The sequence below is a fragment of the Elgaria multicarinata genome, chromosome 8, assembly GCF_023053635.1.
Source record: "Elgaria multicarinata webbii isolate HBS135686 ecotype San Diego chromosome 8, rElgMul1.1.pri, whole genome shotgun sequence".
Classification (NCBI taxonomy): domain Eukaryota; kingdom Metazoa; phylum Chordata; class Lepidosauria; order Squamata; family Anguidae; genus Elgaria; species Elgaria multicarinata.
The window spans coordinates 72,111,011-72,183,099 of record NC_086178.1 but is presented as its reverse complement, the minus strand read 5'-3'; the positions used below and the strand labels follow the sequence as shown (position 1 = coordinate 72,183,099).

At 41.0% G+C, this 72,089-nt stretch overlaps 1 protein-coding gene across 1 annotated transcript; it reads right to left on the bottom strand.

The window, feature by feature from the left end:
* Positions 1 to 23,755: 23,755 nt before the first annotated feature.
* LOC134403152 (deleted in malignant brain tumors 1 protein-like) lies at positions 23,756 to 69,161 on the bottom strand. The gene is made up of 13 exons (XM_063133261.1): positions 69,095 to 69,161; positions 48,954 to 49,104; positions 47,999 to 48,183; positions 44,897 to 45,047; positions 44,209 to 44,402; positions 40,519 to 40,827; positions 38,203 to 38,229; positions 35,341 to 35,506; positions 33,923 to 34,143; positions 30,794 to 30,966; positions 28,538 to 28,938; positions 24,580 to 24,857; positions 23,756 to 23,910 (listed from the first exon to the last, which is right to left on the bottom strand). Exons 1-13 carry the CDS (start codon positions 69,159 to 69,161, stop codon positions 23,756 to 23,758), a joined length of 2,478 nt encoding a protein of 825 aa, XP_062989331.1.
* Positions 69,162 to 72,089: the final 2,928 nt, after the last annotated feature.

Below are 72,089 nucleotides of genomic sequence, written 5' to 3'. Positions count from 1 at the left end.
CTCAGATCTCGGTTTACCAGTGCCAGCTCTCTCATGTGGCAGGGTGAATCTCCTGCCTCAGGCAACAATGCAGGAAGAGTGGCCAATTGCGCACTCCCACCACCACACCAAGACGACATACCACGCTCCCTCCCTTTGCCGCCACCGCCATCACTGCTGTAACTGCCAACTCCCCCTATTTCCTTACCCACCCTGTTGCCAATGCCCACTCTGTGGATCCCTTCAGTATCAAAATAAACCTTCTGCCAAATTTGCCATTGGTTTACTTATTTCAGTGTAAGTGTGCAGGGGCCCAATCCAGACTGGGAATGTAGTGGTTTGGGAGGGGGTTTTAAGCTTTCCCGACTCTAATTTTCAGCCTCAAATTCCACAACCTATGGTGGAGTTAAAGGGGGGAAAAGAGATGCCTCCATTTTTATTTTTACCTTTTTAATCCCCAGAGATGATAACGAGTTAAATTTCAGGCTGAAAACAGAGGGGGAAAGATTAAATTTCCCCTCCTGAATCACCACAGTTCCAATCCAAATCAGGCCCATGCAAACTCACACTAAAGTATGTTTGCACCCCACCCCACCCCACCCCACCTCGAGCAAGCAGGCTGTGCTCTCTGAAGAGCCACATCAACCAGAAAAGTGGTCAGCGGATTCTTCTGAGAGGTGACCATGCTGAAATGTCAGGCTCTGAGGGTGTCTTTCCTTAGAATCAGGCATTGTGGGAGGAGGGTAGGGTGACCATATGAAAAGGAGTACCAGGCTCCTGTATCTTTAACAGTTGTAATGAAAAGGGAATTTTAGCAGGTTCATTTGTATGCATGCAGCACCTGGTGAAATTCCTTCTTTGTCACTCAGATTCAACATGAATTGGACACCATGCTTAATGCAGCTCCACCAGTAAAGGCATTCAGAGCACCATATGGTCCAGTTTTATTGGATGAGTTTCAGTTATTGAGACCTGAGGATGTGGACAAGGTGCTTGGCCAAGTCTGGTCGACCACCTGTGCGCTTGCGCCTTGCCCCTCATGGCTCATTACATCAAATAAGGAGGGGATCGCCGGCTGGGTCCAGGAGGTTGTAAATGCCTCCTTGAGAGAGGGAGTGGTGCCAGCCTCTTTAAAAGAGGCGGTAATTAGACCACTCCTGAAGAAGCCTAACATGGACCCAGAGGGGATCTACACCAATCAAGTTAGAACGTGTCTTACCGTTTTTAAGTGTGCGTTTGGTAGTATTTCGCCACATGACGTTCAGTTTGTGACGTTTTATTGTTGTCTGTTCTCCGGTTTTTATTTTGAACTTCTCTGAAATAAGTCGTTCTATTTGTTATGATGTGGCTGATTTCATTGTATTAAATGGGTTTCCTGTAGTTCTTAATTAGCCAATCGCATTCCTGGGGGCATGTTTATGTAATTTCCGCACCCAAAGTTGGAGCCATATTTTTTTTCTTTCAAGCCTGTTTTTGAAGCCACTTTTAGTTTCAGTTTTGAGAGGCTGCAGGGTCATTACTTCCCTTGCTCGGCTTCGTCCATTTTCGTCTGCTGCCCCTTACGCCTGGAACGCTCTTCCAGAACATTTGAGAACTACAAGTTCAACCACAGCTTTTAAAGCACAACTAAAAACTTTTCTTTTTCCTAAAGCTTTTAAAACTTGATGTTGTGCAGACTTCTACTGTTACTTTCTACTGTTAGTTTTTCCCTACCCAGTGCCTGCTTACCCTACCCTGTACCTGTTTGCATTCTCTTCCCCTCCTTATTGTTTTACTATGATTTTATTAGATTGTAAGCCTATGTGGCAGGGTCTTGCTATTTACTGTTTTACTCTGTACAGCACCATGTACATTGATGGTGCTATATAAATAAATAATAATAATAATAATAATAATTTGTAAGTGGGGGATTCTTGGAGAGAAGAGGAAGTGGGAGGGGAAATTGGCAGATGGGGAAAAAGAACAAACGGATTTCTTTTCTTAGTGTGGCCAAAAGGAATGCATTCCCACGGAAGGAGAAAAGTAAGTAAACGTTTTAAAAACTGCTACATTTTAAATCGTTCAAAAACAAAACATTCAATGACTGTAAAAACAACGTTTCATATACTAATGTAGATCCCCTCCCAGAGGATGTTAACAATTACAGGCCGGTGGCTAATATCCCCTTCCTGGGCAAGGTGCTTGAGCGGGTGGTTGCAGGACAACTCCAGGCACTCTTGAATGAAATGGATTATCTACATCCATTTCAATCAGGCTTCAGGCCTGGTTTTGGAACAGAAACTGCCTTGATCACCCTGTGGGATGACCTTTGTTGGGAGAGGGACAGGGGGAGTGCAACCCTGCTGGTTCTCCTGGACCTCTCATCGGCTTTCGATACCATCGACCATGGTATCCTTCTGGATAGGTTGTCTGAGCTGGGAGTTGGAGGTACTGCGTTGCAGTGGTTCCGCTCCTACTTGGATGGCCGATTCCAGAAGGTGGTGCTGGGGGATTATTGCTCTGTGCCATGGCACCTAAGTCAAAGGGTTACACAGGGCTCTATTTTATCCCCTATGCTGTTTAACATATACATGAAGCCGCTGGAGGAGGTTATCTGGAAATGTGGACTGAGGTGTCATCAATACGTGGATGATACCCAGCTCTACCTTTCCTTTTCATCAAACCCAGGTGAGGCAGTGACTGTTCTGAACCAGTGCCTGGGCACAGTAATGGACTGGATGAGGGCTAACACACTGAGACTCAATCCAGACAAGACGGAGGTACTGTAAGCGGGTGGTTCATCTGTCTGGCGAGGTGATGTTTGCCCTGTTCTGGACGGGTTGCACTCTCCCTGAAGGATTGGGTCCATAGTTTGGGGGTACTCTTGGATACAGAACTGTTACTTGAAGTACAGGTGAACTCAGTGGCAAAGAGCACCTTTTACCAGTTTAGGCTGATATACCAACTGCACCCTTATCTAGACGGAGATGGCCTACCTCCAGTTATCCATGCTCTGATAACCTCTCATTTGGATTACTGCAATGCATTATACATGGGTCTGCCTTTGAAAACAGTCCAGAAACTTCAACTGGTACAAAACAGGGCAGCACGGTTACTAACAGGGACTGGCTGACGAGATCACATCACGCCGGTCCTTTTCCAGCTTCATTGGCTGCCAGTCCAGGTCTGGGCCCGATGCAAAGTGCTGGTATTAATATTTAAAGCCCTAAACAGCTTGGGGCCAGGCTATCTGAAGGAATGCCTCCTCCCATATGTACCTGCCCAGACCCAAAGGTCATCCTCAGGGGTCCTTCTCCGTGAGCCCCTGCCAAAGGAAGTGAGGCAGGTGGCTACCAGGAAAAGGGCCTTCTCTGCTGTGGCACCCCAGCTGTGGAATGAGCTCCCTAAGGAGGTTCACTTGGCACCTACATTATATTCTTTTAGATGCCAGGTGAAGACCTTTTTATTTTCTCAGTATTTTAACAGTCTATAAATTAATTTTAATTTGGTGTTTTAAATTTGTATTTTAAAATTGTATTTTTGCATTGCTCCTGTTTTTATCTGGTTGAGCTTTTATATTGTATTTTATATTATGGTTTTATACTGTTGTTTTATACTTGAATTGTCTTAATTTTGTAAACTGCCCAGAGAGCTTCGGCTATTGGGCAGAACAGAAATGCAATAAATAAATAAATAAATTTGTCACAACAGTTAAAGTTTCATATGGTCACCCTAAAGGAGGGTATCCCTGTACCTGCAGTACAGGTGATCTCCAGGGACAGCCCTCCTCCCACAATGCCTGACTCTAAGGAAGAACCATGCAATTGGGCATGGCTGCCTCTCTGAAGAGAGCTCAGACCAAGTGGTGGCAGAAATGGAGTAAGTAGGTAGTTGATAGGGAGGGAGTGGGGAGACATATAGGGCCGGTAGGAGGGTAAGGCAGACAGAGATCAGGTGTGGGGGGGAGGATACATACAGGTGCAGCTGACAGGAGGGGAGACAGGCACAGGGAGAGGAGAGAGACAAACATGGTAGCAGGGAAGCGTGGCAGCGGCAATGGTGCATGTCGTTTCCCAGCTCAGGCAGCAGGAGAGGTTGTGCCAGCCCAGCAGTCTACTTTCTGCCAACCCCTGTGACACAGTCTGAGAGCAGAACTTTGCCTGTATACAAAGAGTTCATGCAGAAGCTTGTCCACTCCCCACTGCTTCACACATTCAGGGTTCCAACACTGTCTGAATAGGGCTTTAATAGAGTCCATTGTGGTGTTAACTCACTGCTTCTCTTCCAAAATGGCTGAAAGGAACTTATACAATACAATGAACTAAACTATTTACCAATTTATGGCTAAATAGCTCCACACATTTCCTCAGCCTATCTGATGTGACTGGGGGTAATTCTCCCTTCCATAACTTCTGTTCATGTGATTTAGTCCTGACTAACTCCCTATACATTAATCCCAATTAATCCAAAAATGATCACAATCACCCTAAATGCTGGAATTCTAACTGAGGCCTTAGCTAGACCTAAGGTTTATCCCAGGATCGTCCCAGGGTCATCCCTGTTCATGTAAATGACACACAGGATATCCTGGGAGCAGGCAGGGATGATCCCAGGATAAACCTTAGGTCTAGCTAAGGCCTCAGTCTACAAAAAAGAAAAGAAAAAAGGAATTATACATTTTGCAACTGTACATGCAAAACTATTACATTGTAGAGAAAATAAATGCAAATATCATGTGGTTACCTTCTATATCATAATAGGCAAAAAACCCTTGGCTTGCTTTAGAAGAATCTCTGTGTAACAAAACCTTCATAGTGCCTGAAAGTGAAATAAATGTCCAACTGGAACCACTGCATACTCTCCCAAGTAGTTCTGATCGATCTACGTCTCCATTATAGACATCAATATATTCATGAGCACAGTCCAAACTGTGGAGATAAAAGTGCATATTATCATACAACCTAGGGCAAAAATATAGTATTTAAATCTTGACTACCCTCCCATTCCAAAATTTGGAAGTATCAGATGATGATCTCACTTTCTTCTCACATCCATAACAGTGCAGCCCTATGTATGTCTACTCAGTAGTAAGTCCCAATGAACTCAGTGACATTTAATCCTGGGTAAGTGGACATAGGATTACTGCCCTAAATATTTTTTTAACCATATGGTTCCTCTCCCACCTCCATCCTTTCAATGGAGTACTCATTGAGCTATTAGTTACTATCTATATTGCATACTATTATTTAGTTATGTGAAGGACTTCCATAGAACTTAGAATAGAACCTCTTATAAAGTTTTGGCTGTTGATCCCCGTATAAAGAAATGTGAAACTAAGTATGTGCCATGGGAGGGGTGATTAGAGTAATTCACATAATTTGGCAGCTATTTATAAGCATTATTCTGAGTATTAAGTCTCAGTTCTTTTGTTTGGGAGATATTCACTGCCTTTTTCAAAACTGTACCGCAGTATGTTTTCTTGATCGATTGTGAAAATGCAAGTTAAAAGATTCATAGCAATGTTTGGGAATCACACTTATAAATATTTGTTTTGGCTGACAAGAACTCATTGGTGAACTGGTAGGAAAAATGGAACTTTGTAGTATGAGTATGGACCCACTAGTTAGAGAAGAAACCCCCTTTTATGTAAGGCCAAATGGAAAGACGGTGCAATCAGGTATTATTTAGATGTGATGCTTTTTTCTTCTTCTAATATTACCAATGAAGAGCTTAGAAATTATACTGACCATCTTATGATTAGAATGAAACAAAGGGTGTTAGAATGATAGTGACTAAAATTGTCTTAGTCTGGTAGGGTCACAGATGTGAGTTCTGCCTACATTTCTCTTTCCTTTCCTAAATAGGACAACAACTATGATCGCAGAAAAGGTTAAATATGATCCGATTCGTTACAAATGAGTGTACAGGATCAAAGATAAGGTATTACAGCAAAAGGAGGGATAACATTGTCAAGCATCATGAATCATTATAAAGCAGACAATTTTACAGAAGTGATTAATTGGCTCTTTGAAAAAATGGTTGTTGATGAATAGGGAAGAAGAGTCAAAGGGATCTTCTGTTTTAAGATAACTGTCTCAGAATTCCAACTGGATGCCAATAGCAGGAAACATTGAATGATATTCAGTAAGAGTACTTACGTCAAATAATCAATCGTTAGCTTTATAGGCAAATACTCTTTGGATTGGATTGTCCAGAGACACTGTACAATGCTTCTATCTCCATTGTAATATGGACCAGTAAATGACCATGATGGCTCTGTGAAAGTCTCACCACACCTATAGGGCTCTAAGAAAAGGTAAAACAAAACACTGGTTATTTTATCAATTCATTATCTGAATGCCAAGCCAGGTACATTGGGGCAGAGGGAACCTGATATACTTATCATTTAGGCTATACTGATGCTAATTGATTGAGCAGGGGGTTCCTGCATTGAGCAGGGGGTTGGACTCAATGGCCTTGTAGGCTATTCTATGATTCTAATTACAGCCCAAGGAGCTCAGTTTTATAACCTTGAGAACAAGAATGTGCAGATTTCCCTCATTCCATTCTGAAAGTAATTAAACAATGTTCATGTACACGTATTTCTGTCAGCCTCCCTAGATCTACTTCGAATTTCTTTTTCATTCCTCTAGAACTAAATACCTAATTGATTATCATCCATTTCCACCAAGAGTGCATTACTTTTCTGATGGCCAACCATCCATCATACCTTCATTAAGCATCATCCTGTTTCAAAGCCCCAAATGGTTGGTTGGTTTGAGTTCATGGTTAGGAGCTTTCTGCTTTATAAAATACCTATTGTAAATACGTGGTTTCAATATATCCAGCAGAGCAAACAGTCATGTGTCCTCCCAGAGTTATTGAAGAAGATAGGAAGGGGATAAGTAAGGATATGGGAGGGGCTGGAGTACTGGCTTAGTGGCAGAAGGGATTAAAATTGGGGATCATAATAATCCTCATCTTGTATTTGAGATTAACTTTAAGAGCTTTGGAAACTTATAGGTTTTGAGCCCAGAGATACAAATTTTTCTAGCTCCTCAAAGTGTTCCAGAACCTGTTTTCTTTTTAGCTGTTACACTTCTGATTGCTCACTATTGTTAATATACAGCACAATCCATAGAAGTAAAAATTGAAGCCAGCATTTCCCTGGCCATTTCCTGATCATATGACCATTTCCTGATCATTTCCTATTCTGTGCTGGCGTTCTCTCTCTCTCTCTCTCTCTCTCTCTCTCTCTCTCTCTCTCTCTCTCTCTCTCGGCCAACAATTCTGTTGGACTGGGGGTGCTGGGAATCATAGTCTAACACATCTGGATGGCCTCAGGTTGGTGAAGAGTGACCAAGAGAAACAGCCAGCACAGTATTCAAGAATCAGATCAGGCAACAACAGAGTATTGTATCCAGTTCCGGGCTCCACAATTCAAGAAGGACGCAGACAAGCTGGAGCATGTTCAGAGGAGGGCAACCAGGATGATCAGGGGTCTGGAAACAAAGCCCTATGAAGAGAGACTGAAAGAACTGGGCATGTTTAGCCAGGAGAAGAGAAGATTGAGGGGAGACATGATAGCACTCTTCAAATACTTAAAAGGTTGTCACACAGAGGAGGGCCAGGAACTCTTCTTGATCCTCCCAGAGTGCAGGACACGGAATAACAGGCTCAAGTTAAAGGAAGCCAGATTCCAGCTGGACATCAGGAAAAACTTCCTGACTGTTAAAGCAGTGCGACAATGGAATCAGTTTCCTAGGGAGGTTGTGGGCTCTCCCACACTAGAGGCCTTCAAGAGGCAGCTGGACAGGCATCTGTCGGGGATGCTTTGGGATGGATTCCTGCGTTGAGCGGGGGGTTGGACTCGGTGGCCTTGTAGGCCCCTTCCAACTCTGCTATTCTATGATTCTATGAAGAACAATACTGCCTACATTTGCAGTATGCCTTTTACTATGGTGGCCTTAACACAGAACTCATGATATCAGCCAGACAGTCATAGAGAGGTGAACTGGACAACATCTGGAGGCAAGGAAATCTTAGAGGAGAAAATGTCAGGGCTTCCTGCAATTGGTGACTCCACTGAAGGCATTGATTGATTGATTGATTGATTGATTGCATTTCTATACTGCCCAATAGCCAAAGCTCTCTGGGCGGTTTACAAAATTAAGACAATTCAAGTATAAAACAACAGTATAAAACCATAATATAAAATACAATATAAAAGCAATGAAAAGCTGGCATTGGCAAACAAGCTATTACTACTGGACATTTTCATTCACAGGCCACTTACTGGCAAATTCCTGCATTAGAAAACCATTCTACAATGTTACCATTCCAGGAAGTAAGATTAAATATTAAACCATGGAGAAGAAGAGGTGCAATTTACCAGTTGAAGAAGAAACTGCTGTGGCAAGACCTGTTTTTTAAAGAAGACATTGGAGTGCAAAGAGAGAGAAAGTAGAAAATACAGTTTCACTGAGATCAAAATTGGGCATTGAGCCGATGTGGTTTAATTTGTAGAAGAAAATTATTCTAATCGAGAAAAGTGGTCCCCATGATCGCTGTGCTTGCAAAAAGAAGAAACAGAAAAACACACTGCTGTAGATCCAATTCCTGCAGCAGTTAAGAGTGGAATATGATTTTTATTCTTAGGGCTTTAAGGATCTTTTGTCTCAAATACACTTTTACTTCAAGTGCAATCAAGTTGCATTCTTGCAAACAAAATGAAACCACAAATGGATTCATAAGAGCAAAATGTACTATGAGTTACTTTTCTGCTCACATCAAAACAGCAGTTGTATAAGTTCCTCCACCAATTGCATTGAATAGCTCATCTCAGTCTTACAGGGCATCCAGGGCCCCTTCGGAGTGGCTGCACTCCTGCCACCCTCCTGCCACTAAATTTGGCAGACTAGCCAGGTGTCGCTCCTGAGCTCAGGACGTGCATGCAGCCCCCGGGCCTGCCATGAAAGGTTTTGAACTTAAAATGTAAAAATGAGCGCAACTAAGATTCCAGGTCAATATACTTAATCTGAAGATTGGTATTCTTATGCCCTCCTCACATTTTGTTGCTGCTGCTTTGTACTGACAATATTACCAGAAAAATAGGTGTAGTACTCTATGGCTATAGGCAAAAGTCACCTTCAGGATTCTCTGTGTTTAAGTATTTAAAGAAGGGCATTTTAGGGAGATATTTACACTTAAGGACATAAGAAAAGCTATGCTGGACCAGACCAAGGGTCCATCTAGTCCAGCATTCTGTTCACACTGTAGCCAACCAGTTGCCTGCGGTAAACCCACCAATAGGACATTAGCGCAACAGCACCCTCCCACTCATATTCCCCATCAACTGGTGTACATAGGAATACTGCCTCTTTATTCTGAAGGTAGCATAGCATCACTGTGTCTAGCAGCCATAGATAGCCTTATCCTGCATCAATTTTTCTAATCCCCTTTTAAACCTATCCAAATTGATGTGCATCACTCCATCTTACGGGACCTATCAACACTCTTTTATCCCAGGCCCAAGTTATCTGGAAAAGCCAAACAATGTGAATGTTATTCAGAAGCATTACAAAATCTTGCCTTATCCTCTTAATTTATAAACAAAGTATATAAAACTATATTCCAAACTATTGGAAATGCCTAAAAAAGAGAAAAAAGCATTTGCTATCATTTGTGGTCTATCATGTCGATTGGCCAAAAAAACCTGAAAAATATAACACAGATTCTAAAATACAATTAGATCATTTATTATTTCTCCTGACTACTACATACTCTAGAATGGAGGATTAAATCTGCTGTGATGGTCCCTTCCACCCCAACTGTTATAATGCACATGCTTTATCACTCTCTCTCTCTCTCCCATGCCCAATACAGGGAACATGCCTTTTAAAAAATAAAATAAAAACATATTGAAATATTTGTTTCAGATACATTAATAAAGAAATCATAATTACCGGGTGTTGTTGGTGTTGTTGTCACATAAGCTGCAAGCAAAATAAATAAATAAATAAATAAATACAAATCAAAGAAGACATTTAAAACTTTACTTGAACAATTTCATAACTTTTATTTACAAGTATCAAGAAAAATCAAAGAACTATCCTAAGAGCAGTATTTCGCAATATTTAGCTAGTATTAAGGAAATGGATGTTAGTACTTGATATATTTCATAGACATTGTCCTTTTCTTCTATTTTCTTAACCTTACTGGCTTCTGGGAATCTCGTAGCAGTACACTTACCGTTGCTGCCACTTAACCATAGTCCTGGCATAATCTCAAAATGCCTCAATAGAACCTCAGTGAAGCTTCTCTGAAGTACATGATTTGCATAAGGCAACCAAAATATTGAAATGTGTACACTCAACAAACCCTTTGCACTAATCTCTTGAATATACAGAGAGCATTCTGGGATGAACCATGGAATGCATTGCCTATATGCATGTGTGGAATGTGGCCTGGAACCTTAAGCACTCCAGTATGTTTGGGCCTTTCTAAGCAACCAGGGTCAATGTCTGTTATTTTCTAATGTTCTCAGTGCACAGAGTCAAAACATAAAGTTTTCTGAAAAGTCAAAATTAAGAGAACAGTGATTCAAGAGGTGTAAACCAAGTGGAGAAATGAGGGAAAAAGCACTACAAAACAAATGTGGAAAGAGAGACACGCTCTGGTGATAGTGAAAATTGTTATCTTAATAAACTCTTCTTCAGTACACTCAGCATCCTGAAGAAGAATTTATTAAAGATAAGATTTTTCACTAGCACCAGAGTGTGTGTCTCTTTCTGCATGTGTAAACCAAGACAAAACCAAGTTTTGTGTTTCACACATTCCAAGGTGTAATTTACACATAACTAAACTGTGGGTTGAAGGGACCTTAATGAAGCACATGGTGAAATAGTAGGCTGTATCCAACGTTAGTCCCACTGAATGAATGGGACTTAAGTTAGACAGCATTGGATATAACCCTGTCATTTGTGATTATTTTAGATTTGATATGCACTTTTCAGTCTACTTTCAGTACTTTTGTGGTAGCCTAGGCAGACTCTTGTCTGCCTCAGTATCCCATCTTAAATACTTGGATAATAATAATGACCTACCCTAAAAAGTTATTGTGACATATGTGTATGTGTGTGAGGGTGTGAGTGATTTGGCCATTTGACACATGTTTATTATGCTGCTTCAGTGTAAACTCCAGGCCATAAGTAATTCCTGGAGAAGGGGCAAAACAGTACACAAACTCTCTGTCAAGACTGGCCCAGGTAGAATCACTTCCCAATTTTCCCACCATCTGCAATATGTAGGTAATAATGATAACCTGCCCTACAGGGTTGTTGTAATGTGTGTGCAGTACTTTGGACACTAGCCACATATGATATGGAGTTATTACTGTTGTTATTTCTTCTTCATCATCATTGTTATAGGGGTTATAAATCCATGGAGTTAGCAAAGATGAATTCATGAGGCCCTCCAGCTTAGAAAAAAACAGAGTGTTCAGGTAGGACATTGTATAACAATGCCAAAATTGTTAAGACAGTAATCAGAGGTGGGGCAGCATGGGGGAAATGTAGCTGAGATTAAAGACTACAGGTGCAAGAAATCATGACTGTGACAATGTATATGAAGCACTTTGAAAACTCTAAAGCATTATATCAATGCTAGGGATATTCTTCTTCTTGCATAAGCCACTCAAAGATGTCATTGGCAGCCTGTTGCACTGAAGTGTTATGCATAGTGTTTTCTTTTCAGATCTGGTTTGTGGTGTAGTGTTTAGCATGTTGGACTGGGACTCCAGAGATCTGGGTTCTAGTTCCCCACTCAGTCGTAAAGTTCATTGGATGACTTTGGGCGATTCACTGACTCTCAGCCTAACCTACCTCACAGAGTTGTTGTAAGTATAAAATGGACAGGAGGTGAAACATGTAAGCTGTCTTGGATTCCTTGCAAAAAGAAAAAAGATGGGATACAAAGGTAATTCATTATGTAGCAAACAGGTTAAGACATATTGTTGAAGCAATTTTAGGGGTAGGTGATTTAGATTGGATGGAGGAAAAAACAACAAGTAATATAGAATTAAAATTGCAGAATGTATTCTTTAAGGAAAGAGGGAAAGGAAAACGGGTTAATGATTTAGATAATCAGTTTTTGAAGTTCCATTGGGAACTTTGGAATAAATATAAAAAGGAACTGCTTTCAAGCATCTCCTCCTTAACACCGGTGATAATGTTAAACAATTTTCCTGAAGATTTAAAGAATAGATTAAGTAAAGTTTTAATAGACAAAAATAAAATGAAATTAAGAGAATGGCTAAGAGGGATGAATACAAGAGAGAGGTTGGAGGAGGTTTTAAAAGATATAAAATTAACGTGGTTAAATTATGGGCAATTGGAACAATGGACTAAAAACTGGGTAAGAGAAAATGGAGAGTGTGGAGAGATGACGAAGTTTGAGAAACTAATTGAAAAAAAAGAAATCGGTAAGGGAAAAAATATAGGGACAAAAGGGTTAATGAGTCAATTATATATTAGTTGAGAAAGGATTGTTGGATAGTGTAGGGAAAGTGGTTTGGGAGACTGATTTGAAGATACAGATAGGACAGCAGAGTTGGGAAGGACTATGGAGACAGAGAGTGTTCAGAAATATGTCAGTAAGAATAAAGGAGAATTATTATAAACTTGTATGGAGGTGGTATTTAACTCCGGTTAGATTAAATAAGATTAATAATCAGCATTCAGCAGATTGTTGGAGGGGTTGTGGTGAAAAAGGAACGTATTTACATATGTGGTGGGATTGTAAATATGTGCAAAAGTTGTGGAAGATGGTGCTCTTTGAGATTGAGCAGATTGTGGGATTTAAAATAGAGGACACACCAAGGATTGCATTACTCTCACTGCAAGAAGATCTTAAATGCAGTAAAGAAACTAAGGAACTGATAACGAATCTGCTGACGGCTGCGAGGTTAATTGTAGCTAGGAACTGGAAGATTCAAGGAGATTATTGTATTGAAGAATGGTATAAAGAAGTGTGGGATATTGCTATAAATGATAAATTGACATGTAATATTAAAATGAAAAGAGGTATAGTAAAAACGAATGATTTTGAGGGAATATGGAAAAAGTTCCTAGAGTTTGTGTTTTCTAAGGGAAGCGGGAAACCACCAACAGAAGAAACTATGAGTTTTTGGAAACAGGAATGAGATCCCGAGGTGGGGGGAGCACTGTTATGTTGAGTATGAATATGTTTAATAGCTTAAGTTTGAATATATGATATTAAGGCAATTTTATGTTTATGTATTATGTTCTTTTTTGTTGTTGTTAAAAAATAAAAAATATTATTTAAAAAAAAACAAAAAAAAACATGTAATTCAAATAAAAATAAATAATTTTGAAAAACCTGTTTGTCCAGTGGGGATTAGAAGAAAGTACTACTGAGACATTTAGGCTCTTATCATGACAATGTTGAATAAACACTTTAATTAGTTTTTTTTATGTTTCCTGGCAGTAGATACTTTACTAATTCATTTCCTCCTCATTGCAGCCAGAAGAATCAGTCATTCATTTATTATTGATTCAAGTGTTAGACTGGGACTTGGGAGATCCGGGTTCAAGTCCCCCTCAGCCATGAAGCTCACTGGGTGACTTTGGGTGAGTCACTGACACTTTCCCTAATCTACTTCACAGGGTTGTTGTGAGGATACAATGGATCATATACACTGCCTTGGACTCCTGATAGGAAAAATGTAGGAGTATAAATATAGTAAATTAATTAACTAAAATCAATGAATTCCTGTTTAACCACAATTTCAAGGCAGTAATTCCCATTACAGTGCTGGGGAACTGTATAGAGCATTATTACAGTGCTGTATTTTTCTAGAAAAACGTAATACCATGTAGAATCTTCATTCCTAGTATGAAAGGAACTTTATTGTAAATCTACCCAAAATTGGCCCTGCTTTGCACAATTGAAATTATGCAGCAGTGGATGTATCCAAGTACTTCAAGAAAAGCCTCCACATACATCATTACCACACAGTGGCAAAGTTGCCAGGAACATTTTTAAATGCATAAAAAAGAAAATAACTTAGAGATCAGCAATGCAGGATTATGTAGTGAATGAATTTACTGAAGCTTCGGTTGGTATGCTTTTCAGGAAAAAAAATCAAGGTTAAGAGAGGAGTGGGTTGTTAGGTATAAACACTTAAAGGCAGTTACTGTAAGTATAATGGAGCATAACGGCTAGCAAAGAATGGCTACTCTGAAACAGATGGGAGATATAAATAATGTCCAAGTGGTAGTACAATAAGAATACTGAACCTTGATATGAAACTAATTTTCAGTGTATTTTCTACTTGGGAACATATAATCATCCCCCCCCCTAATTTTAGTAGGCCTCAAATCTGCTTGCATTCACCTTGCTCTTCACTGCCTGCTACCCCTCCCCTCTCCCCCAACTAAAAAAACCCGCTCACCTTAGTGAATAGGGTAAGGTAGGAAAGGGCAGAGAGCTCTAGCAAAGGCTGAGAAGGTCCAGCTGCCCACTTCTATGTCAGGAAATGATGCTCTGAGTGTCTTTTCCCACTCAGGTAGGAGATAAAGGTAGGCTGAACTGCAAGTCTCAGCCATCACACCTTTTAAGTAGCTGAAGCCTTGGAGGGAGAAATCCTTATGGGGGCTTCTAAATATTCAGCAGTGCAATATGTTTGGAGGGCAAGCACCTTGGCACTTGTCTTACCTTAAGTAGCTGTATGAAGGGTCATGGATCTGTCACAAAAGGTTGGTGATACAGCCCTCATAGTGCTCAAAATGATTACTGAAGAAAGTGACTATTTCCCACACACACACATACGCAAACAAAAGCTGTCTCATCTTGGAGCTGCAAGCCCCAGGCAATTAAGCATGTTGCATGAAAGGTATTTATTTGTTTATTTATTAATTATATTTCTATACAACCCAATAGCCAAAGTTCCTCTGGGTGGTTCACAGAAATTAATTCAGAATCCAGAGAATTGAATAATGAGGTAACTGGTATTAATAAGGAAAATAGTAGTTGACAAATAGGTTCCTAATGAATTCTGGGTAGGTGGCATAAAACATAATGGTCAAGTTGAGCTGGATGATATTCAAAGAGAAAATATTGAGTTAAATTCCTATCACTTGGGCCGAAAAGTTCTTTGAGTAATGAAGAGCTGTGAGAGTGGTATTACTAATCAAAAGTGTAGTTAAAGTTTTTGCTTGTCACAAACAGATTTCTTGAGGCAGCAAGATTCACATAAAGTATACATTTAAACTGAAATAAAAATAGTACGAAACATCGTGCCTTAGTTGGCCTGTATAGAAAAGCCGGATATTCGTTTAATGAAATAAACAAATGAATGAATTGTAGAGGCTTGAACCTAGGGTATTTATTTATTTATTTATTTATTTATTCTAAAGGTGTTAAAAATTGCATCACAGGTCTTCTTTCCCCGTGCAGGAGGCAAAGGCACGGAGCCTACAGAGAGGACAGGAAGCCCACAGGGCATGGGTGGGGAGGGGGTGAAGGAGGAAGTCTGGCAAGGAAGGGGATTTGCAGCACCATAAATTCCTCCTCTTTGCTGCATCTGTTTGACTCATCTATGCATGCCAAAATCATGGGATTTTTGTGCGTGAATGTGAGATTTTTCATTCACAAACTGCCAGTACATGGGAGGGAGGGGTGATAGGGATCCAGACCTTGGGGTGGGCAGTAAGGGGCTTTAACCCATTGTCCATGCTTGCTATTTGCTATTTGCAACAGGAGAAGGGAATGCTCCCATGCAGGCACACAATAACCTCTGCTACCTCAGGCAGGAAGCAGGAGGAATTTTTTGGCATTTCCCAACCCTTTCTAGCATTCTTGCCATTCCCAGCCACATCTTTGTTCCTAGTTTCTTTCCCCTTAGACAGGGTGACCATATGAAAAGGAGGACAGGGCTCCTGTATCTTTAACAGTAATGTAGGAAAGGGAATTTCAGCAGGTGTCATTTGTATATATGGAGAACCTGGTGAAATTCCCTCTTCATCACAACAGTTAAAGCTACGCTAGCTATAGTAGAGTGGCCAGATACAAAAGAGAGCAGGGCTTCTGCAGCTTTAACTGTTGTGATGAAGAGGGAATTTCACCCTCTTCGATTGACACCTGCAGACAACTTAACGAACTGTATAACAGCCCTGAGGAAGAGCGCAGTTTGCGTTCGAAACGCGTAGGCGGCACCTTGGCACTGTAAATAAACTTTTGTAAATATTCCGTTTTGAAGATTGCCTGGTTCTACTTTTGCCTTTGGCTTCTTTTTAAATTCCCTTTTCTACATTACTGTTAAAGATACAGGAGCCGTGTCCTCCTTTTCATATGGTCACCCTACCTTAGAGCACAATCCTAACTGTGTCTACTCAGAAGTAGATGGGGGAGAATCGTAATCAGTGAGGTCAGAATGAAATTAAATGCAGATATGTAAATTGAATTTAAATTAAATGCATTTTATTTTCTTCTGTCCTCATTGTTTTCAACCCACTCACTCCCCTGTACTTGGAACTCTTGATAACCCTTCACGGATCTGATGGTGGACGCTCTTTAAGCTCATTGAGGGACAAGTAAGAAATTCACTTCAGTTTTGATAAGAATTTGGTAGAATTTGTAAAATTGTCCACATTTGGGATAAAACAAATTTAAGATTTAAAAATATCAAATACGGGAGAAATTAAAACTGACAGGTTCATGCACCCAGGCCAAGGGCTTTGAGTATTTCACTCTGAAAACTCTGGGTTTAAACCACTGTGTAGCCATCCATGTTGTGATCTCTTTTTTTCTGTTAGGGTCCTTATCTTTAACAGACATATGGCAGGGAGGGACATGATGATCCACTCAATGCTAGGAAATAGGGTGACCATGTGAAAAGGAGGTATGCTAGAGTGACCAGATTTAAAAGAGGACAGGGCACCTGTAGCTTTAACTGTTGTGATGAAGAGGAAATTTCACCAGGTTCTCCATATATACAAATGACAAATTTGAAATTCCTGTTGAAATTCCCTTTTCAATACAACTGTTAAAGATACAGGAGTCCTGTCCTCCTTTTCATAGGGTCAGCCTATAGGAATAGTTGAACCTTTTGAATTTTGCTGGTGCAGATGGGAGAGAATTTCATTCAATTTGTGGCTTTTTATAAGAATTTACCAAATTTCGCAAAGTTCATATTCTGGGGGGGGGGGGGAAATAACTTTAAATTTAAAAACATTAAAAGTAAAAGAAAGTGAATCGGATAGATTCACCCATACCTAGCCATTAGACTAATGTGGCTACCCCTGTAGAAATAGTTACTCAACAGTAAGCATCATTGAGTTCAATGCCACTTATTCCCTGGTAAGTATGTACAGGGTTTAAAGAAAAACGCTTCTGAAACAATAACAGCAAGTCAGATCATATATCTCAAAACATTTGGGGCTGAGAAATGGATAGTTCAAAGCCACTGGGCTTGAGCAACAAATGAGTTTTCTTGATTTTCAAGAGAGACTTACTTCCCACAATCCACCTATTTCCAACTAAGTGTGTATAGGATTGCAGCTTTAATCATGACTAACTCTAGCTAGATATGTAGGCAATCTATAATCTGAAGATGAAAATATATGGACCAACAGGCCAATTTTCAAGGTAAATTACAATTAATTCCCTATCAGAAAGCTGTAAGACACCTGTTGGATTTGCACAAAAAATCTAGTAGTTCAAATATGTTAATATTCAAATTCAGCTCTTCAGTTCTCCATTCTCATCTGAACTCTTGTTCAGTCTTTCATATGTAAGAAAAGATTAGAACAAATAACTTCCTCCCAACCACCCCTTCCCGGCATGTTACCTGTAGTGGAAAGCAGCACCCAAAAGAAGATCACCATGTGATCCATCTTGGGTTAAAGATTCCAGGAGAATTCAAAGAAGTGAACTTCAGGCTGGACACACCTGAAAATATATAGAGTAGCAAGGTCTGAAATTTGATATTCCCTTCTTTATCACCTTATTGGAAAAGGACATTCTTCAGAAAGACCTTTCAGGATGCCAAAAAAAATGCTCACTAAACCAACAATACAGGTGCATATTAATTCCGCTTTCCTTATCTTTTAACATTTTTGTACTTGTTGTATAAACAGTCTTCGACATGAAACTCAAGTTTGTCACTCTCCTTCCTCCCCTTTTCACTGAAGAATATTTTCCAGAAGGAAATGGGCCAAAATGTTCTGTAGAGTAGATGTGACATCAAATAGACTTCAACAAATACACCCACATATCTCTTCCTCTTTCATTGCCTTACCTGGAGCATTATTCTGGTTTAAGGAAGGATGTGACACAGAATGCAAAACAATGTTTTGCTTGGCAAGTGGCAGGGAGACTGTTCCATAAAACATGTTTGTTCCTGTTATGGCCAGGATCCAGAGAGCCAGGTACTACTCAAGTGCGTTCAATGGGACCTTTCTGTTCATGTGTCTTGAAGTCACCTATACCGCAATATGGCAAGGTAGTTTTGAAATTTAAGGATGATTCAAAAATAATTTGTGATGTTGCAAGACAGGCTGCAGTTCAAAGGGCAAGGAGAATGACTCAGGCTCACCTAGAGTAGCTCATTGGGCTGTGGGCATATCTCTTCATCATTCATCCATTTATGCATTAAAAATGCTGGACTTCACAGCATTTTCAATGGCATGGAAAATCTCCCACGGGTACAGGGGTCTCTCCTCTTCATGAACATGACAGAACAGGCAGAGCTAGAATGCTCCCACTCTTCATGTATTTATTAGGGGTGTGCACAGACCCCCCGCTCCGCTTCACTTGCAGATCCGCCATTTTCCGGATCGGGCCGCTCCGCTCCGCTCCCGCTCCGCCCACTTCCGCTCCGCTCCGCCCGGAGCTCCGGATCCGGATCCGGAGCTCCGTTTCCCCCCCCCCATAGGCTTGCATTGAAAGCTAAAAAATTATACAACTTTTTTTCTGTTCAAGTTAGAAACCTCATGTTTGGCACCATGACACCTCATGGGGATATACACACGCATGCCAAGTTTCAAAGCAATCCCATCATCCCCTGATTTTTGGCGAATTTTTGAAAATCGGGCACCCCACACACAACATCCCTGCGAGGTGGGCAGGGGAGGAGGGAGGGAAGGCAGGCAGGCATGCAGCTGGCATTTCTGGGGGCATAAGGAAGTGAGCCAAGGATAAGCCAGTAATGCATATAAAATGGAATAAATCAATCAATAAACAAAGGAGGGGTGGAATTAAAAGCAGCAGTGTTGCTCAATAAACAACAAGAAGAACTTTTTTTAAAAGGCTATATCTGTCTTTTACCAGCAATAGGGGGACGTGCCCGGGGGAGGGGGAAGTAGCTGCCAGTTCAAGACACTGACAGCCACAGCTCCGAGAAGAAGTAAAACGCTCACTTCGACTCAGAACAGGCATTGCTCCACCACTGAAAAGTGACCATTCACTTCAACTCATGAGAGGCATTGCTCCACCGTTTTACTCTCTTTGGAAGGCTCTATGGCCTTCCAGTGCAAGAGAGAGTGGGGGCACGTCCACGATGAGATGCCCTAGGGGAGCTCATCCCCTTGCACCACATCGATTCAGTTGTTCCCCAAGGTTAGGGTGGGGAGCAGTGCTGTGTTTTTCTATCTCTTATTCTTGGCTTAGTATATGATTTCAGGTTGTGTTTGTGCATTTGGTGGGGCTACTGTGTTAAAAAACACGGGGAAAAGCCCGTTCAGATGAAGAAAGAGAAGTTTCCCAGAATCCCAAGTTACCTGTTTTGCCTATGCCCTCCTCCAACTTTGGGATCATCATGACCGGGAGCTGACTCTGCCCCTCAGCCCTTTGAAAAAGGTATTTTTCCCGCCGATTTTTTAAAAACGTCTAGCCCGCGACCCGTACGATGCAGAAAGTTGAGAGTGGTCTCAAAATGACCCCCATCCACGACTCTCTGTGCACAAGAATTTTCAGAACGATAGCTTAAACCCCCCCCCAGTTATCCCCGATTCTTTCCCTCAATGCAATCCTATGGGCGAAAAGCCGAAACGCAGTTTGAGCCCCGCGGTTGACCCGATTTTTAAAAAAATATTGCACGTGAACCACAGCACGCAGAGAGGTGAGAGTGGTCTCAAAATGACCCCCATCCACGACTCTCTGTGCACAAGAATTTCCAGAATGATAGCTTAGTTATGCGCGATTATTTGCCGCAATGCAATCCTATGGCGAAATGTTTTCAAGATGGCGACCGGAGCGCTCCGCCTGAACTCGGAGCTCCGAAAAATGGTCGCTTCTCTTCGCCTTGCTTCTAGGGGGTCCGCGGTCCGCTCCTACTCCGCCTCTGGGTAAGGCGGAGCAGGCCAATCCGCTACTGCTTCTACGCTCCTAATCGGAGCGGAGCACATCCCTAGTATTTATGTTAACCCTTACAAAATGCCTGAATAAGGCTAATGTCTCATGACAGGCATAGTTTGAACTATTTGTTTTCTAACTGTTTTCATATTTTCCCCATATTAGAGCTTGTGACTATGTCTTTGAAATACAATGCAGTACAAGCTGCTTATATCTCCTCTTCCTTACAGCAACCCATAGAAGTGACTACCAGGGTAATTTAAAATGAACATTTCATTCTCATTATTGCCGTATTTCCATGGCAAAATATTTTATGAATGGGTTTGGAAACTTAGTTTGTGCTATACTAATTATCATTCAAGTATTGCCTAGGGTTTTTGTGGTTATTCACTGAGTACGTATTACAATAGGTAGAATGAAAAGACTGCTGAATGTTGAAGAAATAATCAAAATCAGGAACAGGTATCTCTGGAGCCAAGTTCTAGGAACTACGAAGGCGACATTGCATACTGAAATCAGCAATGTGGAAGATAAGGTAGTAGAGGCAGCCAAGAATGGAAAATTGTATTATGAATGAATAAATAAAGCAGAGGTTGCATCCAGTTCAAGGAGTTTTCAAGGCCTTGGCAACTCAAGTGGCAAAGGATACATAGGAAACCACTCAAGCAAACCTTAGAACGTCAAACAATCCAATATTTATCAGCAACAATTTCTTCAAAAGAAGCGGAAATAATAAAATAGAATATTTACAAGGAAATTGAAAAAGTAGGAATACATCACAGCCATGGTAAGGGTCAGGCATCATGCAGTTTCACAGATAATATATTACTGATTAATGAAAATGAATGGCAGTCGCATGGTAGTTTGAAAAGTGACCTTCTAGAAAGAACACCAAGTGGGAGGGTGCAGATCCTTTGATGTTAACCACACCACCATCATATTAATGTGGTGGCAGTGCAGTGATGAAAAGCATGGGACTACTATAGAAAGGGATTGCATATAAAGTGAGGTGCACTGTCCTTAAATCTGGTAAAACAAATTCATGATTCAGTGTGAATGCCTGAGGTTCAACACCCATGGCCTAATGGATGGATTAGCCCAGTTGCACTCCCAACTTTTAGTTCTGCCCTTAAAGGCAGTTAAGTCCATGAATACTTGTTTAGTCTTTCCTGCCCATGCTCCTGTTCAATGACTAAGCGAAAGTCGGTAAGTAATACACTGCAAAGGTTTACGCTCCCCCGCTCCACTGTTTCCCATGTCATTTCTTTAATGGTGATTCTTTGAGAAAGCAACGGTAGCAGGTCTTCAGATCACAGCAAGTCCTGCACCTGGAGCAGAGACTTTGTCTGTGTACCACCACCAAGCTTTGGTCAAAGGATGGAACTACTGGAAAGCCAGCCAGACCACCTAGGAAGCCTTTAGTGGCAATAGGACCACCTCAGTCATGTGGGACCGCCTCAGACTTTGGCCTTGCCCTAGCCCTTAAAAGGAGCATGCATCTCTTCTATATTATAAATGGAACAAATAAATATGTAATAATCACCACAAAATACGTAATAATCACCACACAATGTATTTTTGACCAGATTTATTTATAAGATACATGATCTTCAAAATTCAAAGTACAATTGTCTGCAGTTTAAAAGTATACTGCTATAGGTTTCCTTAACAGATGTCAGTGAATATGAATATTCCAAGGCTTGCTCTGAAATATTCTTACACTTGACCCAACAAAAGTGTTAATAGCCCAGCAATGTTTTTCCATGGGAGCTAATTAGTGGGATATTTTCCTGAAGTTTTCTGAAAGGCTGGAAAATTCTTGAAAGGGGGCTAAAGCAGATCAAATTCCCTTGCATCACTTATCCTTGCACGAGTGACATCTGGGCTGGACTACTGCAATGCACTCTTTGTGGGGATGCCTTTGAAGACAGTTCAGGAAAATGTGGCTGTCCTAGTCTTTGTTGTGTCTAGAAAGTCAAATCATATTATACCAATTCTGCACTGCCATTGCAAGTGTGTTTCCAAGCCTGTTTTAAACTGCTAGTTTTGAACTTTAAATCTCTAAATGCTTTGGGACCAAGTTTCCTCAAGGATAGCCTTCGTCTCTATCAGTCTGCCAGCGCTAGAAGATCATACCCATCCTTGAGAACAACTAGTTGGCAGGCACAACAGAAAGGGCTTTTTCAGCAGTGGCTTCACATCTGTGGATTATCTCTTGTGGTGCATCAGGCCCTTCCTTGCAGACTTTCAGGAAAATATCTTTTCTCAGTGACTTCTCTATTGGGCTGCTGAGTGAAAATTATCTTAGCTGTAACTGTGAAGAGATTGTAAGATTTGTATTTCAGTTGTACCTGGTGGTTCTTATTATTTATTATTTGTGCTTTGAAATTGTGTGTGTTTGATGTCTAACGGATTATTGGAAGCTGCCTTAAGAAGGTTTTACCCTGAAAGGAGGCCTATACAATAAATAAAATAAAAATTTACCAGAAACAGGGTTGTTGTTTTTCAGAATACTGATATGATTTCTTTGTTTACCAACAAATATTTCTCATATTAAACAACTTTAAAAATTATCAGAATACAATCTCAATATTGGATATCATTTTTAAAAAGGTATCTCAACTAAATTGTGAATGCTTGATAAGGCTTGATAGAAATTGGCAGTAATGTGAAAAAAAATGGTTTTGTATCAGACTGGAGGTGTGATAAATTTTTGAGCCAGGGGCATGTGCAGAGGCCACATGCCTCCCACCCCAGACTTCCTTGTGTTGATGGGGAAAGACTATTGATGGGGAAAGATGCATTTGACTAAACACATTTACAGTCCTCCATGAGATTGGGAACCCTGACCTGAGCAGAATTACACCCTCTCTTAGACTTTCTAGTTCAACCTAGAAAAGTCTGGGGGAACTGGGAAGAGCTCACTTACAACTTTATAACACCTGAATAAGGCTTGGATTGGAAACAAGTAGCTTCAGTTCTGAATTTGGACTTCTACTGGGACTTGTTTTTGCTTCGATTTAGTATTATGTTTCAGGTCCACATCCAATCTGAATTCATCCACATACATACATTCATGACAATGTGTATAAACTAGCCTAAAGGTAATAATTATAGTTGCAGTAGAAGAATTAAGCAAATCAGTGGAACTTTTCAAGTGCTTAATATTGCTGGTTTATAGCCAATGTATTTTCTGGCTCCTATATTTTCATGTAAAAACAAAACCAAGGTGAATCATACCAATATTGAGATCTCTTTCATAAGGATGTATTTCGCAATTACTAAACATCCAATACAGAAGTTGGGCTTGCTAAACACCAAGTCCACAGTCCAGCCAACAGTTAGTTGTGCCTCCTAAATCCATTGAAATCGTGTTTAATCACACTCAACTCTGTGTTGGATTGTGGCCCAAGGTTTTAAGTTTTCACATTATTTCATATGGAATTGGTCTCCTCAATTTAGTTTTCAAAATAATTCCTGTAAGGGTCATGACAACAACAGCCAGGAAAACAGCAGCAACAATGTAGGGTGCATGAGAACCATGAGTTTCTGTATTGTCTTGTAGATCTTGGTTTATCTCTGTAAATCAAGAAAAAGAAAAGTTGTGATACATCATCAAAATGCATAATCCCAATCCCCATTGACTTCTGTAGCATCATTTTTTCCATAGTAATTTTCCCATGAAGTGCTACTGTTCCTTCTCAGACCCTGTTTAGAAGAGGTAGGCAACCTAGTGCGCCCCAGATGTTTTAGACTTCAATTCCTATCATCCCCAGCCAGCATGGCAATTGGTCTGACATGATGAGATTTTCCATTCAGAACATCTGGAGGGCACCAGGTTGTCTACTCTTAGTGTACATCATATGAATACTGCTTGGGGACAGTATATCACCATCCCTCCAAAGTGATCCCTTTCACAGCTGGAAGGAACAGTGGGCTAATAGATGGCTGTGATGCATGAATTGGCCTGTAATTCGGTTGTAGAGGGGAGAGGATAAGCTGGAGTGAGCTTCACAGCCAAGCAGGAACTTGAACCCAGATGTTCCCAGTTCTAGTCCAACACTCTAAATGCTACACCTCACTGGCTCTTCTTATATCTTGATTCCCAGCAGTCCTCCCTCTTTCAGAGCCACTGGACACACAAATTGTTCTGCTTCAACTTTGCCAACCACGATCCACTCTAGGATATCACTGACTTGTATTTAAAAGTGATTAAAGAACTTTATGAAAAGTGTTGCTTTGATTTACCAAAATTTCTGTTCTGAATGCCATTCTGTTGAAGTTTAATTGGCCCAACAATGACTTCCAGTTTTTCCTGGTAAGAGCTTGTATCTCTCTTAGATCTAGGCAGGTTCAGACAGCCCCGATAACATCGAGAGTTATAGTCATAGGCTCTGCAAACCACCGCTTTACACTGCAGGTAAACGGATGGATATCTACGAATGAATTCAAAGGCTCGGAAGGAAAACCGAAGAACATGTGTATATGGTGAATAATAGGTCTGAAAGGTATTATCACGAATACACCTGCATGAAAACAAAACAGAATACAATTAGTCTTTATTAACTGTTATACAATTAACGTGCTATATGCGCAAGTAAAAAGTAGTGCTTTTGAACAGTACTGAGACAAAGCATAAATGAGTAGCTTAAATATAATGGGTTGGATCCATTCTGTTTCACTGATTTCAATGGGTCTACTCTAAGAATCCTACTCAATATGAAAACTATCAATACAATTGATTCAAAGAACATACTTATTATGCTTAACTTGAAGTGTGTAATTAAAATTAGATAACACATTTTCACAAGTAGAAAAATCATTATCACTGGGAACCTTTTCCAACAGTTTGAACTTCCTTGATACTAAGCTTTTTCAATAAGTTACCTATTGGAAAAATTTACCAATAGTGCTGACCTCTTTTCCCCATGAAAATGTGTTGCACAGTTTTTCATTTTCACCATGGCTACATATAAATACAATCATGAGTGTTTATGTTTGTACATAATAATAAAATCCAATCACAAGACAATTTATGGGATAGGACACCATGAGTTGACTTTGTCTTGGCGAAAAATGATTGCATAAAGTTGTCCTAAGCTAACCCTAAGAACCAAATACTAGAAAATTCTGATTTGGAAAAAGGCATCTAAATATTCCTGCTTATTAATCTAAGAGATAATACTTTCAAGAAGAAAGACAGAGAATTTGATTGCTGAAGACAGAGGATTTAGTTTGTATGTGAATAATCTTTGCTGTGCACACAGACAAAGGTGTGCAGATAAGGACAATCAATAATTCTCAGAAATGAGGACATGGTTTATAAAAGTGTGATACTGTTTAGAGAGTGAAGAAAGAAAATTTCCCTTAAGGTGCAATTCTATTCATGTGTAGATGGAAAAAGCCCTACAACTCCCAGCATGCCCCAGCCTCCCATGTTGGCTGGGGCATGCTGGGAGTTTTTTCTGTCTTAAGATGCATAGGATTGCTCCTTTACTCCCTCAAAATGCTAGAACTTCATCATGCAATGAAATTGATTTGGATTATATTCAGAATAGGAAAAGTAAAAAAATATTATCACAGAATGCAAAATTAACTTATGGAATGAATTATCACAACTTGTGATAAGGACCACTACCCCAGAAGGCTGTAAAAGGTATTAAAGAATTCCATGGAAAATCATGGTTATTGGTCATGACTATGAAATATCTCTACATTCTGAGGCAGCATACCTTTGATTACCAGATGGTGGGAACAAACAAGAGAAAATAGGAGACCGAGGGTGACCACTTGTGAGCTTCCTCAACATACCTGGTTGGCAATTGTTGGCGAAAGGAAAGAGGCTATTGAACTATTGCTTGAAGCAAGTTGCTAGACTAGGTGGACCATCTCTATTTTTTTATACTAAAGATTTATACACAGATTATTTACACATACTTATCTTTCTTTTTACTTAGTACAATAAACTTGTTTCTCTATTTTTATTTGTAATTAAAACATGTATATATTTTCCTTTATCCAGTTTGGATTTCAAGGCAGTGTACAACATAAGATCGATATCAAAAAGAGGAACAAGAATAGGAAATCCATTTATATGTTCTACATGAAAATTATGACCTGGCACCTCCATTTGTGCCAAAACGTATGAACCAGTTCATACATTACCTAAAGGAGCATTCAAACAAATTATCCATGCCTATAAAGAATGCATAGGGTGGGTGGGAAGCATGGCTATGTTTGCTGGCTCTTTCCCCAGCCACAGCCACACATTCAGCTCAATGTCAGAAGAACCCCCGACATGCACAGCACTGTATGTGTGTAGGCTCTCAGCTCCACCAGAAACCCTTTGCAAGTGTAGGTTCCAACAGCATGGACAGCCTCTGCTTTAGGGATGGCAGAGAAATCCGCAATGGAATCAAATGAATTTGCATTTCTATGAATCCAACACGTAGTTTCTGCAGTGGACCAGCTTTTCCCAGGGCAGAATCTACACTACTGCTTTAAAACGGTTTATAACATAGTAGTGACAACTGTTGGGGCCCAGGACACTCTCCCTATACAGTCTTCAAAACATTTTCAAAGTGTTATATCCTACTTAGTGTAGATCTGGCGCAAGTCACATGGATCCTACAGACTTACAGACCATTTTTTAAAAACTTTATGGAATTTTATGCAAATATAGTTGTAGAAAAATACATCAAGTTAAAAAAACAGCAAAAAAAATCATGCAAAAGCAAAATTGTGCAAATGCAAATTGGCATAAATTTGAGAAACAGGAAAAATCCGATTGCATCAATGGGGGGATGACAGGGCAAAAGGCACCTGACAATCCATGATGTGCAGATGGAACAGATTTTACAAAATCTGCACATTGCTATTGCAGTTACACCTGTTTGAACACAGCCTTTCCACTTTCTAATGCTGTGCTGCAGATGAGGCAGGGGTGCCGGGGTGCCACGGCCCTGCTTCTCCCACCACCAATTTGGTGTATGTGTTTGTGAGCATGTGTGAACAGGGCTTTGAAGTGAAAGAAGTATTGTTGACTTCCCTTTCTTTTTTCCTGCTTATGAACTAACAAGTGAAGTGAAACTTAAGGATTTCAGCTGCCACAATGTATTAGATCAGAAACTGACAAAGGAAAAGGGCCAATTACTAACACTTAAGTAATCACATTTGGATCACACAGCATATGATCCAAATCCAAGTATATGGTGATGCACTATGAGCATCACCATAAACTAAGTGCTCCTGAGTGCCATAAACCAACGCTAGCACAATGCCCTTAGTATTTGCTAGTGCAGAGAAGGAAAGTGGCAATTTGCCACTGAAATTCAGCAGCAGGACCAAATTTAGCTGCAAATCACCACTTTTCCTTTTCGCAGAAGCAAACTCTAGCATTGGTTTATGTCACTGCGCTAGCACTGGTTCATGTCAGTGCAATTTCGCTAGCGATAGTGCTACACCACCGTTGGATACCACTCTATGGCTGAAGAGCACATGATGATACAGTTTTGGGGGATGAAGCTGTTATGTCTCATCCATTAAACTGCCTGAATGGGGAAAAAAAGTTTTTTTCCTGGGAACCACATGTAAACTGAGCACTTTAGAGGAGCAAGATGTAAATGCATAAATAAACACTGTTCAATTGTCACTGAACTATATGTTAATTCCTTTTTCTGTTATTTCCCATCTTCTTTATCTATGCAACTCTGCATGCTTTCCCAAGATAAGCAACGATGACTGTAATTTTAACCTTTACAAAGTAAGTTGCATAAGGGCTCTTCAGAATAGGACACCAACCCTAAGTTTCACTTTCCTGAAACTGACTGTCCAGACCACATGCCAAATTATCTGTCAATTCATACATAAACTGATCCAAATTATCTACCAGGAACAAGGAACATCTTAGTAAATGCAGAGGTATCATTTTAGAATAATGCACAAAAATGTCACATGCAATCTGTGTCTTCTGAGTACCTGATTTTAATCTCCAGGAAATTAGTGTGGTGTTATCATTTAGATGCAGCTATTTTAGAAGGCTGTAGGTATCAACCCTCAAAATGGGAAGCCTAATATTATAATTCTCTTATACTCATACTCATACCGTGCGGATATTTTTTCAAAAATTAAAAACAATCGAGGTGAAAATAGTTCCTATACAAAACCAAATAACCCATCAGACAAACTTAGAAGATAAAGTCCTTACCCGTTCTTGATGATATCATGAGTGAGGGTTTTAAAGTCACCATAGTCGGGTGATGCTGTACATGTATCCAGAAACAGTTGCAGATTTGAGTCAGAGCTAAAAAGATTCAGTTGCAGATATATATTCTGATTCAAGACAACATAGTAAGGCATATCGTACACTGGATTGAAGAAGGACGGTGAGTCATAAAATGTAAGGTTCACATTGTATTGGCCATACTGAGTCTTATTGAGCTCCAGCGTTTCACGAGCAACATACATTGTCTCTATCCAAGTATGTTCCAGCATCTTGCAGTTGACATGCAAGTGAAGATTCGCTTTCCTTTTAATTATGGCACCTGGGGGAGTTGCTGGAGCAGGTACCATGATCATGTTTGAATAAATAATAGTATCAGCATCTGCCTGTTTGAAAAACAAAAACAAAATACATGTCTGATGTAAGAAAGTTTTGTCAAGACCCACAGAATCATTGGGGATTTAAAAAACACAAAGATTTTGCCCACTGCTTTTAGACTAAAGTATGAAAATAGCCATTCCTGGTTTCAAAATGTAAATTTATCTTAATTGTTCTATAGCAAAAGTTTGAGGTATATCTGCCAAGTCTTACCAATGAGTAAAGCGCAGAACATACAGATAAGCTGGTATGCAATTACTAGTATTATTGTTCTTAATCATGATAAATCATATTTATTCCCCCAAAAATTAAAAGGGAGAAATATGCCTAAAAGCAAATCAACAGCACATTTCTCTCAATGCAATCCTATACATTTCTATTCAGAAGTAAATCTCATTGAGCTCTATGTGAATTACTCCCAGGTAAGTCTGTAAGGATTGCAGTCTCAATGTTCTACTATCATCTACAACCATGCACTATTTGCAATGAGAACAAAGTCCAAACAAAATTAAGAACATTTAGGCTGCAATCCTATACACACTCACCAGGGAGAAAATCCCATTAAATTTTAATCACTTTAATTGTAATAATCACGTTAAGGTCAATTGGGAGAGGGGGTACCTCATAAGTCTCTCCTGTTGAACTCTATGACTTTGGAAATTGTTTACTTTTGACTGGAATATAGCCTTGGCTTGTAATTGACCAGTAAAGCACAATGTTTGAAAGGCTGTGCTTGCTCCTGCCCCACTTGGAAATTGATCTAAGTGCGGAGTTTAAGTTTGGCCATAAAATATGAAATTGTATCCTGTAATGATGTATTGACAAGTGTGTCCTGTATATGCACAATAACTTCCATTTATGCTTAGTTTTCATAGCAAATAATGCATTACTTTGTTTGTTTTACATTTTCATGCTCACCTTGAAAAAAGGTGTTGAAGTGGAGCTGGGCTTTTATGCATGGAATACATCATCTTGACTGTGCCCATCAACTTTGGCCATAGCTAGACCTAAGGTTTATCCCTGGATCGTCCAGGGGTCAAACCTGTTCATCTAGGTGACACACTGGGGATCCAGTGCTCAGGCAGGGGCGAACCCGGATGATCCCAGGATAAACCTTAGGTCTAGCTGTGGCCTTAGTGTCTTGGGAGATTAATACATGTGTGTCTTTTCTTTCAATACAGGGGAGGAGGGCCAAGATGGTAGAATCCTGCTCTTAATGTTACTACCAAATTTCATATAGATATCTCAGTTATCACATTACAAAAAACAGAGAGTTGAAATTTAACTAAAATCTCACTTTACTTGGCCAATAATGTAATCTAACTTTGTTTGGGTGGAATAACAGCAGGTATCTTTGATATTATTCTTTCAGCTTTGTTAACATGCATTGAATTGGAAAGCGTTCTAGGTTTTTGATGTGACAGCTATGAAGTAATAAATAAAATATATACTGATTTTTATTATCTATACCAGAGTGGGCAACTTTGGAAGGGGGGGGGCTCTGGGGCCATTTTCACCCCACCCCTTGGGTTACATTGTGTAAAGTGCTGCAGAGTATGTGGGGCACCTCACACAATGCAGCCCAGGGCCTCCTCCTGCATGCTCCAGAGTTTTTCATACTGCCTAAGAAGACAGAACAAGAACAAGAAAGCTATTCCTATATGCTTATTAACTTTACATGGATCTGCATGGATTGGGTCGCCATTATCGCAGATGTATATGCATGTTTAATTTTGGGAGCAAAGTTTCAAATGAACCCTGAATAGTTCAATAGCTGCTCCCCATCCCTTTTGGGGAGGGAGGGAGGGAGGGAGGGAGGGAATAAAAGCCATTTATTCGGAACTGGATTACAAATCTCCATACTTCTCTTCTGGTCTGACAACCATTGTATGGTATGTGGAATATAACAAAATATGGTGTGATCTGCGGTCTGCAGTATGGGTCAATCAAGCTCGCATCCCATGGTGAGTAGCCTTCGGAGTTGAGGTAACTTCTACTAAGTACAGCCTCCATATATTCCGGTAAACAAACAAGAGCTGACAAGTGAGGAAAAGAAGTCCCATTACTACATTGAAATACACAATGCAATACATTATGGTTGATGTTATATTTCATGAATGCAATACCTTCAGTGTTCATTGCACTGTACAGAGTAACACAAAGTTAGTATATTTGTCTGTCTATACACACACACACTACAGATATACACTTACATTTAATCAGATATAGTATATATGCAGTGAAATCCTATACATATATACTGAGGCCTTAGCTAGACCTACTGTAAAGTCCGGGGGAGAGTGGGGAGACCTCGCATTGTGAATAACGCGAGATCTCGCCCCTGTTTACGCGTAAGGCACGACGACCTCAAGAAGAGAGGTGTCGCACCTGCCATTTTTTATTTTTAAAGGGCCGGCCGTGCACGAGCGCTTGAGTGACACAAGTTACTTTTTTTAAAAAAAAATGCTTTCCCTGCTCCCTCCACCCTAGCCCCGATGGGCGCAGCACTCCTGAGGACCGCTACGCCCCATGCGCAGCTCCTGGCTCCGCGTAAGTAATCATTCGGAGCGGGGTCAAGCTGAGGAAATGGACCACACATTCCGTGGTCTCAGGCTCAGCACAAGACTGCAGAAAAAGCAGGGCCAAAGGGTAGGGCTATATGATCTCTCCCTGATCCCGGGATCCCCTGTGTATCATCTGGATGCACAGGGACGATCCTGGGTATCACCCCGGGATATAGCCTGGTCTAGCTACGGCCTGAGAAGTACAATTTCATTAAGTTCAGTCAAATTTATTTCCAGTAATTGTGTACAGAATTGCAGCCTCAGTGTGTGTGTGTGTGTGTGTGTGTGTGTGTGTGTGTGTGTGCTTTCCCCAAATTGATGCCCTTTAGATGTTTTGGACTACAACTCCCATCAGCTCCATTCAGTATGAACAAATGGAGCCTTTCTAACTGAGGCTTTTATTGTGCACTCATGAATCTTCAGTCATGGTAAGTTGCAGTTTCTTTACACAATGTTATCATTCTCCAGGGCCTCTCCCACTCTTTGCAACCCTTGCTTTTCTTTAAGATCATGGAAAATGAAAATCACAGAATGAGCCTATTGTGTGTTTCCTCAATTCTGCTATACCACAGTGCAACACAGTGGTTGTGTAATGAAACATATAGACCCTGTTCAGATGACACGTTAAGCCACGGTGGTTAAGCATTTTGAGTTAAACATTACGGCTTAGCATGTCATGTGAACCATTCCTAAGCATGGCAGCTTCCAGATCCATCAGAAGTTGACAGTGACAAATAAATTGTGTTTCATCGCAACAATGTAGAGCTCCATCAAACCAGCGATTTATCGCACTCTCATCATGCCTGGAATGCATTTTTGCAGCACAGTACTCAAATGACATCATCCTTGTTCTGTGCTCATCTTGCCTCTTCCCCTCCAGTTTTCATCTTATTTTGAAGTGGGGAAAGACTGGTTTTTTCCCCTCTGTGTGCAACAAAGCCGCTCGTCCATCTTGTGTACTGTTGTCCTTGCACTATATTGGACCATCCTGTTTTTGTTGGGAGTGTACTCCTGTTGCCCACCCCAGATGGATCTATCTATGTATATAACACACACACACACACACACAAGCACACACACTTTTTGTGAACCGCCCAGAGTGCTTCGGCTATTGGGCGGTATAAAAATGTAATAAATAAATAATATAAATAAATACCTTCTTTTGTTTCCTAGTTGCCTGTGTCTATACACACACACACACACAAACACATGTGCAACTAGGAAGGAAATGGTGGTACCCACCATCCATGAGAAATACATCAGTGTAGATCTATGCCTAGCTTGTAAGATTGCCTTGCTGGGAGGGAAGGTGAAGGTGGGGGTTGTGGGGAAGAATGCCTGATGGGGACTGCAATCTTTGCAAGCAAACTGGCAATTTTGTATTGCACAAAATAAGCTGTAGCTTCAAGTTAGGATTCTGCTCTTTGGGGGTTCAACTACAGAGAGAGGGAAGGAGGGAGGGAAGGAGAGAACACCTTCCCTTCTCCTCCTGTCTGAAGCGGAGGAGTCTCCTCAACCCACTTCCATCTGTCTCCACGCTTTGCCCACTGTCTGTGTGCACAGCAACCTCCGGCATCTGCCGGGACAGAACCAGGGCACGGAGGGGGCGGGGAGAAAGATGGAAGAAAGAGCCATGAAGAGAGAGGTTCTGTTGAGGCTTCCTTCGCAAAAGGGGCTCAGGCTCAGAAGGACAGAAAGGGCCTTAGGACAGCCAGCGATGCTTGATGCCTTTGGCTGGGAGCATGTGAAGGCAGGTTTTCTCTGCAGCAGGGAAGAGGGGTGCCTGTTACGAGCCCAGGTGCAGCACAGTGCCTGCCTCACAGACAAACCAGGATCCCAAGTTTCAGGGAGGGAAGGAAGCAGTGAGGGGAACAACGATTGCTGCTCTCACCAAGAGTTCGACATCTCCCCGTCCCCCGCCAAAAAGCTCCCAAAACTTTCTTCCCCTTTCGTCCCATCGAACCAACCCATTTCTTTTCACTTATATTGTTTATTATGAAGTTAGGGGAAAGCATAGTGTGTTGTTTTACCATAATTGCACAGTTTCAGGCTGCCATACTATTGTATTTGCAGAGAGAGAGAGAGAGAGAGAGAGAGAGAGAGAATGTAGGGGGTACGGTGGGAGATTTTGCCAGCACAGATGAGTAAGTGACCAGTGCTCAATTCCCTAAGGAAATGGAGGGGGAAAGAGCAGAAGCAAACCAGTATGTGTGATGGAGCCCAGAGAATGCCAAGCAAAATGATGATGATGATGATGATGATGATTAATATAGCACCATCAATGTACTTGGTGCTGTACATAGTAAAAGAATAAAACAATGCATGAATGCAAATGCAGAAACACCAAGCAAATGCATGAATTTCTAAACAAATGTAATAATCAATAATTATATTGTGAAGGAATAATTTACAACAATATTACACTTACTTGTATTTTTATCTGCAGGGATAGTACGATAGTTTGCACGAAAACCACTTCTTGTGACACTACTATCACTATGGAATCTAACAGTCATCATGTTGGAGGTTGTTGTAAAGATGTGATAGGAGCCAGAACAAATTCTCCCAAGCAGTGGAGAATTATGGAGTGTTCCATCAAAGATTTCAACATAATCACAGCTGCACCCGTATCCACTACATACTTCTAGTCTGGAAAGCAAACATGGACATGATTTTTACAGTGATGTTAATTTATGGTAATGAATTAGAATTCACATCTGTAATTCGTTCCTTTATCTGGGTATTGCAGGACAGAATCTTTCTTTTTGTGTATTGAGCACTAAGATGCTCTCAGATACAAGTCCAATAGTGAAATACAAAAGAAGCTTACAACCAGACAGGGCTAAGTCACAGTCCAGACACGGAACTTTTTAAGAACACCCTTGAACTTGGGCAGTAAGAAGCAAAAAAGGGATCTGAGTATATTTGGGTGCTATTATGCCACCTCTAAGACCTTTTCTAAATGAGTCATTTATAGCATGTTTGTTTCTGGCCACCCATGGAAGTTTTAGGGTCAATTTAATGACATAGTAAACAAACAGGAGGTTTCTCGTAGTTTCTCCCCTTATTCCATTTTAAAATACACCACAGATAAACTGGAATAAACCCGAAATGTCACAAAATTGGCAGCACGTAAAGTTGACATAGCACAATGAACTTGCCAAGGAAGGACTTAAACGAAGAGGGTAAAATGCCTCCTTGCAACAAAGCAGGCAGATCTGATCCCCATGTGTCTACTCAGAAGTAAGTCCCATTGTGTTTTATGGGGCTTACTTCCAAGTAAATGTGATGAGGGTTGTAAACATACAGCAAAATCTTACTTCTACTCAGAAGTAAGTCCCTGCTTTCCTTGGAGCTATGAGAAAACAGACACCAAGACACACACCCATTCTTTGTACACATGCCAGGGAGGGAGGGAAGGAGGTGCTCCCTTGATTCAACTGTGTCTGCCTTTTAAAGGAATCTTGGGAAACTGCAGCAGGACCTTCTGCCTTCATTCAGGAATTGCCAAAATTGCAAGGGAGGAATGCATAGAATGCCTGGGAAGTCTGTAAACTGCCCCAACTTGCTGCAAATCAAATCAGGTGCTGCAGCAGGAACTTCAAAAAAGTCCACCGGAAGGTGGGGGTTGACATAGGGAAACAACTCAAACTCTACTCCCAAACAGATTTCTCCGATACCCATAGATTCAGTTATGGACTCATTGAACAGCACTAGTCAAATCTATTGGCTGTCAGCTAATTCCTATCACCTTTTGAAAAATATGCAGTACTATGTTGCATGTAGGAATATTGCTATTTACAAAATGAAACCACAATTTGTGCATTATATTGGAGCTTTACTTACGACAGACTTTGGAATGCAAGTGTTATAAGGTAATTGCTTCCTACTTGGATTTCCCATACACAGTCGGCATTGTTTGGGTAGTTGGAAGGATAGAATGGACTTTCAATTATCCCATTTGAATATGGAAGGAAACCACCACAATGATAACTTGTTGAAGGTAAAAAGCCTACATAAAACACAGGGAGAGTTAGAATATAGGGGGAAATCATGGAAAACACATCTCAATTTGTATGTTTGATCTTTTGTTTCACCCAGAAGAATCCAATATTCCTTCATTCATCCATGTACACACTTAGAATCCTCACTGTGTTACCAAGTTCTCAATCACTTGGAGGATTCCGAGAATGTTCCTGCTCAACATAGGAAGGTGGGTGGGTAGAGTAGTACAGCTGACATGCACAGGAATGTTGGGGTTGGGGCCAGCATGCACACCCCATGCCCCCTTCAGGCCTTAAATCCCCATATGATATAGAGAGTCACTCTGGTGTAGTGGTTAGAGAATTGGAGCGGAACTTGGGAGATCTGGGTTCTAGGCCCTACTCAGCCATGAAGCTCACTGGCTGATATTGTCCCAGTCACTGGCTGGGTTCGGATGACACAATAAGCAATGGGGGCTGTAAAGAGTCAACTGTCCGTTGCGTTGCTTATCGTGTCATCTGGGGGGGGGGGACACACAACAGACAGACAACTCAAGGTATGCTATTTTCTCAATTTAAACAACAGAGAAAAACAACGGGCTGCTCCACTGCTTATTCGGAGACCCATTGCTTAACATGCCATGTGGCGAGCTCCATTGTCACATTTAATGCATTGAGTGTGCTATTCTGGGAGCACAAAGAGTTCTCTGGCAAGAGCAGCAGAAAGCGCCCTGGCTGCTCCTCTACAGCTGGCAGAACTCGCAATGGCTGATGGGAAAGCCCTGGGAGGAAGGAGGGTGGAGCAACAGCTGGAGGGAAGTACAACCGGACTTTCAGCTGCATGATGGGGCGGGGCAACATGCCATGTGGGGAGTAACGGCAGCATAATGCATGGTGAGTTGCCTATTCTCCCCTCCATTGCTGAAAGTGTTGTCCGAACTCTGCAACTGACTCTCAGCCTAACCTACCTCACAGGTTTGTTGTGAGGATAAAATGGAGAGGAGAAGGATCAATGCAAGCCACCTTGGGTTGCTTGAAAAGGGGAAAGGCTATATATAGGGATATAAATGTAATTAATATCTATGATCTGAATGCCCGAAAATTGTTAATGTCTTAGGCAAATTCCTATAACTACAGAACCTAGTGCTTAAGTAGCCTCTGGTTTTCCAGTATCTAGGCTTTAGTTGGAGCTATTAGCCATACTATCTAAGTCCCTTGCTGTTTATCTGCCAAAAAGATGCAGCAAGATATTTGATTCAGGACTCAAATATCTGAATCAAATAGGGGACCAGAGCAGGGGACTCAGAGGGAGAGGAATCTTGAATGACAAAGAAGGTAGAAGTTGCCAGTGAATGTAGCAAGACCACCTTCATTGGCCCCAGGATCAATTATGCCTGCCAGTCTCCATTTTATTTATTTATTATTTATTTATTTATTACATTTCTATACCGCCCAATAGCCGGAGCTCTCTGGGCGGTTCACAAAGAAGAAGAATTCTCTCTTATGCAGGGAATAAGTGAGAATGCCTCTTTCAAGTTGAAAATTCTAAGTTGAATTGTTGTAAGAAAATCCATTTTCAGTAAGGACATTGTATGAATACCAGATGGAACAGGTGAAAAGCACCTCTGGATATTTTGCATTCTAAGTACAGCAGATTTATTTACTGTGAAAACTAATGATCAATGGTTATGTCTTTGGATACTATGGAACCTTGAACAACAACAGCAACAGGTATTACAAATTGGTTGCATTGCCCCCATAATATTTTGCCAAAAGAATAAACATAGGAAAACTACATACATTGGGCCCTGGACACATGGAAGTTGTCCACCCATGGTTTACATTATGCCTACCAGATTCTACTTTAGATGAATAATTCTCTCCTGAGCAGGCAAGATGGGAGAATGCCTCCTCTGAGTTGGGCCTCAGTGCTCAAATTAGCATGTAAGGTGGCCATTAAAAAAATGCACCCATCCCATGCCAACCATAAGCAGTTCTAACTATGGATATATGGATTTTGTAAACTCTGTTCCATCTATGTTTCATGGATGGTAAAGTGCCCTTAGTTTCATCATCCATTCATTGACAGAATCGTGGTTTTTTTCCAATTTCTCAAATTTGCGTGAATTCGCATTTCTGCGAATTCACACTTGCAAAAATGCACAAAGCTCCCTCAAAATACACAAATTGCCTCCAAAATGTGCACATCCCATCAAAATGCACAATTTAGTGCCTTAGCCTATGTAGGAAATTTGTGAAAAGGAAAACAGTCCACAAGCCCACAGAACCTGTGGGACTCCGTCTCCTGTGAAATCTGCAGGTTGGATTCATAGAAATCTGCAGTCAATGGATTCCACTGTGTATTTCTCCAGCATCTCCAATTTTAACCCAATGCGATCCTTGCTCCCATAGTTTTCTGAAAACATAGCTAAGGGGTGGGGGGCAGCCATAAGCAATGCGTTGGTCCTTGCTTTCCACAGGTTTATTAAGTTTTTCTTCTAGAAATAGTTCAGAATGTTATAACTCAGCTGCCTGATTCCTTGAAAGCACCTTTTAGTCGATTAAACAGTTCTTAATCTGGATTAATGGATTAATTGATTGAAGACTGCTACCCTTTTTGTTAACCAGATGACTTATTTAATTGCAAAGTTGCTGCCATTGTTAACTGGTCCTTTTTAAAAACAACACTCTAATTTTTAAAATAAATAAATAAATTGATTGTTACCTGTTGGTGGCACTGTAGTGAGTCTACCTGAAGAATAAAGGACAGAGATAGAGAATCTTGAGTACTTCCCTCAAATATTTTAACTGTTTCATTTCCAGAATTGTTTGTGTTGCAAATATTCATTAGCCGTAGCATTTTCTGAGTGTACACACTGTCAGTACATTCAGTGTACATACATCTTCTGGCTTCTTTGCTAAACAACCCTGGTTGTATCCAATGGTGGCTTTTTACTTACATTTTTGTCAATACCCCTGCACACTGCAGGCCTCCCTAAAAAGCTGATTCTGAGTGTTGTGGGGCCCTCTGGAAGAGTATCTGATATGACACAAAGGGTTTTTCTAGATAGGAGGAAGATGGGCAAAAACCCAGTGCCCCATCCTGAGCCAATGGAAATGTTTTCTGCTAGTGTAAAGCCATTGTTGGATACCAACCACTATCTGTAGGAAACTTTAATTTGAGCTGAGCTGATAGCGGGGGACACTTTTTGATAAAGCTTTTTACAAGCGTCCTATATTTTTCAATGGGTGATAACAAAAGGAAGAGATGTTTACCTACTGTGTGCAGGAATGCCTCATTCTAAATAGATGTTGCAATGCGAAACAAAGCCCATTTGCAGAGCTTTTAGACCTATCCTTCCTGATTGCTCTGTGTGGCAATGGAAGTGCTGCAGCAAAGCATAATAAAATGGGGAGCCCTGGTGTGCTCCCTCCTATAACCAATTTATATGTAGAAACTTACACTGGGTTTTTCCACATGAGGCTTTTAACCTGTATGTTCTGCTTCAGGATTCTTTGCAGAATTAAGTCAGCTTGTTTACACGTGCTTTTTTCTGGGAGTTTTCTTTCTCTGCTTTTCTATATGTTCCATTACAGAACCATTAAGTGGAATGACGGTAAAGTGGAACTGAGCAAATACACAGAGAGCTTTATGTTGCATAATAATAATAATAATAATAATAATAATAATAATAATAATAATAATAATAATAATAATAATAATAATAATAATAATAGACTTTCCTCATTACAAAAAGAAATGCTAATATGGTTGCAAAGTATAGGAGAGGCCCTGGAGGATGACAACATCATGTAAAGGACCTGCAAACAACCATGAGTAAAGAATGATGAGCACACAATAAAAGCCTCATGTAAAAAGACCTATTAGCTCCATTTGCTGTCTCTGGATTCATCACAGAGCCAAATCTGATTGGATATGTGTTGTGAAGATGTATTGACTACATGATCCCTATATTTGGGGTATAGGGTTGGGGGCAATATTTTCATGATATTGAGGGTGCAGGAATATTATACGATAATATTTATAACATTATTAATAAGCCACTGATTTACTGTGGCCTAATCCATACCAGCCATTTATCCCAGGGTCAGCTTGAGGTTGTCCCTGTGTGTCCAAATGACACACAGCTGATCCCAGGGTCAACCAGGGACAACCTCTCAGTTGTCCCAGAATAAATGGCACTGCACTTATCCTGACTTTTCCCATGGTCCTGGGACAACCCCAAGATCCACGGGCAGTGTCCTGCTCGCTCCCTGGTCCTCCTTTCTCGCCAGAAGTAGCAGAGCTGAGCAACCAGGCACAGAGCTGTGCGGGGGGACTCCATGCCCATTGGGGTGAGGTGGGAGCATTTTTGCCATCCTAAGGGTGGCTGTTGGTGTTTTCCAGCATTGACTTTTTCAAACCTCACTGCCTTGGATCAGGGGCCCACAATTATGTGAATGTCTCCTCCTAAAAGAACCCCCACACCACCCTGGAAGATGCACTTTTTCAGTTCTAGGCTGACGCACTGGCAGGGGGATGATCCTGGAAGTGGTAAAGCCCAAGATCCTCCCCTCGAGTCCCAGAAGGCCTCAAAGTGTAGATGGGGCATGTGTCTAACTGCTTAAAATGTAACCCCCCCACCCAGGAAAGTCAGCTGAATTTCTCCAGTCTACCTTTGAATGTGCAGGAAATATCTCCTGATCTACACAGCCCAAGAATGATAAAGTGAGATTTATATCACGTTTACACCACATTAATTGACTATGTGTGCCATGGGAAGAGTAGATAGGAATTCAAGAAAATACATTTTTAAACCGCATCAACATCGGAAGGCACTTCCATGTCGATTGGGCCTTAGTTAAGATTAGCAGGATTAGATTATTTCTGTCTTGATTCACTCTGACAAGGCTGTAGAATACAGTGGCTAATTAAAGTGTGTGTTTTAAATGCGCACACTGTCTAACCAAGATGTCTAAACTGTTTGAAATATTCTAATGTAGAACTATAAAACAGGTATATGACAAAATCTGAAAATACCTGAACAGATGACACCAGCATCTTCCTGGTGGTTACAGTTGTGGACTCCCCACCCACGGTGAGGGCAATCCCAAAGGAAGGATTCATTCCCTCTGCAACTAACATCATCCATGAGAATAGGACCAGAGCTTTGACCAAAATATGCATTTGATACAGCTGAAACAGCTCGTCCACATCCAAGTTGTCTGCATACCACATTTGCATCTGTTAGATCCCATGAATCATCACAAACTGACCCCCATGTTCCATTCGGATAATTGATTTCAACACGGCCTGTACAGCTACCATTTCCATTCACCAATCGAATACCTTGAAAAATTCCAAAAACATGTTGTTCATTCATCAGCATTCTAAGCCAATTATAATAACAGCTAGAGCTATGCACAACCACCCCACTTGCCTCAAAGGCTGTTTCAGAGCCCAATGGACTCCTGGTCAGCCTTGCACTGGCTTTCCTGAATCATCTTGAGGCACTCTGAGGTGCTTCGGAACCAATCCACTGTATCTCGGGGTGCTTTGGGATGACCTGGTAACATTCGGGCAGAGGCAGGCCAAATCAGCCTGCCTTACGTCAGATTCAGATTCGGCCCGAGGCAGTGCTCAGCCCTAGTAACAGATGTTGTAAAATGTCAGCAAAGGCTGCTGAAATCTCAGAATTCCCCTACAACCATTAAAGTTCCTTTGCATTTTTGTTTTCTTTCTTTCCCATCATCCACTGCAATTGTAGAGAAGATATGGCAGAATGGACATGCTAAGCAGCCATAAAAATCTTTAGGGTGGATTTCACAACTGAGTTCTGCATCACAAATGAGTGTAAGTCATTTGCAAGTATTCGAAATGGAATTCATCAGTACTTAGAAAGAAAAGGAGGAAAACTGATATATTTAGGGGGAAACCGAATAAGGAACTTAAGCGAGAGACCCAATGTAGTGGAACAAGATACTATTTAGTATTACATTTTTCTCCCTCACCTCAGAAATAAACTGAGTTATTGCTTAAAATATCCCTAACAATAACTTGGTTTTTTAAAATGCAATTGTTGTTAGAAAACATATATAGAAATAGTAATCTAATACTGAACCAATATTGATAACTTGACATTAAAGTTAGCAAACCTAGTGACTAAGGATGAAGTGGTATATAAAATTTATTTATTTATTTATTTATTACATTTTATACCGCTCAATAGCCGAAGTCAAAATATGGAAGAGCATACTACATAAAACTATGAATCCACTATATCTATTTTCAGTTTCATCATAGAGTAATGCCAGATTTTCTCTGCTCTAGAAAGACTTGCGGAAAATGCTGTTTAAAAATAGAAGTGAACTGGAGGGTCACCACATCATCGAAAAAGTCCATAAGGACACCTACAACTGTGGTTCTCCACATGGTCACTGTGAATTCTCCACAGAAAAGTTGTTTGGAACATTCTTGAGCTAAACACAGTTTTAGATGGGCACCCCACGCCCTTCTGTTTGCACATTCTAGGCAAGTACCCACCTCCCTCTCAGTTTTAAGTCTGCAACAGTGCAGGAATAAAAGGTTTGGACCGCTTCAGATGGATTGAGATGACTCACAAGCCCTGTCAAGGGCCATTTCCACAACTGTAGAAGCATAAAGGGGTGGACAGGCAGGAAGGTGAGGGGGAGCCCCATAGACTCCAAGTCAGGATGGTTAGCTTCACACCCAGGAAAATGCAAATCCAAATAATTTGGATGTCTGATTGATATTCGAATCCAGATCCAAAGTGGATCTGACCAGGTCCAAATCAGGCTGATGTGGATCAGGGGCAATGTGGAAGCTCTGAATTGGCCTCCAAAGCAGGTTGGGGGTCCGTGCACAGCCCTAGTACCAACAGAATCTATTCTTCCTTGGAGAATGGTCTTGAAGTAGGTGATAGTATGGTTCCAGTGAAGTATGTTCCTTGGGTTCACCCTCCAATACAGAACCAGTCACTGGATAATATCTGTGGAGTTACAGTTCCATGGGAGTTATAGTTTCCCTAAGATCAGTGTGGGCAATCACTCAGAGTTGGAGGTGCCATCTTTACAAAGCGTGGCTGATTTGGAACAGCTGTAGGTTTGGGTTCCATGTCAGACTCTATCCAAGGTGCCATCTTTCTCTTTTGTTTTTTTGCAGTCCCAATTTCAGAGGTTATGATCTGTTTGACCTGTTCAGTCTTTGGTAATGAAGGGAAGGTTTCAAATTGTTGGTCTGGGGGACAGCCAAGAGGGGACAGGAGAATTATTATTTATTTATAATTCTTTGTTTTTGGTTAAGGTGAGGGAATGGACAATTGCTGCTAGTCGCTGTAGCAGAGGAAAAGGAACTGAGAGTCGACAGGAGCCACGCTTGGAGCGTGCATAGATGAGGTGGGTGGAGCTCCTGCCTAAAATCCTCTTTAGCTCTAAAATGTCCTGAATGACTATTCTCCACAGGGACGTAACCCATATGTGTGAAACACAGAGACAACAAAGAAGAAACAACTGTGAGCAGGGAATGAAAAGCACACAATAAATGTGCCGCGTAGAAAGGCTTATTAAGAAGGCTGGAAAAATTGTGGTTATGGTCTAACAAGCAAGCAATATTGGGAAATATCTGGTGTTATTGTCTCCCTTGTCCTTTCTTTTCTCTTTTCCTCTCTTTCTTCTTTGCTTTTACTTATGCTCTGTTCTTTTCTTTTGATTTTCTCTTTTCTTGTGTCTACACAAGTATGAATTGATGTGAGTGTAAAATTCACAACAAGCAACACCAGCTCCAGGTTTTTCAGGGGCTTTGTGGAAGACACCATCAATGACTCTACCTTCTCGCTGCCATTCTCACCAGCTGCTATTGCTCCACATCCTTTTCCTCATCATTGCTATCATTTGCATGTTTGACAAGCAGAGAGCTTGACAAGTATTTACTGTTTCTCCTGCTTACCACCAGTGTTGCCTGGGCCAGAACAAGGAGCAGATGAAGATGCAGGTTGCAACGGTGAGAGGAGGAGCAACTTCAAAAGGTTCTTGTCATGGGCACCTGCTGAAGTGTGGGCCTTCACCAGATGCCCAACTATGTCTCCCCTTAACACCAGCCCTAACAGGATGAGCAGGGCAATTATATTCTTGATCTTGGAGAGGTCTGATACTGGAACCTCCAAAATGTACAATGCCCTGCTGGGGACATGCCGGCAATGCAGGAGTGAGGGAGCAGCAAAGCTTACACTGTTTTTCTACTCACTGGTCAAAGTTTACTCTTCCTGAACTGATACTCTCCCACTGAAATCAATCAGGGTTGGTGTAATTTTCTGCCCCACTTTGCAGCATGTTTGGAGCCATGAGAACTGTGGATCTCTTGGATCCAGAGACATTCCTGTAACATCCACTACCATGCCTCATTTCACCTCTCTCATCATCGGAGACATCAGAGAGGAGGCAGCTGCGGAGGTTTCCACAGGGGCAAGAGGGGGGATCTTTTTTCCCAGAGAACCCCCATCTCTCTGTCCTCAGAGGGGTAGTTCTGATCAGTCCAATGAGCTTATTTTAAAAATGAACAAATGAGTTTTCCTATCAAGCTTAGCTTCTAATGTAAGGCAAGGATTCTATTATTACAGGAGAATTGCCTCAAAGTAAAAGTTCAAACATCAAGGACAAACTATATTTGTGTGTGTGTGTGTGTGCGCGCGCACGTGTGTGTGTGCATACTCACCAAATGAAGGATAAAAAGAAGAGTAGGTGGCATAAAAACCTCTACGTCTTACTGAAGAGTCGCTGAAAAACTTCACTGTGAGGACATTTGTAGTGGAATAAAATGTTAGGTTGGAAGAAGAACAATACCTTCCAATGGGACGTAAGTACAGGTAGCCATCATAGATCTCAACATAATCATTTAAGCAGTCCGTACTGAAATAAAAAACAAGCCGTCTGTGTGAACACGGAGCTTGGCAAAGCAACTCAGTCAGCAGAATAACAGGGCAGGGAGGGGCTGTATGCCAACGAGCCATATGAGACCTCCTTGCTTTGCTAAAATATATGGCAGAGAGAAGGGCGTACAGTACCCCTTTACAGCCAGCACAACCTCAACCAAAATAGCAACAATTAGAGGAGAACAATTGGAAGCACAGAGATGATATTCCGTATGAGACTGTTTCCCCTTACAGACTCAGATATGCTGCAGATATTCCACTTGCTGAATGGGCAGTGAACTAGCACTAAACTAAAACCAGGAAGTTTTATTTCCCCAATAATATGTTGTCATGTTTCCCATGATAACAAACATATGAGTGATTGTACATAGTATGATCAGAGTTTCCCAAAGTTCCCCCGTCTTCTGCATTTCAATGAGCTGCAATATCAAAGTACCAGTACCTTGTGTAGTCACTACGCCTTGTACTTACTCAATACTTGCAAATGTGAGCTTTATATTTAAATTGTTATAATTTATAATTGTCCACACGCAGTCAGCATTGTTTGGATAATTCCCAGGATAGAAGGGACTACTGAATGATCCTGAATCATATGTAAGGTAGCCACCACAAGGAAATGTTCCTAAGAAGTAAAAGATGATACTATTACTATTAGTGCACAAAGATGTTTCATTCATACACACACACACACACACACACACACACACACACCATCAACTTAGCCCCAATCAATCCATCTGTAAATGGCATCTGATTTCTGGAATCCAGATCACTGCTTCAGGTACCAGAGGTTCAAAGACATGGATGTGGCTGAGGAACAAACTACTTCTTACACACATTTGTGTGTACTTCCCTCTGACAAAATGAAGAATAGGAGGCTGGGGGGGGGAAAGGTGCTTAACCCCTTCACTGCTGGTTATTTTCTTACTCAAAATGACAAGCTGCTTTCAGACATAGTCATGGATAAACAGTACAGCTTTTGCCTCTTCCCCATAGACAAACAAAATAATTTGGATGGATTCTGTTAAGTAGAGGAGAAGCTCAAGGGGAAAGCACTAAGGAGTCTTCCTCTTCATCAAGAGTGTAGCCTCACATGTTGGGGAAAGTTTCATGTGGCATGGCCGCGCATGAAAGTTTGGGTCTGATTTAGACTAACCTAAGGTAGTGATATGAGGTAACAGCAAATTTTGACAGTACCTCTATTTCTAACTAAATAGTAATCTTTACTATCATCATCATCATTTATACATCTAAGGTCCTCCTCCGGGTGCCTATCCTGAGGGAGGCTCAGAAGATGGCAACAAGGAAGAGGGTCTTCATGTTCTCACTGACGACACCTGCCGGATGCCAACATTGCTGTCTTTTCATGCCGGGTCACTTTTCCCAGGCATATGGCAGCCTGTGATGAGATTTTAATCAATCCCAGATCTTCTTTTTTAGATTTTGTTGACTGTGCAAACTTGTTTCTTGATGTATGTTTTCCATGTGTATTCTGCCTGTTGTGTGTTTTCACATTTTAAAATGTTTTATATTATTTTTAATCTTTTAATCTTTTGGAAACAGCCCAGAGAGCTTTGGCAGATTCTGTAGCAGCAGCCCAGCTTTCCCGAGATGCGTAGATGTCACAGGCATGTTGCCTGCTTTACTTGCCAGAATTCTATGCAAATTTAGTTGTAGTACTATATATCAAAATTTTAAAAACCAGGCAAAAATGACCATTTCCCCCATAGGCTAAATCATGTAAATATGAATTTTGGGAGGAGTGGCACATTTTTGGGGGGGGGATTTGCACATTTTCACAAGTGCAGTTTTGCAGAGATTCAAATTTGCACAAATTCAGGTAATTGGGAAAAATCTGATTCCGGCAATGAGCGGACGACAGAATGAAAGCATCAGATGATCTGTGAAATGCAGATGGAACAGACTTTGTAGAATCCATGCATACCTAATTATATGGATTTGTTTCTGACTTCCAAACATACTAATCATTTGGAGGAATTTAGGACTAGCAAGCTATTTCCAAGATCAATATGTAAGAAAAAAGTTACCTGTTGTTGTATATGGAAATGGTGTCGTAGCTTAAGGAAAAGAGGAGATATTAATAAGTTAATTTCAATCAAAGTAGGTTTATAGTTTTATTTGTCATATTTTCCTTTTAAGATGTGGATTTTTAAAAATCTGTTTGATACTGATGACATAATACGTTAAATTTGATGCATGAAAACTACATTTTAAGAAAAGTTATAGCAAGTAGTGACCATATTGCTACCTCTTATGCTGTAGAATCACAGAACTGAACACTCTTAACGATAGCCAAATAACTCTCAAAGCCTCACAACCAACTTTGATTTGATTTCGTATTTCTGTCTAACATTAGCTATGTCTATCTGTCGCTTGGTTTCCTATTAATTTAACTTATATCTGATTCCATGTCAAATGCATGGAATGAAGTCATTCAGACTTGAGGCATATAAAATATCTTGAAGAGGAGGGAATTCCAGAGTTCTTAGGGAGAATGGTTTCCCGTCTACTGAGAACTCCATCCGACGAGTATTTTATTGCACACTCGTTACTGGGCACTCACGGATTTTTCATAGGTCCCTCACATGACATCATCTGCCTCCTGCGTGCCTTCCACCCCTTCTGGCCTTCCTTGCACCGCAAGAAAAACCAGAAAAAGTCTGAAGCATTTTTAAAGAACTTTTTACAGAATCCATACATGCCTAATAATATGAATTGATGTCTGGCTTCCAAACTTACTAATCAATATGGAGGAACTTATGACTACTAAGCTATTTCTAAGAACAATACGTAAGAAAAAAAATACCTGTTGTTCTATCAGGAAAAGCTGTGGTACCTTAAGGAAAAGAAGAGATGTTAGTGACATAATTTAAATCAAAGTAGCTTTACACTTTTATTTGTCATATTTTCCTTTTAAGAGAAGGGAATTCCGGAGTTCTTAGGCAGAATGGCTTCCCGTCTACTGACTTAGCGCAACTGACTTAGCAACCACAATAGAGCACTCCAAGTCAGACTGTTACAAATCTTTGAATGACAGTAATAAGATCTGTTTCAAGGAAGGACATTGTATCCATTCCAAGTGGAGCACATGACAAGCACCTCTGAGTATCTGCCATTCTAAGTAACAATAACAATAGCAATAACAACAACAAATATACAGAAACAAATATACAGCGAGGGAGATCTGATCAGTCCTATGGCCTCTTGAAGTACCATCACTGTGAACCATAGGAATGCTGTACTTAAGCCCTTAGGAGAGAGGCACTTTTACAGAAAGTTGAAAATGTCAGGACAGTTGAAGAGAAGGGGGAGACAACTTAGAATGGATTGGACACTATGCACACAATGAACAGTTTCAAAACTGCTTGCTTGATTTACAAGCTTGTTTTAAAATGAACAAAGTGTAATTTGGAAAAAAAAGAGTTTTCCTATCAAGCTTAGCTTGTAATTTAAAGCAATGATTCCATTATTACAGAAGTATTACCTCTGTGTAAAAGTTCAAACATCAAAGGCAAACTATATTCATATACATGTGCGTGTGTGCATACTCACCATAAACTGAAGAGTAGGTGGCATGAAAACCTCTACGTGTTGCTGAAGAGTCGCTGAAAAACCTCACTGTGAGGACATTTGATGTGGAATAAAATGTTTTGGTGGGTGAAGAACAATACCTTCCAAGGAGATGTGAGTACACGTAGCCATCATAGATCTCAACATAATCATTAAAGCATTCCATACTGGAATAAAAAAACAAGCCGTCTGTGTGAACATGGAGCTTGACACAGCAACAGAGGCCAGATCTACACCAAGTAGGATATTGAACTATGAAAGAGGTATGAAAGCAGTATATAAAAGTCAGAAGCCACACCAAGCAGGATATAGCACTATGAAAGCAGTATGAAAGTGGCATATGGTATGTGTCAATGGGCCCCAACAGTCGTCAGTGCACTTCAATACTGCTATAAAGCAGTAGTGTGGCTCCTGCCTCTTATATACTGCTTTCATACCGCTTTCATAGTACAAGATCCTGCTTGGTGTAAATTAGGCCTGAGTCAGTAGACTAACAGGGCGGTGGGAGGGGGGAGGCTGTATACCAACCAGCCATATGAGACCTCCTTGCTTTGCTAAAAAATATGGTGTAAGGAGGGGCGTACAGTACTCCTTTCCATCCAGCACTACCACAACCAAAATAGCAACAGTTAGAGGAGAACAATTGGAAGCACAGAGATGATATTCCGTATGAGACTGTTTCTCCTTACAGACTCCGATATGCTGCAGATATTCCACTTGCTGAATGGGCAGTGAACTAGCACTAAACTAAAACCAGGAAGTTTTATTTACCCAATGATATGTTGTCATGTTTCCCATGATAACAAACATATATGAGTGAGCTGTGACTGTACATAGTATGATCAGAGTTTCCCAAAGTTCCCCCATCTTCTGCATTTCAATGAGCTGCAATATCAAAGTACCAGTACCTTGTGTAGTCACTACGCCTTGTACTTACTCAATACTTGCAAATGTGAGCTTTATATTTAAATTGTTATAATTTATAATTGTCCACACGCAGTCAGCATTGTTTGGATAATTCCCAGGATAGAAGGGACTACTGAATGATCCTGAATCATATGTAAGGTAGCCACCACAAGGAAATGTTCCTAAGAAGTAAAAGATGATACTATTACTATTAGTGCACAAAGATGTTTCATTCATACACACACACACACACACACACACACACACACACACACACACCATCAACTTAGCCCCAATTAACCCATCTGTAAATGGCATCTGATTTCTGGAATCCAGATCACTGCTTCAGGTACCAGAGGTTCAAAGACATGGATGTGGCTGAGGAACAAACTACTTCTTACACACATTTGTGTGTACTTTCCTCTGACAAAATGAAGAATTGGAGGCTGGGGGGGGGGGGGGAAAGGTGCTTAACCCTTTCACTGCTGGTTATTTTCTTACTCAAAATGACAAGCTGCTTTCAGACATAGTCATGGATAAACGATACAGATTTTGCCTTTTCCCCATAGACAAACAAAATAATTTGGATGGATTCTGTTAAGTAGAGGAGAAGCTCAAGGGGAAAGCACTAAGGAGTCTTCCTCTTCATCAAGAGTGTAGCCTCACATGTTGGGGAAAGTTTCATGTGGCATGGCTGCGCATGAAAGTTTGGGTCTGATTTAGACTAACCTAAGGTAGTGATATGAGGTAACAGCAAATTTTGACAGTACCTCTATTTCTAGCTAAATAGTAATCTTTACTATTATCGTCATCATTTATACATCTAAGGTCCTCCTCCGGGTGCCTATCCTGAGGGAGGCTCAGAAGATGGCAACAAGGAAGAGGGTCTTCATGTTCTCACTGACGACACCTGCCGGACGCCAACATTGCTGTCTTTTCATGCCGGGTCACTTTTCCCAGGCATATGGCAGCCTGTGATGAGATTTTAATCAATCCCAGATCTTCTTTTTTAGATTTTGTTGACTGTGCAAACTTGTTTCTTGATGTATGTTTTCCATGTGTATTCTGCCTGTTGTGTGTTTTCACATTTTAAAATATTTTATGTTATTTTTAATCTTTTAATCTTTTGGAAACAGCCCAGGGAGCTTTGGCAGATTCTGTAGCAGCCCAGCTTTCCCGAAATGCGTAGATGTCACAGGCATGTTGGCGGTTTGCTTTACTTGCCAGAATTCTATGCAAATTTAGTTGTTGTACTATATATCAAAATTTAAAAAGCCAGGCAAAAATGACCATTTCCCCCATAGGCTAAATCATGTAAATATGAATTTTGGGAGGAGTGGCACATTGTGTGGGGGGGATTTGCACATTTACACAAGTGCAGTTTTGCAGAGATTCAAATTTGCACAAATTCAGGTAATTGGGAAAAATCTGATTCCAGCAATGAGTGGACGACAGAATGAAAGCATCAGATGATCTGTGAAATGCAGATGGAACAGACTTTGTAGAATCCATGCATACCTAATTATATGGATTCGTTTCTGACTTCCAAACATACTAATCAATTTGGAGGAATTTAGGACTAGCAAGCTATTTCCAAGATCAATATGTAAGAAAAAAGTTACCTGTTGTGGTATAAGGAAATGGTGTCGTAGCTTAAGTAAAAGAGGAGATTTTAATAAGTGAATTTCAATCAAAGTAGGTTTATAGTTTTATTTGTCATATTTTCCTTTTAAGATGTGGATTTTTAAAAATCTGTTTGATACTGATGACATAATACGTTCAATTTGATGCATGAAAACTACATTTTAAGAAAAGATATAGCAAATGGTGACCATATTGCAACCTCTTATACTGGAGCGTCACAGAACTGAACACTCTTAAGAGTAGCCAAATAACTCTCAAAGCATCACAGTCAACTTTGATGCTTTTTTAATAATGCATCCCAAACACTATTTTGGGGTGCATTAATAGGAGTATAGCTTCCAAATCACACAAGGTTCATGGTTCCCCTCATTTAGGCACTGGTTAGGCCTCATCTTGAGTATTGTGTCCAGTTCTGGGCACCACACTTGAAGAAGGATGCAGACAAGCTGGAGGGGGTTCAGAGGAGGGCAACGAGGATGTTCAGTGGTCTGGAAACAAAGCCCTATGAGGAGTGATTGAAAGAACTGGGCATGTTTAGCATTGAGAAGAGAAGGGGAGACATGATAGCATGCTGCAAGTACTTCAAAGGTTGTCACACAGAGGAAGGCCAGGATTTCTTTTCCATCATCCCAGAGTGCAGGACACTGATTAATGGGCTCAAGTTTCAGGAAGCCAGATTCTGGCTGGACATCAGGAAAAACTTCCTGACTGTTAGAGCAGTATAACAATGGAACCAATTACCTATGGAGGTAGTGGGCTCTCCCATACAAGAGGCCTTCAAGAGGCAGCTGAGCAGGTATACTTTAAGGTGGATTCCTGCATTGAGCAGAGGGTTGGGCCTGATGGCCTTATAGGCCCCTTCCAACTCTACTATTGATGGGCCCCTTCCAACTCTACTATTCTATGATTCCATAACTTCATATTTCTGTCTAACATCAGCTATGTCTGTCCATCAGTTGGTTTCCTATAAATTGAACTTATATCTGATTCCATGTATGGAACAAAGTCATTCAGACTTAAGGTGTTTAAATAACTTGAAGAGAAGGGAATTCCAGAGTCATTAGGCTGAATGGCTTTCCATCTAAGGGCATGGTATCCATACCAGCTAGTGCTCCCGAAAAGCACGTCCGGGTATCTGGCATTCCAAGTAACAATAACAATAGCAATAACAAGAACATAATAACAAGAAATATATAGAAAAATCTATGAATAAGAAATGAAAGGCTCCTTTATCCAAAAAGAACTCCTTTACAGTTTAAAGGAATATTGTATCCAGTAATGACTGTTATTACTTTCTTGACATCTTCCCAGAATGGTTTAATACACCTAAGTGTCAGATGTTTTATGAAAAGATCCATATCGCTGTACAAGGGGTATGACAACATGTCTTACTTGAAGATGGCGTTGCAATGTTGCTGCAATTGGTAACTGACCAACTAAATCTAACCAACCAATCTAAATCAACTTTTATTAAATGGACCATTACCTGGTTGTGGTGTTGTTGTTAAAAATCCAGCTGAAAAATAAAGGATAGAGATAGTGAACGTGTAGTACTTTCCCAATTCTTTCAATAGTTTGATCACAAGAACGTAATATTAAATATTTTCTGTGTATACACACAGTCAGTACACATAGTGCACATGTACATATACATTCAGTGTACATTTGGTATCACTCTCAGCCTTGTTTCCTAGTCCCCCAATATTGCTGGCCTGTTTCCTCCCATAGCCATTCGATGTGAAGGAATAGACATTGGCTCTGTTCGCCATCACTGGCATCATCACATAGCTAAATCTATTTGGATTCTTGATGATGTGGTGGCATCATATTCACTACATGATCCCAGATTGCCTGGGACCTATAACTGGGTCCAAAGTTTTCAGGATATTTGGGGGGCAGAGAGTATTCATAGGAGAATAGAGGGCAAAGTGGAAGAAGAAAAAGTGGGATGGAGAACTTCAGATGACTTAGGGGAATATCTTGAGGGTTGGGGATTTACATTTTTTGCCTGCAGCCAAATACAGTAGCACAGTCAGAGGTAGGATAACCAACTCACCAGTTTTCCCAGGAAACCTCTGGGTTTTGGGGCCCGGGGGGGGGCGTCCGAGGGGAAATTTAAATTTACTTTGAAACCCTGGGGAAAGGCATGGGCAGGGTTGAGCGGGGTGCAAGTTTATTGGGCCTACAGCTTGCCGCCACCCCCCCACCGCCCATGCCAATAGAGGCTGAAAGATTCTCTTAACACTTGCATTAAGAGACCCTTTCAGACTCAGTTGGTATGGGCAAGGGGCAAGCAGGATACATATTTGCCAGGCCTCACGTCGCTCCCAGGATTCCCCTGTCTCACCCGACTTCCAGGAGGCTTCCCTGACTTTCCCGGATGTCATGTGAGAAGACGGACTTACAGGACAGTCTGGGAAGCTGCCATTCGCTGGCTAGCACACAGACCTATGCGCTTTCCTTGCACTTCACCCCACTGCGTCCTGAGACGGCATTGATTATGATAGAACACACATTGGCATTGATTATTTGTTTGTGCGTGCCAAGTGTTCCATGTGCTTTTAAATGATGAGATATACACAGCAATCGATGTACTCAAAAGCAAGTCTCACCGAATTCAGTGTAAACATGCACATGTGAGAGAGCAATGGGTGTTTTCCATCCCCCACCTTTGCTTCAACATTGCAAAGGGGTTGCTGTGTTGAACTATTTATAAATCTGGGCTAAGAATCCATTTTGCTTTGCTGTATAATGAATCTCAGTCATATTGTGAACATGTGATTTTAAAAAATCCTTTTTTTTTTTCCTTTTTGTGGTGCAAGTTAACAAATATTCCTGGCTAAATTCCTCCTGTTTGATGGGGCACACTTTCCTTCCCCCTTAAACCTCTGATTATGTAACCCAAACTCTCTCACTTGCAGCCATTGATTCTTATTTGCCTGCTGACTCAGTTTGCCTATGTGTGAAATGGGTTTCCTGGTCTCCCATCTCCCTTTAATTTAAATCTTGGAGAAGTGGGCTTGTCTATAAATGCTTTTCTCAGTGTTGTGATATACCCTGGATAAATTAGGGTGTTTTTTTTTAAGACACATAAAAAAAAGCCTGCTCTCTGTTGGTTCTGGGAACTTAGTATGTCTCAGCTGAAAGTTGTAGAATCAGACATGTGACCAAGGCCACACACCCTTGGGGGTCCAGCCACGTGGCCTTCTTTTTGGTTTCCAAAATCTGGTCATCCTAGTCAGAGCTTTTTATACCTTTCCTCCCTGCTATAAACAGTTCTTGCCATCACCTTCCCATGGTGTCAGAAATTCTCCTCTGTGAGAGGCCATTGAAGCTCATGAGAAGCATCTTTTTTCTGATATATTGTTGGGCAAGATGGCTCCCATTGGAGGAGGATAATTCTGTCATGGGAGAACAGCAGTAAAAACTGTTTAAGGCGAGCAAAAGTGAGAAAATAATTTAGAAATATTAACGACAGCAGCAGCAGCATCAACAACAACAACAAAATCCTATAGTTGTGTTTCTCATTATTTTCTTACTCAAAATGACATGCTGCTTGCAGACACAATCATCAATAAAAAATATAGATTCTGCCTCTTTTACCTGTTGTGAAACAAAGTAATTTGGAAGGATTCTGTTAAGTAGAGCAGCTCAAGGGGAAAGCACGAAGGAGTCTTTCTCTTCATCAAGAGTGTAGCCTCACATGTTGGGGGAAAGGTTCATGTGGCATGGCTGCGCATGAAAGTTTGGGTCTGATTTAGACTAACCTAAGGTAGTGATATGAGGTAACAGCAAATTTTGACAGTACCTCTATTTCTAGCTAAATAGTAATCTTTACTATCATCATCATCATTTATACATCTAAGGTCCTCCTCCGGGTGCCTATCCTGAGGGAGGCTCAGAAGATGGCAACAAGGAAGAGGGTCTTCATGTTCTCACTGACGACACCTGCCGGACGCCAACATTGCTGTCTTTTCATGCCGGGTCACTTTTCCCAGGCATATGGCAGCCTGTGATGAGATTTTAATCAATCCCAGATCTTCTTTTTTAGATTTTGTTGACTGCGCAAACTTGTTTCTTGATGTATGTTTTCTATGTGTATTCTGCCTGTTGTGTGTTTTCACATTTTAAAATGTTTTATATTATTTTTAATCTTTTAATCTTTTGGAAACAGCCCAGGGAGCTTTGGCAGATTCTGTAGCAGCCCAGCTTTTTCAAAATGCGTAGATGTCACAGGCATGTTGGTGGTTTGCTTTACTCGCCAGAATTCTATGCAAATTTAGTTGTAGTACTATATATCAAAAATTAAAAAGCCAGGCAAAAATGACCATTTCCCCCATAGGCTAAATCATGTAAATATGAATTTTGGGAGGAGTGGCACATTTTTTTTGGGGGGGGGGGGGATTTGCACATTTTAACAAGTGCAGTTTTGCAGAGATTCAAATTAGCACAAATTCAGGTAATTGAGAAAAATCTGATTCCAGCAATGAGTGGACGACAGAATGAAAGCATCAGATGATCTGTGAAATGCAGATGGAACAGACTTTGTAGAATCCATGCGTACCTAATTATATGGATTTGTTTCTGACTTCCAAACATACTAATCAATTTGGAGGAATTTAGGACTAGCAAGCTATTTCCAAGATCAATATGTAAGAAAAAAGTTACCTGTTGTGGTATAAGGAAATGGTATCGTAGCTTAAGGAAAAGAGGAGATGTTAATAAGTTAATTTATAGTTTTATAAATTATTAATTTATAGTTTTATTTGTCATATTTTCCTTTTAAGATGTGGTTTTTTAAAAATCCGTTTGATACTGATGACATAATACGTTCAATTTGATGCATGAAAACTACATTTTAAGAAAAGATATAGCAAGTGGTGACCATATTGCAACCTCTTATACTGGAGCGTCACAGAACTGAACACTCTTAAGAGTAGCCAAATAACTCTCAAAGCATCACAGTCAACTTTGATGCTTTTAATAATGCATCCCAAACACTATTTTGGGGTGCATTAATAGGAGTATAGCTTCCAAATCACACAAGGTTCATGGTTCCCCTCATTTAGGCACTGGTTAGGCCTCATCTTGAGTATTGTGTCCAGTTCTGGGCACCACACTTGAAGAAGGATGCAGACAAGCTGGAGGGGGTTCAGAGGAGGGCAACGAGGATGTTCAGCAGTCTGGAAACAAAGCTCTATGAGGAGTGATTGAAAGAACTGGGCATGTTTAGCATTGAGAAGAGAAGGGGAGACATGATAGCATGCTGCAAGTACTTCAAAGATTGTCACACAGAGGAAGGCCAGAATTTCTTCTCTATCAACCCAGAGTGCAGGACATGGATTAATGGGCTCAAGTTTCAGGAAGCCAGATTCTGGCTGGACATCAGGAAAAACTTCCTGACTGTTAGAGCAGTATGACAATGGAACCAATTACCTATGGAGGTAGTGGGCTCTCCCATACAAGAGGCCTTCAAGAGGCAGCTGAGCAGGTATACTTTAAGGTGGATTCCTGCATTGAGCAGAGGGTTGGGCCTGATGGCCTTATAGGTCCCTTCCAACTCTACTATTGATGGGCTCCTTCCAACTCTACTATTCCATGATTCCATAACTTCATATTTCTGTCTAACATCACCTATGTCTGTCCATCAGTTGGTTTCCTATAAATTGAACTTATATCTGATTCCATGTATGGAACAAAGTCATTCAGACTTGAGGTGTTTAAATAACTTGAAGAGAAGGGAATTCCAGAGTCATTAGGCTGAATGGCTTTCCATCTACAGATTTAGCTCTACTGCCTTAGCAACCGCAAGAGGGCACTCCAAGTCAGACAGTTACAAATCTTGGAATGACAGTAACAAGATCTGTTTCAACGAAGGGCATGGTATCCATACCAGCTAGTGCTCCCGAAAAGCACGTCCGGGTATCTGGCATTCCAAGTAACAATAACAATAGCAATAACAAGAACATAATAACAAGAAATATATAGAAAAATCTATGAATAAGAAATGAAAGGCTCCTTTATCCAAAAAGAACTCCTTTACTGTTTAAAGGAATATTGTATCCAGTAATGACTGTTATTACTTTCTTGACATCTTCCCAGAATGGTTTAATACACCTAAGTGTCAGATGTTTTATGAAAAGATCCATATCGCTGTACAAGGGGTATGACAACATGTCTTACTTGAAGATGGCGTTGCAATGTTGCTGCAATTGGTAACTGACCAACTAAATCTAACCAACCAATCTAAATCAACTTTTATTAAATGGACCATTACCTGGTTGTGGTGTTGTTGTTACTTCAAATCCAGCTGAAAAATAAAGGATACAGATAGTGAACCTGCAGTACTTTCCCAATTCTTTCAATGGTTTGATCACAAGAACGTAATATTAAATATTTTCTGTGTATACACACAGTCAGTACACATAGTGCACATGTACATATACATTCAGTGTACATTTGGTATCACTCACAGCCTTGTTTCCTAGTCCCCCAATATTGCTGGCCTGTTTCCTCCCATAGCCATTCGATGTGAAGGAATAGACATTGGCTCTGTTCGCCATCACTGGCATCATCACATAGCTAAATCTATTTGGATTCTTGATGATGTGGTGGCATCATATTCACTACATGATCCCAGATTGCCTGGGACCTATAACTGGGTCCAAAGTTTTCAGGATATTTGGGGGGCAGAGAGTATTCATAGGAGAATAGGGGGCAAAGTGGAAGAAGAAAAAGTGGGATGGAGAACTTCAGATGACTTAGGGGAATATCTTGAGGGTTGGGGATTTACATGTTTTGCCTGCAGCCAAATACAGTAGCACAGTCAGAGGTAGGATAACCAACTCACCAGTTTTCCCAGGAAACCTCTGGGTTTGGGGGCCCTTGGGGGGCATCCGAGGGGAAATTTAAATTTACTTTGAAACCCTGGGGAAAGGCACGGGCAGGGTTGAGCGGGGTGCAAGTTTATTGGGCGTACAGCTTGCCGCCACCCCCCCACCGCCCATGCCAATAGAGGCTGAAAGATTCTCTTAACACTTGCATTAAGAGACCCTTTCAGACTCAGTTGGTATGGGCAAGGGCTATGCGCTTTCCTTGCACTTCGCCCCACTGTGTCCTGAGACAGCATTGATTATGATAGAACACCCATTGGCATTGATTATTTGTTTGTGTGTGCCAAGTGTTCCATGTGCTTTTAAATGATGGGATATATACAGCAATCCATGTACTCAAAAGCAAGTCTCACCAAATTCAGTGTAAACATGCACATGTGAGAGAGCAATGGGTGTTTTCCATCCCCCACCTTTGCTTCAACATTGCAAAGGGGTTGCTGTGTTGAACTATTTATAAATCTGGGCTAAGAATCCATTTTGCTTTGCTGTATAATGAATCTCAGTCATATTGTGAACATGTGATTTTAAAAAATCCTTTCCCCCCCCCCTTTTCATGGTGCAAGTTAACAAATATTCCTGGCTAAATTCCTCCTGTTTGATGGGGCACACTTTCCTTCCCCCTTAAACCTCTGATTATGTAACCCAAACTCTCTCACTTGCAGCCATTGACTCTTATTTGCCTGCTGCCTCAGTTTGCCTATGTGTGAAATGGGTTTCCTGGTCTCCCATCTCCCTTTAATTTAAATCTTGGAGAAGTGGGCTTGTCTATAAATGCCTTTCTCGGTGTTGTGATATACCATGGATAAATTAGGGTGTGTTTTTTAAGACACATAAAAAAAAAGCCTGCTCTCTGTTGGTTCTGGGAACTTAGTATGTCTCAGCTGAAAGTTGTAGAATCAGACATGTGACCAAGGCCACACACCCTTGGGGGTCCAGCCACGTGGCCTTCTTTTTGGTTTCCAAAATCTGGTCATCCTAGTCAGAGCTTTTTATACCTTTCCTCCCTGCTATAAACAGTTCTTGCCATCACCTTCCCATGGTGTCAGAAATTCTCCTCTGTGAGAGGCCATTGAAGCTCATGAGAAGCATCTTTTTTCTGATATATTGTTGGGCAAGATGGCTCCCATTGGAGGAGGATAATTCTGTCATGGGAGAACAGCAGCAAAAACTGTTTAAAGCGAGCATGAGTGAGAAAATAATTTAGAAATATTAACGACAGCAGCAGCAGCAGCAACAACAACAACAAAATCCTATAGTTGTGTTTCTCATTATTTTCTTACTCAAAATGACACGCTGCTTGCAGACAAAATCATCAATAAAAAATATAGATTCTGCCTCTTTTACCTGTTGTGAAACAAAGTAATTTGGAAGGATTCTGTTCAGTAGAGCAGCTCAAGGGGAAAGCACGAAGGAGTCTTCCTCTTCATCAAGAGTGTAGCCTCACATGTTGGAGGAAAGTTTCATGTGACATGGCTGCATGTGAGGAATTGGTGGGGCTCGCCATTTCTAACACAGCACCCATCAGCCCCATCTTTGCATTGCCAATGGGGCCCACACGCTTCGAAACAAGAGGCTCATTAAGTTTGATTGTGCCACGACAGCTGCAAGCAGCAGCAGGGGGGAAGGGGGTGAAAGCGTTCTTAGGAAGACAGAACAGCCAGTACTGGATAAAAGAGAAAGAGAGGAGGAAAGTGGGGAGGAGCTGGAAAAGTGGGAGAGAGACAAACAGAGAGCAAGTCTGCAGGAGCAAGGGAGGCAAGACAAAAGAGGCAAATGTCTTTTTACTGGGGAGATGCCAACCTCTGCTCCTTTATACCCCTGGCAGTAGCCAGTCAACTTGTTGGGCAAAGAAGAGATCTTCTGCTCTTCTTACATTGCCCCTTTAAGGACAAGCTCCAAAACGGCCTCAACTAACCTTACTGCAGAAGCCTGGAGAAGTGGGTGTCTCTTAGGCCACAGCTAGACCTAAGGTTTATCCTGGGATCATCCAGGGTCTGCCCCTGCCTGAGCACTGGATCCCCTGTGTGTCATCTAGATGAACAGGGATAAACCTTAGGTCTAGCTATGGCCTTAGAAAGGTACCAGGAGGAAACAGCAGCAAAAGATTTCACAGCTGTGAGCACTGTTTTGTCTAGGGCTGCTGGCAGACACAAACTGTGTGTGTGTGGGGGGGGGGGGTATTTACCTGCCCAGCATCAGTCCATGGCATAAGGTGAGGGGGGGGGGGGGGAATCTCCTAATGAATGAGCTATTCCCCAATTGTTTATGGTCTGTTTGAAGATGCCCAGTGTTGTAACTAGGAGAGTCTCTCTTACTAAACTTTTGACTTAAAATCTACCTCTAGAATCTAGATGCTGTGTCTCTGATGGAGTCAATGGACCAAGAAGTTTTTGATGTGCCTTTACCACAAGACCCGCTCACACTGCACATAAAGGTTTGGCTCTGAGTTACACTAACCAAATGTAGTAGAAAAGAGGTAACAGCAAAGTTTGACTGTAACTCTATTTATAATTAAACTGCAATCTATACTATCACCATCTTCACATCTAAGGTTCCTTTCTGGGTCTCTTCTCCAAGAGAGGCTCAGAAGATGGAACAAGTGACTTTGCCTTCACAGTGGTGCCCCCCCCCAATAAAGGAGTGAGCCCTGCAGGGCATCAACATCGCTATCTTTTCGATGCCAGGTCAAGACTTTTCTCTCTTCCCAGGCATATGGCAGCAAGTGATGACTTTTTAATCAATCCCAGATCTGCTTTTTAGGTTTGGTTGATTGCAAAAAGTTGTTTTGCTTTTTGATGTATGTTTTCTATAAATATGCTGTCTGTTGTGTGTTTTCAAGTTTTTAAATTTTGTATATTATTTTGAATGTTTTAATATTTTGTTAACCACCCAGAGAGCTTCAGCAGATTCTGAGCAGCCTGGCTTTTCCCCAGACACACAGCTTCCTCAGACATGCGGACTGTCTTCTTTACTTTCCAGAGTTCTATGCAAATTTATATAGAAATATACATCAAAGTAACAAAATCCAGCCAAAAATCCGCATTTCCCCCATAGGCTAAATCATGAAAATGCGCATTTTGGGAGGATTGGCAGATTTGCGGGGGGGGGGGGGGGGGAGTTTGCATGTTTTCAGAAGTGTGGATATTCAGAAATTAGAATTTGTGCAAATTGGGGGGAAACTGATTCTGTCAATGGGCAGACAACAGATTGAAAGGCATCACACGATCTGGGAAATGCAAATGGCACGGATTTTGCAGAATCTGTATATACCTAATTTTACATATTGGTTTCTGGCTTCCAAACATACTAATCAGTTTGGAGGAATTTAGGACTATCAAGCTATCTCAAAGATCACTATGTGGGGTGAGGGAATTACCTGTTGTCGTGATAGATTGCATGGTACCTTAAGAAAAACAGGACATATTAGTGAGTTAATTTCAGTCAAAGTAACTTTATACTTTTATTTGTCATGTTTTCTTTTCAAGATGTAGATTTTTTAAAAATCTATTTGAAACTCATGATATGATGTTCAATTTGATGCATGAAAATCACATTTTTAAAAATGATATAGCAAGCGGTGACCATATTGCTACTTTTTATGCTGTAGGATTACGTAACTGAATCAGTCTTAACAGTAGCCAAAAAACTAAAAAAAACTCATCAGAACCAACTTTGATATGACTTTGGATTTCTGTCTAATGTCAACTATGTCTGTTGATTTCCTAAAAATAGAACTGATACCTGATTCTGTGTCAAATGTGTGGAACAAATTCTTTCAGACTTGGTTTTTTTAAAATCTTGAAGAGAATGGCTTCCCATCTACTGAATTAGCAACCACAAGAGGGCACTCCGAGTCAGACAGTTACAAATCTTTGAATGACAGTAACAAGATCTGTTCCAAGTAAGGGCAAGGTATCCATACTAGGTGGAGCACATAAAAAGCACTGTGGTGGCATCATATTCACTATATGATCCCTGATTTCCTGGGACCTATAATTGGGTCTAACGTTTTCAGGATATTCCAGGGGAATATTCATAGGAGAATAGGGGGCAAAGCGGAGAAAGAAGAAGTGGGATGGAGAACTTCAGATAACTTAGGGGGACATTTTCAGGGCTAGGGGCTTACCTGTTTTGCCCCCAGGCAAATACAGTAGCACAGCCAGAGCGTTTTAAAACTTTCCTCTTTCCTTCTTAAACATTTCTTTTTAAAAAAGAAAAAAAGAAAAAGTCCTCAGACACTTCTCCTCAAAAAGTTAAATTAAGTATGTGCAATCCTTACCAACCCTCCACATCTTCCTAAATTCCTCTGAAGTACTGTCTCTCTGAAAGGAGCCATTTGGCTTGGAAAAATCCTCTCTGCCCCCTCTTCAGATCCAATTGCCATTCTTCTTTCCTTCTTCTCCTTCCTTGCCTTATCCTGGGTCTTTCTTTCTCTTCTTTATTTCACCCAAAGCATATCTTGGGGAAATCTTAAAGGGAATTTCCTTGGTAGGCAAAAGAAAGTATAAACTGTTTTTCTCCTTCTCCTCCTCAACTGAACCGTCAAAAAAAAAGTGGGTTCACATGGTTGCAGAGGAATGAAACTGGGGCTGTTTCGTTTGTCAGTTGTCATTAAATAGAAAAGGCTGTAGCTGAGTGACTGAGCACATGCTTGGCATGCAGAAGGTCCCAGATTCAATCCCTGTTATCTACAGGTAGGGCCAAGATGGAATCCTGCCTGAAACCTGGAGAGCCACTGCTGCCAGTCAGTGTCAATTATATGGGGCTAGATGGGCCAAGTTTCTGGCTCATTCTTTTATATATATATATATATAATTTTTTATTCAATACTTAAACATACATCAATACAATAAAAAGAAAACAACATAATACATAAATGTTGGATAACCTTAATAACATATATTCTAGATAATATGTTAACATAATCATACTTAACATAAAGTGCACCCCCCACCACCATGGGATCTTATTCCTGTTTCCAGAATCTCATTGTTTCTTCTGGAGGTGGTTTCCTACTCCGCTTAGATAAGACAAATTCTAGGAACTGTTTCCATATTCCCTCAAAATCATTCGTTTTTGTCATTCCTTGTCTCACTTTTATATTACACGTTCATTTATCATTAATAGCAATTTCCCATATCTCTTTATACCAATCTTCTATATGGTAATCCCCTTGAACCTTCCAGTTCCCAGATATCATTAACCTTGCTGCTGTTAGAAAATTCGGTATCAGTTCTTTTGTCCCTTTGTTACAATTTAATTCTCCATATAATGATAACAATGCCACTATAGGTGTCTCTTCAATCTCCATTCCTAAAATTTCTTTTATCTCATTAAACACCATTTCCCACAATTTTTGTACAAATTCACATTCCCACCACATATGTAAATACGTTCACTTTTTTTTGACAACCTCTCCAACAATTTGCTGAGTTCAACTTATTTATTTTATTTAGTCTCACCGGGGTTAGATACCACCTCCATATAATCTTATAATAATTTTCTTTTATCCTCACAGACATATTTCTCAACACTCGTTGTTTCCATATTTCTTCCCAGCTCTGTTGCCCTATTTGTTCCTTCAAGTCAGTTTCCCAAACCAGGGGGGGGATCTATGCTATTGCTTTTAAAGCGCTTTAAAGCACTTTGAAAACGTTTTGAAACCTGTATATGCAGTGTGTCCTGGGCCCCAACAGTTGTCAAAACTGTTATAAAGAGCTTTAAAGCGCTTTAAAGCAGTAGTATAGATTCCCCCCCCCCCATCTTGCCTTTTCTGGCTCATTCTAAGACTGTCTCCTATGTTCCTAGGAACAGAAAGCTTTAATAAAAATAGGAGCTTTGGGTTGGTGGGATGTGGAGGGGAGATCATTATTGTTCACGTATACAATTATACATCTACCTACTCAGAACTAAGCCCCATTCTGTTTAATAAAGCTCCCCCTTCCCCCAGGAAAGTGTGCATGGAATTCCAGCACAAGTTACTTTTGCAGGGAGCCTGATCTTTTGCATGTTTACTCAGAAATAAGTCCTGGGTTGTGAGCATGGTACTGCAGGCTTAATACACTGCCCACCCAACTCCAGTCTCGTAAATTGACTATCCTTTCAGCCCAGTCCTATGCATGTTTTGTCATTTGTGTTTTCTCATTTTGCATGGACTCTATAGTTTCACTAATGAGTGAAAGGCACTTAGTGTGTGCTCAGAGTTTCTACATAAAAAGACTCGTCGGCTGAATCCTTATGTAGTTTTAGAACAAATGAAGTTATGGGGAGGAAAATACAATAAGAGCTTGTGCATAACAAGGAGGAGGCAGAGGAGAGTTGCACAAAACAAGACATCTGTTTTTTGTGAAGAGTTGCTGGAGGATGGGAAAATGAGGAGGGGTTGTTGTATAGAGGGGAACACAATTGGTAGGAGGAGAATGTAAGTGCATTCTGGGGAAAGAAAAGCATTCTGTACATCATCATCATCATCATCAATTTATTTTTGCCCGCCTCTCCATTTTGATCGAGGCGGGGAACAACAATAAATGATAAAATATGTAATACTCAATTAAAACATAATATACATTGTTAAAAACATCCTAAAAACGTTTTAAAATTCAACTGGATAGGCCTGCCGGAAGAGATCAGTCTTTATAGCTTTCTTGAATGCTAGTAGACTGTTAAGTTGGCGAGTCACCTCCGGCAGGCCATTCCACAGTCTGGGAGCAGCAGAAGAAAAGGTCCTCTGCATAATACTTGTCAGCCTAATTTTGGCAGGCTGAAGTACTTTCTTCCCAGAGGACCTGAGTGTGCGGAGTGGATGGTATGGGAGAAGGCGATCCCGCAGGTAGCCTGGACCCAAACCATGTAGGACTTTAAAGGTGATAACCAACACTTTATACTTTGTTCAGAGGTCCATCTAGTCCAGCATTCTAGGCACACAGTGGCCAACCAGCTGCCCATGGGAAATCCACAAGGAGGATTTGTGCAAAAGCACCCTTCTAGCCTGCTGGTAACATTGGTGAAATGTAAATAAATTCTAGTACTTCTAAATGTGCATGCGTATTGTGCATTGAATTAAAATGAAGTCTGAAACCCAAGCAGAACTGGGCAGTCTTTATGTCTCAAAATAACATATTTTGCTTTAGTTCCACTAAGAGCTGCACAGCGAGGGAGGGAGTGTGGTTCAATGATTTTCAGGTCCCCCTTCTAATCCTAGGGCACATTTTCACTATGGTCTCCCATCACTGCTTTGGAGGAGGGCAAGGATGGAACCATAAGATGTCCAGTCTTCCAGTGCCAGCACACTTCACTTTGAAAAAGCCTTAAACTGGATTTCATGCACCATAATTCCCTAGCCCCTGCTCCTAGCCTTCTGAAACTTTGCAAGTTTCTTGTCTAGTGGACACCTCTAATGATGCATATTTACCCCAAAACCATGGGGACTGAAGGGAAAGGAAACCAAATCATTTCCTTCCCGAAACTGGCAAACTCCCCTTCCACCAGATCTCCTGTACTTATCCTTCTGGCTTCTTACTTAGGGACACTTCTAGGCTATCTGTAATTTTCAGAACAATGGTCCACAAGGTACATAAGGAGATATGTATGTCTTCTCTTGGAGATCCTCATGATGTCAAAGCTACTCTTGTGCACAACCCCCTGTGGCAGACATGATCTCAGATGGGGCAACAAATCCTGGAATTTTCGTCCAGTACTTCAAAGTAATAAAAATGTTCTTGGCAGTTCCTTTTAAAATAAAATAAAAATAAAAAGGCACATAGCACAAAAAACCTGCACCTATTTTTTCTGATATTGGGCAGATGTAATCCCCTCCTAGGGGGTTACTATGCCTGCAGTTATCATCCAGTTCTGACCAGGGGCCTGTCTATATGATGGTGCATTGGTGCCACGAGCCCCCAAACCCCCACATTTGCACTCCTGCAGGGTTGTCTCCACTGCAAGGAGCAAGCCCGGGGTTTGCAACAGGAGGAGGAGGAGGAGCTGCCACCACCCCATGTGTCATTCCACACTCTGCCATGCCACCACATGAGCACCCCTCCCCCTCCACGCGTCCCTCTCCCTGCCCCCATTTTTTCTCACCTCGAGCTTTCCCTGACACTGTTTGTTTCTCCTGATGCTAGAGGACATGCAGAGACATTCCAGCAGCCATCTGGCTCGCTGGCCCACCCCCTCCCCCCTGCTTGGGCAGATGGCAACCAATCAGGGGTCACCATCAGCCCAACCATGCCTCTGCTGCAAGTCCGGAGCAAGGTGACAGATGGAGATGCACCGTCATTGTCTTGCTCCACAGAAAAAAGTCGGGATATTTTGGAATATTGCGATAAAGCTCTGGGATGGCACCGCAGTGGCTTTTGTGTCATATAAATAGCACAGCGCCACTGCAGAGCCACCCCAGGGCTTTCCCCACGTATAGACACCCCCCATGTGATAAAAGTTATAGTGTTTTCTTTTCTTTTTAATTTCCAATGGTAGTCATCAGGAAGCATAAACACTCAGTTTTCTGAACCTTGATTTGTGTTTGGTACTGAGCTGAAGTTCACAGACTTCGAGTAGAAGCAGGATGTATTTTAAACTACTGAATTGGGGTCGGCATGAAAGTGTTGTGGAGGGTCATCCTCTAGATAGATAGATAGATAGATAGATAGATAGATAGATAGATACACACACACTAGAGGTATGCACTGATAACCTTCTCACTGCTTTGACTTCATAAGCAGATGCAAATTTGTTTTATAAGACTGTGCCCTGCCCCAGATATTTTAAGGAACTAGCAATGTCCCTAGCCATGACAATATCTAAAGAACCTATAAACAACTATGATAAGTAATGATAAGTGTACGATAAATGCCTCATGTAGAAAAGTCCTAAGATTGGCCTGATTCTCATGAGAATTACTACAGCTGTTTTAGGAGATTTATATATGTTGAATTACTCTGATGGAAAAGTCAGTTTGTCCAAACTGCAACCTGTTCAATCAGTGTTCATCTCACTTCAAGGATTTTTTTCAGATCAAAAAAGTAGAAATCAAATACTGAATGATTCACACAATGACTTCCACTTGGAAAAGTCCACTGAAAAAATAAATTCCTCCTGAGTTCAACACAGAAGCAGAGCGTTTCCAGACAAGACTTTTATTGTGCAAGCACTCTGCCTTTTTCATGGACTTTTCAAGGGGTCCAGATAATAACATTGTCCATTTGTAACCTTCCTGCATTTTTCCACCATTTCCACCTTTTTTCTTAACACAGAAAAGGAAGGAAATATGGCATGGCTGCACCACATCTTTTGTTTGACAATACTAGGAGCCCTCCATGAGGAAGCAACCAAAGTCATGACAGTTTCATATATTCAGGTTATCAAGGGTAAATCCAATTACCTTGTGTAGATTTACTCTCAGCAAAGCCTTTGTGGAGGGATTTAAAGACTGAGCTTATCTATTGGTATTTATTGGTCACAGTAACAAAAGCCAACTTGCTCCTCCATGGAGCTCCAGACATGTGTTGAACCCCTACCATCGCCTATGGTGGAGTGTGGGGGGAGGGAGTAATGAGGATGGGTCATCTATAGCAGAGAAGCAGCAGTCAAGGAAACAGTCAAGCACTTCCTTTCCCACAGTTTCTCCAATCAAAATAGCCCCATCTTGAAATGGTTTATATCTAGGACGCAGCCATCAGATTTGTAATAAATGTTCTGTGCTGAGTGTGGCCGTAGCTAGACGGAGTGATATCCTGGGGCGATCCCCGGGATCATCCCTGTGCATTCACATGACACACAGGGAACCTGGGATCAGGGAGGGATGATCCCTCCCTTGCCCCGGGATCTCGCCTTCCACTTCTAGCCTGCCTTTTCCGTGGTCTTGAGCTGATCCCGAGGCTGAGGAACATGTGGGCGGGCGTCACAGTTCTTCCTGGCTCCTCACAAGTAACTCCTCAGGAACACTGTGCCCATTGGGGGTGGGGGTGGGAGCGGGGGAAATTATTTTTTTTAAAAAAAGACTTCTCTTTTGCACACAAGCACTCGTGTGCTCATACTTCTTTAAAACAAAAAATGGCAGCCGCGATATCACGTGCCGCGTGTAGACCAGTGTGACAATCTCACGATCATAAAATCGTGAGATCGTCGCGGTAAAAACCCCTGGGCTAGCTGAGGCCTCCGTTAGGAATGGAGTTGGAAAACAGAACCATAAATAGTCAGCACAACCCCAAATGACTAAATGACATCCTTAAATGGCTCTACTATGGAATTCTAGTCTGTAAATTCATCAAGGGGTGGTGCAGAAAAACTATGTTAAGTAGCCCAATATTAGCAGGCTTTGGTCATGCCCCAATGCCAGGCCCAAATGGTCCATAGAATTCAACTTGCCATTGCTGGCCCCGCTCTATCAGGCAGCTGCTGGGAGATTTATTTATTTATTTATTTATTTATTTATTTATTTATTTCACTTATATACTGCCCCCATAGCCAGAGCCCTCTGGGCGGTTTACAGAAATTCTAAAATTGAGATAAAAATAAGTATACAAAATTTTAAATTTTAAAACACAGCACATACACACAAAGCATTAAAAACTGTTTAAAAACTAAACATGTGGGTGATTATGATGTGCTGCCATATGCCTGGGCAAAGAGGAAATTCTTAGCCTGGCGCCAGAAAGATAGCAGCGTCAGTCCTCCTGACGCCTCCCTAGAATCATAAAATAGGAAGTTGGAAGGGGCCTATAAGCTCTTATCATTTCACTTGTAATATCATGTTTGCTGGACCAACTCACTTGTATTCATTCATTTGTGTGTGTTTTTTCTATCTGACATGTAGGTTGTCCCTTCTAACCATCAGCTAAGAAATATGCCCAAACATTTCTGGCTACAGGTTTACAAGCTAAAATACATATTTAAGTAAGAAACTCCAATGAAGGAGGGAAAGTAGATGATATCAACCCACACACACAAGCTTCGTTTTTATTTGCGTTTCTAGTTTATTTCAGTTATTTAAATGTCCTGAGATTTAAAAATCGCTACTTATACATTGAAAAGCATACTTTTATCATGTTTATTTTTAAACTGTATTTCATTACTGAATTCATATGAGTGTCTTACTGAGACATTTCTATAAAGTGTTTCACTTCTATAAAGTATTTTCTACTAATAATATATTCCAATGAGCTCAAGAGAGCAGAATTCATTTTGCTGCGCTGTAATATTTTTTAATGTATAAAATTATTCATGCTTAACTGTTTTAACTGCTTTTCCTGCTTTTAAATTATATATTGTTTTAACTTGGTTCATGGTTTGATTTGTTTTTAACTGTGCATATTTATTGTTTTATACTGTATACTTTTATCTGTACGCCGCTCTGAGATCTTAATGATATAGGGCGAGATATAAATGTTTTAAATAAATAAAATAAATAAATGCTTAACCTTCATGAAAAGTCCAAACTTTTTTTTAAAAAAAAAAAAAAAAATCTGGTTCAAACAGGATGGGATCAGTAGCCCATCTCATCTAGTCGCTTGTTTCTAACTGTGATGAGATATTCCAGTCAGAGTTGTTCAAAAACATCCCATTGTCACCAGGATCTGTATATGGAATTTTATGGAATGAGACACAGTTATGTAAAAAGATTAGGCATAGTAATTACCTGAGACAGCTGACAAAACCAACACACTGAACAGCGCCGTCCAAGGGAGTATCACTGTGGTATCCATCTTGTCGGCTTCTCTCCAGACTCCAGACATAAGGAGCATCTGAATTTAAAAGCTTCTAATCATAGGTGTGGTTATGTTCTTCCTTCACTTGGACTCTGGCATAGATCCATAAATCTGATGGTGATGTATTTGATTTGTAAATCCCTATTTTACTTTTATAATTTCCTTGTCTGGTCAAAGGTTCAGTATTGGTTTGATAACAATTTTCCATTACCTGTAGGAGAACAGACCTCTGCTGATATACAGGAACCTTGATATATAGGGGACATGCATGGCAAAAACTGTGAAGATATAGAATACTTTGAGAGAAAATATATTTAACAGTGCATACATTAGAAAATACCTATTTAAATACAAAATGTTGTGCAGATTTTGTGCAGACTAGGCATGTGCTCCGCTCCGATTAGAAGCGCAGAAGCAGGAGCGAATTGGCCTGCTCCGCCTTGCCCAGAGGCGGAGTAGAAGCGGACCACGGACCCCTAGAAGCAAGGCGAAGAGAAGCGCCATTTTCGGAGCGCTCCTGTTTCCGCGGTCCGCTTCTATCACCATCTTGAAACATTTCGCCCATAGGATTGCATTGCGGAAAAGAAAGGGGGATAACTGTGTTGTTTTTGAAGCTATCTTTCTGAAAATTCTTGTGCTTGGAGAGTCGTGGATTGGGGTCATTTTGAGACTACTCTCAGCTCTCTGCGTGGTGCGGGTCGCGCGCTAGAATTTTTTAAAAAACCGGTGGGAAATACCTTTTTCGAAGGGCTGAGGGGCAGAGTCAACTCCCGGTCATGATCACATGATCCCAAAGTTGGAGGAGGGGATAGGCAAAACGGGTAACTTGGGATTCTGGGAACTTCTCTTTCTACTCTGAACGGACTTTTCCCAGTGTTTTTTAAAACAGTAGCCCCACCAAATGCACAAACACAACCTGTGAAATCATATACTAAGCCAATAATAAGAGATAGAAACACAGCACTGCTACCCACCCTAACTTTGGGGAACAACTGAAAAGATGTGGTGCAAGGGGATGAGCTCCCCTAGGGCATCCCATGTGGACGTGCCCTCACTCTCTCCTGTACTTCGAGGGCCATCAGAGCCTTCCAAAGAGAGTAACCCGGTGGAGCAATGCCTATCATAAGTTGAAGTGAGAGTTCTATTTCTCAGAGCTCTCGTGGTGGAGCAATGGCTTTCATGAGTTGAACTGACAGCCTTGCTTCTTAAAAGACTGGTTACTAGGACCAGTCAAATTGGCAGCTGCTTCCCCCTCCCCTGGGCACGTCCCCCTATTGCTGGTAAAAGACAGATATAGCCTTTTTAAAAAAAGTTCTTCTTGTTGTTTATTCAGCAACACTGCTGCTTTTAATTCCACCCCTCCTTAGTTTATTTATTTATTTATTTATTCCATTTTATATGCATTACTGGCTTATCCTTGGCTCACTTTCTTATGGCCCCAGAAATGTCTGCTGCCTGCCTGCCTTCCCTCTTTCCTCCCCTGCCCGCCTCGCAGGGATGTTGTGTGTGTCTGGCTTTGACTCAGGGGAGAAGTCCTTTCTGCGCTCACTTGGAGTTTTGGAAGTTCCAAATCCATTTTTCAAGTGTGGAAGAAGATTCATATTAGGTTGATGATCTCTACTCCCCAATTCATGGCATGTTGGGATTTCCTTTGAAATGGCCCCATTGAGAGGTCTGCAGGTTTAAGCCCTGCCAAAAAACAGGGGATGATGGGACTGCCTTGAGTCTGGGCGTGTGTGTGTGTCCCTGGATAAGCTATCATGGTGGCGAGTTTGAGATTTTTAACATGCAAATTGACAGAGCTATCGAAAGGGGTGTGAATGGGGTGCCCGATTTTCACAAATTCCCCAAAAATCAGGGGATGATGGGATTGGCTTGAAACTTGGCGTGCGTGTGTATACCTCCATGAGGTGTCATGGTGCCAAACTTGAGGTTTCTAACTTTCACAGAAAAAAAGTTGTATACTTTTTTAGCTTAATGCAAGCCTATGGGGGAGAAAAATGGAGCTCGGATCCGGATCCGGAGCTCCGCAGCGGAGCGGAGCGGACATGGGTGGAGCGGGGGCGGAGCGAAGCGGGCCGATCCGAAAATCGCAGATCTGGAAGTGAAGCGGAGCGGGGGGTCCGTGCACACCCCTAGTGCAGACTAGAAATACATAGTTGGATTACCTATAGCTTACCTATAGCTTCTGCCAGGGGTGTTTTCAGCCTTTTCTCATTCTACTTTGCAAATGACAATGGACTCTCAAGGACATGCATTTCTACATACATACTCCTACTTGCTCCAGATGGGGATGCACGTCTTCGTGAGAAAGTGCAACCAGCTAGCTCATTTGAACCAGATGAGCATCATGAGCACACTGTGGCTCTGAAGTTGTATCAACATCCCCATTTACCCCATATTTACCCTATTCAGATGACACGCTAAGCCACAGTGGTTAAGCATTTTGAGCTAAAATATTGTGGCTTAGCATGTCGTGTGAACCATGACTTTGCATGTTGTGGGAACCATTCCTAACCATAGTGGCTACATAACCACAGTTTAAACACGCTCACTAACCATTTGCCCTACATGGTTTGGGTCCAGGCTACCTGTGGGATCACCTTCTCCCGTACAATCCGCCCCGCACACTCAGGTCCTCTGGGAAGAATCTACTTCAGCTAGCAAAAACTAGATTAACAACTGTTACCCAGAGGACCTTTTCTTCTGCTGCCCCCAGATTGTGGAATGGCCTGCCGGAGGAGATTTGTCAGCTTGACAGTCTTTTAGAGTTCAAAAAAAGCAAAAAAGACTGATCTATTCCAGTGAAATTTTAGAATGTTTTAAGGATGTTTTAATCATGTGTGGTATGTTTTTAATCACTTTTTAACGTGTATTTTATATCATGTTTTTATACTGTTTGTTTTATACTTTGAATGGTTTTAG

Coding starts and splice junctions, on each gene's coding strand:
- LOC134403152 (XM_063133261.1), bottom strand. CDS start 69,161: ATGGATACCACAGTGATACTCCCTTGGACGGCGCTGTTCAGTGTGTTG. Junction 49,105..69,094: donor GGTTTTGTCAGCTGTCTCAG/GTAATTACTATG, acceptor TTTACTTCTTAG/GAACATTTCCTTGTGGTGGC. Junction 24,858..28,537: donor CATGATATCATCAAGAACGG/GTAAGGACTTTA, acceptor GTTTTCATGCAG/GTGTATTCGTGATAATACCT.